At 36.3% G+C, this 72089-nt stretch overlaps 1 long non-coding RNA gene across 2 annotated transcripts; it reads left to right on the top strand.

Annotated features, from left to right (window-relative positions):
• The first annotated feature begins 31889 nt into the window (after positions 1-31889).
• LOC129048519 (uncharacterized) lies at positions 31890-69842 on the top strand. 2 transcript variants are annotated; one of them, XR_010141518.1, is made up of 4 exons: positions 31890-31987; positions 34277-34390; positions 67357-67403; positions 68403-69842. It is a non-coding gene; the product is annotated as an uncharacterized LOC129048519 (long non-coding RNA). The 2 variants fall into 2 exon arrangements; XR_008510893.2 differs by lacking the exon at positions 68403-69842 and adding an exon at positions 68052-68130.
• The last annotated feature ends 2247 nt before the right edge of the window (positions 69843-72089 follow it).

Below are 72089 nucleotides of genomic sequence, written 5' to 3'. Positions count from 1 at the left end.
CCACTGCACTCCAGCCTGGGTGACAGAGTAAGACTCCGTCTCAAAAAAAACAAAAACAAAAAGAATGAATAAGACCTATTATAGTATTTGATAGCTCAGCAGGGGGACTGGAGTTCAGTTGTATATTTTAAAATAACTAAGAGTTTAATTGGATTGTTTGTAACACAAAGGGTAAATGCTTGAGGGGATGTAGACCCAATTTTCCACGATGTGATTATTACCTATTCCATGCTTGTGCCAAAATATCTCATATATCCCATAAATATATATACCTATTATGTACCCACAGAAAATAAAAATACAAAATGAAGAAATTTTCAGTATCTTTATTTGTTCTGAAAAAGCTAAAATGTATTGTTCTGATTACAGAACTATTCATACCATAACTGTTTATAGAATAATTTAATTGGCTATAGCACCTCTTTTTTTCCCACTTGCTCATAGAACATTGGTGCCAGTTCTCCGCTCAAACCATGAAGGGTTGGAAAGCCACAGAGTTAAGTGCATGAATAAACCTTCTAGGCCATACGCGGTGGTTCACACCTGCAATCCCAGCACCTTGGGAGGCCGAGGCAGGTGGATCACAAAGTCAGGAGATGGAGACCATCCTGGCTAACAGGGAAACCCAGTCTCTACTAAAAATACAAAAATTAGCCGGGCTTGGTGGCGGGCGCCTGTAGTCCCAGCAACTCGGGAGGCTGAGGCAGGAGAATGGCGTGGACCGGGGAGGAGGTGCCTGCAGTGAGCTGAGGTCGCGCCACTGCACTTCATCCTGGGCGACAGAGTGAGACTTCGTCTCAAAAAATAATAAATAAATAAATAAATAAATAAATGAATAAACTTTCCAACAGCAGAGATTTCAGGAAAAAAAAATAACCATAATAAAACTGGAAGACTTAAGGAAAGCTATTTATTTTACTCTGAGGAATACAAATCAATAAAACTTCATGGCTGAAAGGTTCTCATTGGCTGGAACATACTGGTAGCACAGTAATTTCAAAACCCAATGTAGGGTTTGCCAACCACACCACATTTTCTGATTGTATCCAATAAAACGTTATGACCTAGAAACGGCTATCTCTAGTGTAAATTTCTTGAATGACTTTATTTTTTATTCTAACAGGACTAAGCTGATATCAGGACATTTTAAATAAGGTTTCAAAGAACTGTAAAATGCTTTTAAGTTAAATATTTCAAAGTCAACTTCATGAATGTTGTTGTTGGAAAGCACATTCATCATTCAGAGGTGTGAAGAATAATACAGACAATAATTTGATTACCTTTCTAGAAGTTTGTTAAATTTTCCATTTTGAGAACGCCAACCAATCCTCTGTTAATTCTTTAGCCGTATCTAAACCAATGAAAGCTGTTGTAAATCTCTCCATGCTGCAATGCCAGTGTAAAGTCTTCTTGTGTCTTGGTATAAGGGCAGGGTAATCACCTTTCTAAGATGTACCTTAATTTTCCATGCTGATTTAAAAAATTACCTTTCTCTAAGTGCTGCTGATCAATTTATCTGCCACCTCAACTATGATATTTTAAATGAAAAAAGAAATAAAATTCTTCCAGTATAAAGTCTCATCCACATCAAGCATTATACCCCCAGATGAGAAAGAGAAACTCCAAAAGAATAACTTGAAAAGTTAGAGACTGAGTATCAAAGTTCTTAAAGACACCTTTTAGTTTAATATCAACTTATTATTTCTATAATTTAAAAAAAATCCATTAACTTACCATTCGATACATTGCTCAGTCCATGAAAACACTTGTATTTACCATTCTGATGGTATACAAGGGTGAAAACTGTTAATGAAAAGTTGCATACATAGATGAATAATACTAATAAACTACCACTCTAGAATGTAAACTACACAACGGCAGAGGCTTCAGTTGTTTGGTTCAGTGCTGTTGTTCTGAAGCCTAGAATGGTGCTTGTCCTAGAGTAGGCACTCAGCAAATGTTTCACAATGAAAAGATCTGAAGTGAAGCTCTCCAAGTTCTACATTATCTCATAAAAGTATAGGCACGGCCCACATAACAATGTTTGGCTAACGACGGTTCACATATACCACAGTGGGTCCCTTAAAGTTATAATGGAGCTGAAAAATTCCTATTGCTTGTTGAGGTCCTAGCTGCAGTATCATTACAGCTCAAACATTATTCACATGTTTATGGTGAGGCTGATGTAAATAAACCTAAAAAGAGAAGACGAACTCCCAAGAAAATACACAGTGATGGGTGCAGCTTTTGCAGATCTCAACAAGCTCCTTAAAAAGTTTTAAAACATGGACACCAACACCAAAAGATTTTCCTTAATAGAGAGAAATGTTCATGATGCATTATTTGCTTATGAGCAAATCTATAAGAAGAGAAAAAAAATAAGTAAACCACCATGGACATATTTCTAAAAAAGTGACACCTGGGATCTTCAGGAAGTATTTTTAAAGAAGGTCCTGTTATCATAGGAGATGAAAGCTCCGTACATGTCATTGGCCCTGATGACCTTTCAATGGAATAAGATATGGAAATGAAAGACGGTGATATTGATGATCCTGACCGTGTGTACGCCTAGGCTAATGTGTGTGTTTGAGTCCTAGTTTTTAACAAAATAATATAAAAATATAAACAAAAAATAATTTTTTATAATTAGAAAAAAGCTTTTAAAGTAAGAATATAAAGAAAGGAAAATTAAAACAATCAATGTTTGTAAAGTAAAAATATCACAGTGAGCCAAAGTTAATTTTTTACATAAGAAAGAAAACATTTTCTAAATTTAGTGTAGCCTAAGTGTACAGTGTTTATAAAGTCTACAGTAGTGTACAGTAATGTCTTTGGTCTTCACATTCACTCACTACTTACTGACTCACCTAGAGCAACTTCCAGTCCTGAAAGCTCCGCTTATGGTAAGTTCCCTATGTGGGTGTATTTTTTCTTTACCTTTTGGATTTTATTTTTACTGTATTTTTCCATGTTTAGGTCTGTTTACATACACAAATACCTATCATTGTGCTACAATTGCCTACAGTATTCAGTACCTCTGGGGCACTGGCTGTATCTCATCTCTAAATGAGATGTGTTTAAAACATTTTTTTCTGCCAGAAACAATATTTACCTCCATGTACTTGTCAGGTGTCAGCTCAGACCTCACCTGATTGCTCAAGCCTTGATTATAGGTCCTTTTATGTCCATTTGTAATGCCTTCCATATTCTTTATCATCATATCACATCTTGTTTGTAAATTCACTTATGAATATCCTGCAGAAGGCTCAACTCCAAAAGGGCAGTTATGTGTCTAGCTTCTATTTCCTGGACTCAATATTTCTTCAATGTATAAAAAATTACTATTCATCATCCCATGAAATTGTTAATAGTTAATAAGGATAGAGCCCCAAACACAAATAAATACCAGGAAATGAAAAAAAAAACAAAACAATTTTTTTCTTGTATAGATCAATGATGGAATCTAAAATACAACAATCACATTTTTTTCTATAGATCTACAGACATATCTAACAAATGAAGGTTGAAAAGTCACAAAGGAAAAGCACTGGCATTCGTGTGAGGTTAGACATTTTAAAATAGACCTTTGAACAAAAAGGAAGAGGATCAAATTCTATAAAATACAGATGAGAATCTTTGAAGCACTTCATGAAAATATGACATACTGTAATCTAGAGACAACCCTAAAACTTTGAAATACAGTAGAATAGGGAAGATCAGACTTCTTTTCAACTAGTATAGGAAACATGTCTTTTATTACATATAGGTGTTGCAGAGGGCAGCATTAAATCCTTTTAGTGGATTTATCAACCTTGATATTATTAACAGTTTGAACCAGAAAACTCTTTGTTGTGACAACCAGAAATGACTCCAGACATTAGCAAATGTCACCTGAGTCACCTGAGGGGTAAAATAGCCCCAGGTTTTTCTATAGGCTTCAAGCGGATTTGGCAAAAAGCATGGATGTCAGAGATATAGTGATAGTTTTATTGTAAATTTAATGATACTAATTATCATCAATTAATGATATTATCACTAGTTATCAAAGGTTAAGCATCACTAACCTTTGAAGGTGAGAGAGTCATCGTATCTCAATCAAACACTAGTGTTGTAACTTTCTTTTTTTTTTTTTTAAGACACAGTCTTGCTCTGTCACCAGGTTGGAGTGCAGTGGCATGATCTTGGCTCACTGCAACCTCCACCTCCCAGGTTCAAGCCATTCTCCTGCCTCAGCCTCCCAAGTAGCTGGGATTACAGGCGTCTACCACCAGGTCCAACTAATTTTTGTATTTTTAGTAGAGACGGGGTTTCACCATGTTGACCAGGATGGTCTCAATCTCCTGACCTCGTGATCCACCCGCCTCGGCCTCCCAAAGTGCTGGGATTACAGGCATGAGCCACCACTCCCGGCCTGTAGTGTTGTAACTTTCAAACAATTATTGATCCAAAAAACCTCCATTGAAAGATACAAGTAATTAGCATTTAAAAGATTATAATTAAGTGCCAGTTTCATATACCGGAAGGGAGAATAAAGAAATCTCAATGCCTGACTCATCTTTGCCTCTACTCTGTGAGACAGCAAGCAACATCCTTTACAATTTTTTCCCTCACTTTTCTCATCTTTACACTGATGGTGTGAATTATTTCTTAGTCCCATAACAGCTCTAATATTCCATGATCATATGACATCATTTTGTGTATATCAGAGTTAGTAAAATAAAAATAACCACTCTCTTCTGATACAGGCATCATAATGTACCACAGCTGATATTAAGCATAAAAAGATTTGTATAGATTATGTAGTTTTGGGAGGTTTCCCTCGATCAAAAGCTCAATAGCCATTTGAAGGTACCTGAAGTTCTATTAGAAACTCATATTTCTTTGAGTTAAAGCAACTCTTTTCAATCTGTGTTCTATGGATACTCAGGAGTATACATTAAAGGGCAATAAGCCGGCAAGGCTCTAAACCTCCAATAATTCAAACAGAATACACAAGCTTTAATGATGTTATTTACTGAGGTGTGGCCAAAAATCCTCTGAATATAGAATTTGGCTAGATATAAAAAAACACTGCAAGGTGTAAAATGTATTTTTAAATGTTCACAGAGCTATTAAACCATGTGTGGTTTATAGGCAATGGATGCAAATTCACTCATTTGTCTTTCCAAGGCAGCCTTCTGAGGAAGGACAGTGCCTCTATAGAGCAGTATCTGGGATAAACAAGCCTGGAAAGTCAGACACCAAGCCCTGGTAATTCTGAGTGTAGAAATATATGTCATGTCATCATACTAAAATGGCAGGTAGCAGTGTACGAAAATTGCATGGTTTTGAAACAGCCATGTATGTATGTATGTGGAAACCCAGCAGAAGCAAATGCATTCTTTACTACATCAAAAAAAGAGCCATAGGTTTGCAGCACACAGGTAGAAGGAAGGAGTTGCAGAGCTACTAGGATAAGCTAAAGGGGCTGACCACCTCCTTTCAATAAGCCAAAACTAATTTTTCCATGGCAGTTGTAGATCTGCCCTCTCACCTCTAAAAATAGTTCACATTTAAGCATTCTGGGATTCAAGATAATAAATAAAATGCCAGCAATCTATATTATTAAGTTGTAGAATTAACCATACTGCATGCAATATATTTTCAGGAATATCTGATTTTTTTTAAGTTACTCATTATACAAAGCTAAAGTTGTCCTAACTTGTAAATTATTGCATAACAATTGACTTTCAAGTCCATAGAACTCCTAATGAATCGATCATCAGAATGTCCCTGGTTCAGAAGCAAGATGATGCTATTCAGAATCTATTGGAAAGCTTTGCTACTATGGTTTAAGAGATTAATTCAAATACTGTATTTCCCAAATATAGTTAACAACAGATATACCTCACGAAAGAAGCTGAATCACTTTAAAACATCATCTTTTCTACCCTCTTCTTTCTTCCCTTCTACGTTCTCTTTCTCCTCCATTTCCACTTTCTGGTCTTCTAACTCTTATAGGCCCACCTCCCCCCAGAAAACCATCCTTTAGTCTGGAGCCCATCCCAGGCCTATTCCCATAGGTATGTCTCTCCCACTTCATTTACTACAACTCTCCCTCACTACTATAGGTTTCTGTGGACAGGATTAAGCCCACTTACATTTTAAATTCCTAGTTTCTACTACTAGTTTTTGGTATGCAAGAGCATCCAAGAAATATTATTTCAATCAATAATTAAATAAATAAACTGTTGGCCAGGTTTATCCAATATAGGAACTGAGAAACACACTACAGCCTTGTGCTTTCTTCCTAATAAAATAGAGCAAGTTATATTTTTAAGGTGAGAATAAGGGACAAACTTGACATTCAAATGAAAACTGGCATTCAAATGAAAACTGGCATTCAAATACGTGGTCTGGAATTAGTTCCAATTAATAATTATGATTTGTATATGAAAAGTTTGGGACTGAAAAGAAGCAGCCCATTCCATCACTGTGAACTGATTTCATCACTTTCCAAAGAACAGAAAATTACATGACATGATTACATAATAACAGCCAAGGGCCACATCAATACCTCACTATTAAAAGTATTTTGCTCGACTAGAATGATGTTTTCCAAAGTGATGGAGAGTACAGCATTCGAGGCTGTATTTTCTACTATAAGACTATAAAGAATATTCATCAAAAATTAGATTTATGGTCACTATAAGATATGTATTTTGAAAATAAAATGAGTTAAAATTTCCTGTCAAAATAAGTCTTACTTTAGAAACTAATCTCAGAGATCATTTAACCAGGAGATGTAATTTCTGATTATACAACGAAGAAGGATAAGGAAAGTTTTGTTTTATTATTCTATTTCTAAATAATCCTGTATCTCTTTCCTGTAATATTTACTAAATATATATTTTAACCAGGGATGAGGTTTCTCATTATTCTTTTGATATTAATTACTTCTTATTCTTAGGTTAGAAATTTGGAACCAAAGTAGTAATATTACATCAAATCTTATGGAAAAAGAACATTTCTCCCCTCTAAATCAGAAATGCAACACTCAGCAGCTGAGAGGAAGCAAACCATGCCTAATTCTATGTCGTTGCTCTTTGACAGTATTTGTTTTTCAATCAAATTCTATGATGTACTTACAGTAAAGGCCATAATTTTTCTAATCTGTGTGTATATAAATATATAAACACATATACATAATTATAATAAAGGTACATATAGAAACCTATTTAATGGCCATCCTTAAAGGAGTCTTTCAAAACTCACTACATCTAGTAATTATTACTAATCATCAATGATATTTTCACACCCATTTCAGTTGCACAAAATTATAATAAAGCATACATTCTCTCTTTGAACTTAATCTTCACTCCAACAATTTTTTCTCATTAACATTATCCATTTTCCCAAAACCTCTTCAATTCCCATAAACATTGAGAACTGTTATCTCACCCTAGAGTAACTTCAACATTTTCTATAGAGGATTTGAGATGAGATTGGCCAATCTGATGAAAGGAAATGGGAGAATGCTTGAAGGAGAAATAACCATTGACAATACTTGCAGAGGTATCCAAGTAGGTAGAAATTATGCTGAGTTCCTCCTTCCTTTTGTCTTCAGTAAAGAGCCATTCAAAGGCCAATGATGGAGAAGCCTACTCATACTACTACTTACTTCTCTCGGTGAACTTGCACTTCACAAAAGATCTAGGTGCCTAAAGCTGCTTAGCTTATTATAAAGGTATACTTGATCATCAACTTCAGTTTACATGCTTACATCAATTCTAAGGAAATACTAAGTTACTAAGCCATGACAAATAAAAGAACGAAAATTTCAGTAAAACCCTTATGTACAACTCAAAATTGTTACACTGGGAGAATCAGGTTAAACTAGCATTTAATATGTTACTATGATGGTATATTAGTTGCTGTTTTTTTCTTCAACATAAAGCATGCAATTTAGGATTATATGTTAATTGAAAAGTTGTAAAATGAATTTGACTGTATATTAGAACCTGGTGTGTTTGTCTGATTTAGTAGGTCATATGGGCATGCCAGAGGATAAACTAGGTGACATGTCAAGTGTCTTACAGCCACATAGGTACTTTTCAGGTCATGTAGAGGGAGCCCCACAACACCCTCTGCAAAAAAGAGTTTCCCATATGTTCATTTAATTTGCGTAGATTTCACTATATGCCTTTCTGCCAAAAGGAAAGATAATGGGATAGGGATGATGTAAATGATGATGGTTAAAGCCCCAGTTAAAATATTAACTATGATCCAATTTTAAGCGTGATCTAATAATCCCCTATGAGGTACCTACTATTATCTCCATAAACAAAATAAATCTAGGTGCCTAAACAAATAAACAAACTCAAGTCACAAAACATATTTTTCCTTAAATAGTAAAAAGAATATAATGCATGTTTCAATTAAATAACTATCTTTGTTTCTAGCTTCTATAATATGCTTCTCCTTGCTCAGATCTCCCCCCTTGCCGCATATAATGCTTGAAAGGTAACTCTTGGTTCAGTACTCTATCCTCTAAATGTTAATCCGACTGGGCCGGTGCACCTAAATAATTAATAAATGTCCTCTTAAACCCCGTGAGTCTGTCTAATTCCTTAAAAATCTCGCTACAGGATTGCAGGTGTGAGCCAGTGTGCCTGGCCCAATTTATTAATCAGAGAGGAATAGATTGGCCTGGCATGGTGGCTCATGCTTGTGATCCAGGGACTTTGGATGGCAGAGCACTGGGGATCATTTGAGCCTAGGAGATCCAGACAGGCCTGGGCAACATGGTGAAACTCGGTCTCTTTTTTTTTTTTTTTTTTTTTGAGGCGGAGTTTCACTCTGTTGCCCAGGCTGGAGTGCAGTGGCGCGGTCTCGCTCGGCTCCCTGTCCGCCTCTTGGGTTTGGGTGGTTCCCCTGCCTCAGCCTCCCAAGTGTCTGAGATTGCAGGTGGCAGGTGTGAGCCGCCATGCCCGGCTAATTTTCTTTTCTCTCTCTCTCTTTTTTTTTTTTTTTTTTTGGTACACACAGGGTTTTCTCCCTGTTGGTCAGGCTGGTCTCAAACTCAGGATTTGAGTTTATCTGCCCGCCTCAGCTTCCAGGGGTGCTGGGATTGCAGGCATGAGCCAGTGCACAAGACACAGTTGATTAATCAGAAAGGAATAGATCAGCCTGGCATGGTGGTTCATGCTTGTGATCCCAGGACGTTGGACGGCCAAGCGCGGAGGATCACTTGAGCCTAGGAGTTCCACAGGCAACATGGTGAAACACGGTCACTTTTTGTTTGTTTTGACACGGAGGTTCCCTCTTGTTGCCCAGGCTGGAGTGCAGTGGTGAGGTCTTGGCTCAACGGGCCTCCATCTCCCGGGTTTGGGTGGTTCTCCTGCCACAGCCTCCTGAGTGGCTGGGATTGCACGCGTGAGCCACCATGCCCAGCTCATTTTGTTTTTTGTTTTTGTTGTTGGAGATGGGGTTTCTCCATGTTCATAAGGCTGGTCTCAAACTCCCGAGCTGAGGTTATCCGCCCGCCTCGGCGTCTGGAGATGCTGGGATTGCAGGTGTGAGCCAGCGCGAAAGGCCCAATTTATTAATCACAAAGGAATAGCACGGGGGATCGCTTGAGCCTAGGAGTTCCAGACAGGCCGGGGCAACATGGTGAAACCTGGTCTCTCTTTTTTTGTGTGTTTTTTGTTTTGAGACAGTTTCGCTCTTGTTGCCCGGCTGCAGTGCAATGGCGTGGTGTCCGCTCCCGGTGGCCTCCGCCTCTTGGTCTTGGGTTTGGGTAGTTCTCCTGCCTCAGCCTCCTGAGCGGCTGGGATTGCAGGCCTGAGCCACCACGCCCGGCTCATTTTTTTTTGGTACAGACGGGGTTTCTCCATGTCAGGCTGGTCTCAAACTCCTGACCTCAGGTTATCCACCCGCCTCAGACTCCCGGGGTGCTAGGATTGCAGGCGTGAGCCACCAGGGTGCTGGGATTGCAGATGTGAGCCACTGCGCCCAGCCCAATTGTTTAATCAGAAAGGAATAGATGGGCCTGGCATGGCGGCTCACGCTCGTGATCCCAGGACTTTGGATGGGGGAGCGCTGGGGATCGCTTGAGCCTAGGAGTTCCAGACAGGCCTGGGCAACATGGTGAAACCCGGGTCTTGCTTTTTTGTTTTGTTTTTGTTTGTTTGTTTGTTTTTTTGAGGTGGAGTTTCACTCTTGTTGCCCAGACTGGAGTGCAGTGGTGTGGTCTCAGCTCCCCGCGGCCTCCGCCTCCCGGGTTTGGGTGGCTCTCCTGCCTCAGCCTACCAAGTGGCTCAGATTGCAGGCATGAGCCACCATACCTGGCTAATTTTGTACTTCTTTTTTTTTTTTTTTTGGTACAGACGGGGTTTCTCCCTTCGACGGGGTAGTCTCAAACTCCCAACCTCAGGTTACCCGCCCGCCTCGGCCTCCCAGGGTGCTGGGATTGCAGGCATGAGCCACCGTGCCCAGCTTTTTTTTTCTTTTTTGGTAGAGACAGTTTTCTCCATGTTGGTCAGGCTGGTCTCAAACTCCCAACCTCAGGTTATCCACCCGCCTCCGCCTCCCAGGGTGCTGGGATTGCAGGAGTGAGTCACCACACCAGGCCCAGTTTATTAATCAGAAAGTAACAGATCGGCCTGGCGTGGTGGCTCATGCTTGTGATCCCAGGACTTCGGATGGCCGAGCGCGGCGGATCGCTTGAGCCTAGGAGTTCCAGGCCGGCCTGGGCAACATGGTGAAACCCAGTCTCCCTACCTCTTTTTTTTTTTTCTGAGAGGGAGTTTCGCTCTTGTTGCCCAGGCTGGAGTGCAGTGGCAGGATCTCGGCCCCCCGCAGCCTCGACCACCGGGTTTGGGTGGTTCTCCTGCCTAAGCCTCCCAAGTGGCTGGGATTGCAGGCCTGAGCCACCAGGCCCAGCTACTTTTGTATTTTGTTTGCTTTTTTTTGTTTTTTTTGGTAGAGATGGGATTTCTCCACGTTGGTCAGGCTGGCCTCAATCTGACCTCAGGTTCTCAGGTTATCTGCCTGCCTCGGCCTCCCGGGGTGCTAGGATCGCAGGTGTGAGCCACTGTGCCTGGCCAAATTTTTAATCAGACAGGAATAGATCGGCCTGGCATCATGGCTCACGCTTGTGATCCCAGGACTTTGGACGGCTGAGCGCTGTGAATCGCTTGAGCCTAGGCGATCCAGACCAGCCTGGGCAACATGGTGAAACCTGTTTTTTGTTTTTTGTTTTTTTTTTGAGGCAGAGTTTCCCTCTTGTTGCCCAGGCTGGAGTGCAGTGGTGCAGTCTCAGCTTGCCCGGCCTCCGCCTCCCGGGTTTGGGTGGTTCTGCTTCAGCCTCCTGAGTGGCTGGGATTGCAGGCGTGAGCCACCATGCCCCGCTATTTTTTATTTATTTATTTAGGTAGAGACGGGGTTTCTCCATGTTGGCCGGGCTAGTCTCCAGCTCCTCACCTCGGGTGATCCACGGCCTCGGCCTCCCGGTGTTTTGGGATTGCAGGTGTGAGTCACTGCGCCTGGCAGGAAACCCAGTCTCTTAACAGAAAAACAAAACCCACAAAGATTAGCTGGGCCTGGTGGGCCCTGTGGGTAATCCCGGCTACTCTGAAGGCTGATACAGGAGGATTGCTTGAGCCCAGGGTGGAGGTGGCAGTCAGCCATGATGGCGCTGCTGCAGTCCAGACTGAGCCACAAAGCGGGACTCTTGTCTCAGGAAAAGGGAAAGGAAAAAAGAAAGAAAAAGGAAGTATATAAAATTGCTGAATCAAAGAACAGCTTGACAGCATATTATTGAGAGAAATAGAGGCAAAGGTTAGCAGACACCAATGTTCACTTAGTGGAACTGCAGGTGTCCCCAGACAGGAGGCTGCTACTTTTCCAACAGAAATCTATTATTGACCAAAAAAAAAAAAAAGTTGGTTTGTTACAATATACAAATAGCTAAACTTTATATAGCCAGGACCCTCTTGTAGCACTGCTCTAAGCCTTTTCCTACTCTGAAATAGCTACTATTGTTACCTCCATTGCAGAGAAAACAGATGCCAGAGGTTGTTGTGGAAGGACCAGGGAAATTGACTATGAAATTGACTTGTTGTAAGTTTCGGACTTAAAGGTTCTTCCTGCTCTGCTCCTTACATTGCAACATTTTAGTTAACATACCTCTTAAAATACTGGTCCTTTCTGTATTTGGAGGGACTCCTCTTGCAGTGTGAAGTTTTTTTTTACACTAAGCATTTGGTCAGAAGATCATCTGCATTTTACGTCAGTTTAAGTTTAGACATTGTTCAATTAGGAATGTAAATATGAGCAAACAGTTATCTGATTGAAATAGATAACCTAGAAAAAAAATCACTTATGAGAAAGTCAAGAAAATGTGAACTCTGGATTTGTGGCTATTTTCAGAATATTAATTTTTTTGGTACTTAATGGCATTGTGAATATATTTGTTTTAAAAAAATTCCTTGTCTTCTACAGATACATACAAGGTAATTAAAAAATGATATGATGTATAGGTTTTACTTCAAAATAATTAAGAAGAAGAAGGAATGTATATAAATGAAGTAGGAATATAAATGAAACAAAACTGGCTGTGGCCAGGTATGGTGGCTCACGCCTGTAATCCCAGCACTTTGGGAGACCGAGGCAGGCGGATCACCTGAGGTCAGGAGTTCAAGACCAGCCTGACCAACGTGGTGAAACACCATCTCCACTAAAAATACAACAGTTAGCTGGATGTGGTGCCGGGTGCCTGTAATCCCAGCTACTTGGGAGGCTGAGGCAGGAGAATCTCTTGAACCTGGGAGGCAGAACAAAACAAAAAAAGAGGAGCAGGCTGTTGCCTTCTCAGATTTTGCACAGGGTTGCAACATCTGCTCCTCTGATGAAAGAAATATTTAAAGATGCTGTGGAAACTAGGTTAGGCGAAACTTGAAGTTTTACCTTTCCTCGCTGTTAAATTTGTAAATATATTCCCTGTGCTTTTTTGTAAATGCAAAATGTCAGCATAAATGTGGAATAAAAATGGGCTGGTTAGCCTGTTGCTTCAGGTTCTCTAAAATGAAGGAAATAAAATAGAAACATAAAATGGTGTGTTCAGGGATGAAGTTTTTTTTGTTTTTTTTTTTTTTTTTTTTTTTGCCTTCAAGCAAAAGCTAAAAAAGAACTGCCTTGCTTTTTGTTATTTTTTTTTAAAAATCAAGTTGCCTTTTGTTAATGATTGTTAGAATCAGTAGCTTATAGGTTTTTCCTGGCATTCTTTGCTGGAGTATTCTGCAAACCTTTTACAAAACAATGTCAATGTTGCTCAGAAGCACTTGGAATTTGGGATTTCTCTATGATGAGAGAAAAGAAAGCTGAAAGGGGCTTTCTCTTTTGCTCTAGCTTGGACTTCATCTGTTACCTTTCCAGCTCCTCAGGGTATTTCACAGCTTGAGGCATTAACTTAGAATTGGGTGAGTGGCTCCTTTTTGATGAGAGGGCAATTGTGGAGGAAGTTAGAGGCTGGGGAGCTAAGCTTAGGTTTTGCTGTCAGTCTAGTTAAGTTAGAACCTCAGTTCCATCATTTACTTGCTGTGACACCTGGAGTGTTATTGAACCTCTTTGAACCTTAGCTTCCTGTTTTGTATGATGCAGATGGCACAGGGTCAGCTTTGTGAGGAATGTAGGTGGTAAACATAAAGTGAGTGGCACATAATAAACACTCACAAATGTTAGTTTGGGTCTCTAAGACCACCATTTTTTTCTACTTAATTAAAATTGATTTTATTTTATTTAATTAATTTTTTTTATTATACTTTAAGTTCTGGGATACATGTGCGGAACGTGCGGGTCTGTTACCTAGGTATACACACGCCATGGTGATTTGCTGCACCCATCAACCCGTCAGCTACATTAGGTATTTCTCCTAATGCTATCCCTCCTGTAGCCCCCAACCCTCTGACAGGCGCCAGTGTGTGATGTTCCTCTCCCTGTGTCCATGTGTTCTCATTGTTCAGCTCTCACTTATGAGTGAGAACATGCGGTGTTTGGTTTTCTGTTCCTGTGTTAGTTTGCTGAGAATGATGGTTTCCAGCTTCATCCATGTCTCTGCAAAGGACATGAACTCATCCTTTTTTATGGTTCCATAGTATTCCATGGTGTATATGTGCTGGATTTTCTTTATGCAGTCTATTATTGATGGGCATTTGGATTGGTTCCAAGTCTTTGCTGTTGTGAACAGTGCTGCAATAAACATACGTGTGCATGTGTCTTTATAGTAGAATGATTTATAATCCTTTGGGTACATACCCAGTAATGGGATTGCTGGGTCAAACGGTATTTCTGGTTCTAGATCCTTGAGGAATCACCACACTGTCTACCACAATGGTTGAACTAATTTACACTCCTACCAACAGTGTAAAAGCATTCCTATTTCTCCACATCCTCTCCAGCATCTGTTGTTTCCTGACTCTTTTTTTTTTTTTTTTTTTTTTTTTGAGATGGAGTCTTGCTCTGTTGCCCAGGCTAGAATGCAATGGCATGATCTGGGCTAACTGCAGCCTCCGCTTCCCAGATTAAAGTGATTCTCCTGCCTCAGCCTCCCAAATAGCTGGGATTACAAGTGCCCACCACCGCACCTGGCTAATTTTTGTATTTTCAGTAGAGACAGGGTTTCACCTTCTTGGCCAGACTTGTCTCGAACTCCTGACCTCGTGATCCACACAGGTCGGCCTCCCAAAGTGCTGGGATTACAGGCGTGAGCCACCGTGTCTGGCCAAGACCATCATTTTGAATGTCACATGTAATGAGCCAGAGAAAATGATGTTCACTGGAACTCTCCTGAGAAAATGAAAGGTGTCTCTGAAGGACAGGATTTTTATGAGTGTAGAGTGGTACTATGCTCTCCCTTTTCCTTTGCCCCAAGGAATTAGGGTATATTCTAAATCGATTTCATTTGGGTGATACAAGAGATTCTGTTGGTTGTTCAGAGATGTTGAGAGATCAACCGGGAGACTGTGGGTGTATGTGAGCTCTCTGAGGTAACCCCTCTCCGTGTGTCACCCCTGGTCTTCAGGAAGCCTCTCCAATTCATGAAATGTGCTATTTTAGTGGTGTCTTTCTTTTGGAAACTGGTGAAGGGACTGAGGGTGCTGCAGAATTAAAGACAACCAAGGGCCAGGCATAGTGGCTCATGCCTGTAATCTGAGCACTTTGGGAGGCCAAGGTGGGAGGATTATTTGAGGCCTGGAGTTCAAGACCAGCCTGAGCAACATAGCAAGACTTTGTTTCTAAAAAATTAAAGTAAAAATAAAAAAAGCTGAATGTAGATACATGCATCTGTGGTCCCAGCTACTTAGGAAGCTGAGGTGGGAGGACTGCTTGATCCCAGGAGTTTGAGTTCATAGTGAGCTGTGATCACCTCACTGCACCCCAGCCTGGGCAACAGAGTGTGACCCTGCTGGTCAATAAAAACAAATAAAGAAGACAGAGATTCAGTGGCAATAGAAGCAGGAGGAAATGAATCTTTGAGCTTGCAGATGTTGTGGGAAGACTGTTAACGTCAATGGAATTGGGAGTCAGGAGAAGTTTAACCAAATCTCTGAGTGGCAAGAGTCAGGAGAGGTTTAACTGAATATAGGTTAGTTTTTCTCTTTTAAGGTTGTGCATACTTGAGATTAATGTTTCTATTTACATCTTTTTTCAGATACTGGTGCAAAACTGACTTAGCCAAATCACTCCAAATCTTTGAGTCTGACTCTTTTGCCTCCCAGATAGGTTAACTAATCCTTTGGCCTGTCAGCATTTTTATTACCCTGTAAAATGTTTACTAGCTTTCTCCACAAATCCTGGCACCTTACTCAGAAGTAACAGAGCTGGTAGCAAGGATGGGACACGGTTTGATGAAATCTACAGTTAATGCATGAAATGTTCTTGTTTGCCCAGAATATAATTTTTTTCCATTCTAACCCATTTTCCCCCTGGATCTTGGGCTTGTGCTTATCTACATGTCTGCATTATTCTGCATTTTACACTATAAAGTTTTTTCTCTTTAAAGACACAGGCTGTAAGTCAAAAGCTAGAATTGGAATACAAAGCTTGAACATAGACTATCCAGGATCAGAGCTAGAGAACAGATTTCAGGTGGAACCAACCAGTAAAGGAAATATCATAATAAATATACATAGATTGCCAAATTCTTTCTTTCCTCTTCGGCTTAACTATATGCAGCCTGCATTGCTTAATAACGGGAGTATGTTCAGAGAAATGCCTCGTTAGGCAATTTCATCATTGTCTGGGCATGATAGAATGTGCTTACACAAACCAAGATGATGTAGCCTACTACACACCCAGGCTACATGTTAGAGCCTATTATTGCTCCTAGGCTGCAAGCCTGTATAGCATATTACTGTCCTGAATGCTGTAGGCAAGCAATTAAAACATGATGGTAAGTATTTGTGTATCTAAACATAGAAAAGGTGCAGTAAAAGTATGGTATCATAATCCTATGTGATCACTGTCATGTATGTGGTCCATCTTTGACCAAAATGTTGTCGTGTGATATATGACTGTATATTCAACAACCTGTAAATTTTGTTGATATTAGCAACTTTATTATGGTAATTATTAGAAAGAGAATTAGCTTTGTGCTAAGCCATGCATTAGATGTCCAAACACAGACTACGCATGTAACAAGTCAAAGCGTCCCTTAAAAGATTGTAGAAAAATAGTTTTATTATAAATAACAATATAACTCATGCATTTGTAGTTACAGCTGGTAATAAGGATATAACTAATACTGGGCACAGGATGATAAACTACGCCTTGGCAATTTCAGAAAAAAGTGGCTGGAATGTTAATTGGAATGATCCCTTTCACTAAGATACCATGAGTCCTGCAAATGCTACCGAATGCCAAAGCTATTAGCCAGAGAAGATTATATTGAGGAAAAGAAAATGAATACTTTTGAATATCCATGAAGTTCCAGATACTTAAATATATATAGACTCCTTAAATACTCCTAATCTTGTGATATAAGTATTACTATTTTCACAGATGAAGACTTTGAGGGTAAGAGAGGTTAAGGATTTGTCTCATCTCAAATGGCAAGTGAATGCAAATGATGGATCTAAAATTCAAACCACATCGTTTAGCTCCTAAATGTATTCTCTTTCCATTAGTCAGACCTCTGTAGGGTTAATGAATTTGATTCAGAAGATGTTTTGCTTCAACACCAATATAAGGGGTAAAACAAAGGAGTTATCTACAAGTCAAGAAACGAGAAGTTTCAGCTTCGTATATTTTGGCAGTTGGCAAATGCCCATCTTCCATTGCTTCTCTGGCTCTTAGAGAGAAAAGAATACATGCACAAATGTAGTGAAAAGAATGGGACTTGTCAAGGTGTTTTCAGACATAGAATGTTGAGAATAAAGATAATGAGTTGGAGATATTAAAAAGAGACAGCCTGACTTCTTAGGGAGGGTTTGCAATGTCAATGGGCAACCCAAGGGTCTTTCCTTTCTGAATCCACAAACTAAACTTGTCAGTGCCCCAGATCTGATGAGCCTCAGGGAACTGATTAATGTTTAGAATAGAGTATCTATTTATTACTTTACAAGCAAAGCTTTTATTTCCTGTGAACATAATAATGGTGCCCACCACCAAAGAACGTTTTTCTTAGTACTAAGGTAATGGTGCTACAGACTTTGTAACCTAAGGTTTATTAGTGAATAGACTCAGAAGAAATGCAATTAGGTGACCATGTGGGTACTTTCTCCAGTTCACAGATGAGAGTAGGCCACTTTAGTGACCAGAACATTCTCGTGATAGACAACTGCTACAACATTGTTGTTCTTTCGTGCCACTTTCCTAAACTCCATATAGTTCTTACTCCCTGTTTAGATTCATTAATTTAATTGTTTAAACTACTGTTATAAAAATATACACTCTATTCACCTTAATTGGATCCCCATAAGCCCTCTTTAGTGTCTAGAATGTGGAAAACTCAAGATCATTAGATACTTATGTCCATTGCCAATCTCCTCCATTAGTATAAATCTCAGGTGTTACACATATTCCCAGGTTTGATACTATCTTCTCGTAGTCCTCGTGTATACCAACTATAGGCACATCAAGCCTCTCTGAACAGTCTGACCTGACAGTCAGCTTTGAAATAAAATTAGGAAACTCATTAGCTAGAGATTGTTTATAGGGAAAGAAAGTTAATATAAGACAAAATTGTGAAACTATTTCTGTAGATAAGAATTAAAGAAGAAATGAAGTATAGAGGGAGAGACTGACATGGCATTTTATTTTGGTCAAGAGAAAACACAGGAAGAAATATTTCCTGGGAGAGAAGCTGTGTTTCTGATGTGTCATTTTCATTAAGGATGGCAATAATTTGAAGGACCCATGTAAATTAAGCCTTATTATTTTAAAACATATCTTAACAATTTCTTTTAAATCATCCAAGGGTAATATGGCGTGGTTGGAATTCTGCTTATCCCAATTATGGTTGTTCTTTATGTTATTAACATATATCTAATGAGCACTCACTATATACAAGACAGGTGTTAGACACTGTGAATAAGCAGAGTAAGACGGTCTCTTTTTTATGGGACATTTGCTCTGAACCCCATAATAAAATATTCACACAGCAAAGGGTGATTTACCACCAAAGGCCATAAATGGGTAACACACTCCACTTTTGGGAAGGGTTGTGAAAATATTTTGGAGGTCAGAAGCTGCATAAAGTAACATTAAGTCTGGTTAGGGCGGGTAATCAGTGCTATTTACCTCCTAGAAGAGATGGGGTATGCTCTTCGGGCACAAGTCCTTGCTAGGGTCCTTAAGTTTCCCAATAGGTTCCTTTTTTGAATTTCACTATCTGTGCAGGGCCACATACTCTTCACTCACATGGTCACATAGATGCCTGTGTTCAAGTACTTCCCAGGAGTGCACTCTGGAATTTATCACTGTCCAATAGTTATTAAAATCATAACTGAGAAAAGCAATATTCAGCATATATTTCATAAAGGATATGCAATTAATTTTTTCTTTTGAAATATAAATATTTTCTTCCAGACCCAAGAGAGCTATAATCTGGATTGAATAATAATGGTGTCCTCAAAGATTTGTACTATAAGGTGAATTGTGAGCCTATGTTGACAAATATTATGAGAAACAGCATTAGAAATACCTTGTGGGGCTGCGCAGAGAATAAGCCTGAGGATGTCTTGTATTATATGCTGCAAAACATGGAGGAAAAATCTGTTGAGCATGTTGCTTCACCAGTAGTCTAGCCTTGCTCATTGGACACTATGTCTTTAACTATTTCAGGGTTATTTGTCCCTCCATGATGATATGAGCAGGAGAAGAGAGAGTAATGGAAAGCGAGATCTACTACTATTGTGAATTGGTCACTATCTGAAGGGACATAATCATTAATGACAAAGGACTTGTTTAAGATGAAGAAAATGAATCTAAATGAAATTATTTCTACTTACCAGATGATATGACTTAATTAGTCCAGATCTGCACTATCCAAAATGATAGCCACTAGCCCCATGTGGCTATTTATATTAACATTTCAACAAAGCAAAATTAAGTAAAGTTAAAATTTCCATGCCTCGGTTATACTAATAATATCTCTGGGGCTCAATAACCACATGTGACTATTTGGCTCCCACATTGGACAGAACATTTCCTTTATTGCATAATGTTTTATTGCATAGCACTGGTTGAGATAGTAACAAGGAATGAATGACCCAAGCAATTAAATCAGTGGTCCATTTTGTAGAACAATTCATCAGGATGTTTTATACCCTCTTCCTACTTTGTTCATTTCATTACATTATTAGTGCTTTGACTGGAGCTAGTACAAATAGGTCAGATTTACTTAATTATTTTAGAATAATATTTCCTCATTAACCAAATACATGAACTCACATTTATTCTTCCTTCCTTCCTTTCTTTCCATCCTTCCTTTCTTTCCTTCCTTCTTCCTTCCTTTCTCCTTCCTTCCTTCTTCCTTCCTTCCTTCTCTCCTTCTTTTCCTTCCTCTCTCTTTTTGCTTGCTTTGCTTCTTTCTTTTATTGGCTTTGTAGAATATCCAAAGTTAGTACATCAGCATCGACTCTGCAATAAACTGTAGAAAAATACTAGCTAGAAAAGTTGATTGAAATTAATAGTTGAGGGAGTCTTTTGAATACTTTGCAGACTTAAACTCTTCCTATTCATTTGTTTTCTATTAGCACAAATAACCAAGAATTAGATGTAGTTTTTATTAAAGAGAAAAATTAAGTAAGACACTGACAGATGGAGAGGACAAAGACAGGGGCGAACAGATAAACAGATGTATGAAAGGAGAGACACTTATTGAGTACATTCTTTGGTCTATTATTAGACTAGGTTATTCCTTTAATACTTAAAAACCCATTGAAATAAATTTTGTCCTGATTTTATAGATGAGAAAACAGGCTCAGAGAGGGATTTCACTTGCTCAGTGTTCATGTAACTGTAGATGATAGTGCTAAGATTTGAACTCAAACTTTCTTACTTCAAGGATCATAAATACTCTATCAGTCTCTAAACCATTATCTTTTTCCCCCTTATCACTGACAGCAGACTCTTCATGTCTTTTTGTTGCCTTATATTTTCTTTTACCTCTTATTTCTTCCTTGAATTGTTTTTATTCAAGGAGTTTTTGTCCTCTTTCTGTGAAAATAAATAGTAATGTGTCAGGAAGATTTTTCACCTGTTTTCTAGAGTAAATCTTTTTCTGAGTTGTATTTTACCTACTTTTTGCTCTTATAGCACTTCCAATTTTTATTGGAACATTTATGCAATGGCCCATGCTGTTTTATTTCTAATTATTACTTATCCTTTTTAGTGGGAGTGACTTTGTCTTTGATTTGCTCACTTAACATGTGGGAGTGGAATGAGAGGAGGGAACTAAGGCAGCAAGTTACTTCCGTTTGGTCTCCTTGTCTCCAAACTCCTTCTCATTAAATCTGCTGCATTTTCAGTTCTCATGGACACATGTTCTTTCAAATTTTGACATTCTGGTCTCAAAAGCGAGAAGTTTAGTGTAATTTTCACTGAAGCTGAAATTAAGTCTTGTGATTTAATATGAACAACATATACATGTATACTTAATAATGTAATGAAAACAATTGCCCATTACTCAGTTTAAGAAACAATTATTTTCAGAACCTTAAAAGCTCCTAATGATGCTTTTTAAAAAATCCCATTTCTTCCTTCCCTCAGAGAACCCAATCCCTTGGATTTTGTGGTTATCATTTCCTTTTCTTTATACTTTTATAATGGATAAATATTTCCCTAAGTAATATATCTATATTTATATATAGGTATATTCCCTAAGTAGCATACCTATATCCCTAAGTAATATTTGGTATTGCCTGCTTTGAACTCTATGTAAGTAGACCCATATTAAATATATGCTTCCATGATTTGCTTCTTTCACTCAACATCATCATTTTGCATTTCCCACATGTTGAGACATAAAACTGTAGTTTTACATTGCACATATGAATACATTGCATGAATAAATCACTTATTTATTCATTCCAATGTTTTTGATTGTTTGTTTGTTTTTGTTTTGAGTCGGAGTCTTGGTTTGTCACCCAGGCTGGAGTACAGTGGCGCGATCTCGGCTCACTGTAAGCTCTGCCTCCAGGGTTCAGGCCATTCTCCTGCCTCAGCCTTCCGGAGTAGCTGGGACTACAGGCACCTGCCAACAGGCCGGCTAATTTTTTGTATTTTTAGTGGAGACGGGTTTTCACCGTGTTAGCCAGAATGGTCTTGATCTCCTGACCTCGTGATCTGTCTGCCTCGGCCTCCCAAAGTACTGGGATTACAGGCTTGAGCCACCGCGCCAGGCCTCTTTCCACAGTCAGTGGACATTTGAAGTGCTTCCAGTGTTTCTCTTTAAACTGTGGACTATGCTCTTTTGAGCATGTTTCCAGGTCTCTATTTGCAAAAATGATCTCTTGCTAGAGATTTTTTTGAAATATACTTAAGAGGAGAATCACTGGGTTGTAGAATGTGCTGTCTTCAACTTTATTAGATAATGCTAAACAGTCTTCCAACATAATTGTACCAAACTATAATCTCCGCAGTAGGTGAGAAAGCCTGTTGCTCCACATCTTTGTCAACATTTTGCATTGATAGGCTCGTTGAAAATTGATTCACTGAGGGAACTTAAAGTACAGGTCAATAGGTGCAGCAAACCACCCTGGCACACGCATATCTATGTAACAAACCTGCACATTCTGCACATGTATCCCAGAACTTAAAGTAAAAAAATAAAAATAAAAATAAATCTGGCAGGGCGCGGTGGCTCACCCCTGTAATCCCAGCACTTTGGGAGGCCGAGGCAGGTGGATCACGAGGTCAGCAGATTGAGACCATCCTGGCTAACACAGTGAAACCCCGTCTCTACTAAAAAAATACAAAAAACTTAGCCGGGCATGGTGGTGGGCGCCTGTAGTCCCAGCTGCTGGGGAGGCTGAGGCAGGAGAATGGCGTGAACCCTGGAGGTGGAGCTTGCAGTGAACCGAGATCGCGCTACTGCACTCCAGCCTGGGCGACAGAGTGAGACTCCATCTCAAAAATAAATAAATAAATAAATAAATAAATAAATAAATAAATAAATAAATAATCCTTTTCTCCCTAAAATATATATAAAAAGAAAATCAATTGACTATTATCCAAAGCGTTTATGTCTAGACTCTAAATTCTATCTGATTGAACTATATGACATCTTCTTGGCAGTACCAGGCTATATTTATGACTATAGCTTTTTAGAAACTATTGGTCAGGCGTGGTGGCTCACGCCTGTAATCCCAGCACTTTGGGAGGCCGAGGCCGGCGGATCACGAGGTCAGGAGATCGAGACCATCCTGGCTAGCATGGTGAAGCACTGTCTCTACAAAAAAATTAGCTGGGCGTGGTGGTGGGCGCCTGTAATCCCAGCTACTCGGGAGGCTGAGGCAGGAGAATGGAGTGAACCTGGGAGGTGGAGCTTGCAGTGAGCCAAAATCGTGCCACTGCACTCCAGCCTGGGTGACAGAGCAAGACTCCGACTCAAAAAAAAAAAAAAAAAAGAAACTGTTGAAATTGGCTCCACCTACTTTGTTCTTCTTTTTAAAGGTTGTTTTGGCTACTCTAAGTTCCTTGACTTTTAGGATCAGTTAGTCAATTTCTGCAAAGAAGTCATCTGGGACTTTAATGAAGATTACATTGAATATTTTAGATCAATTTTGGGAATATTTATTGCCATCTTCGACAAATAGTCTTCTAATCTATGAACATGGCGTGTCTTTCCATTTATTTGTGACTTTTTCAGTTTCTTTCAACAGTACTTTTTAGTTTTCAGAGTATAAGTTGTACACTTTTTGTTAAATGTGTTAAGTATTTTTCTTTTTGATGCTATTGTAAATGAAATTGCTTCTTTATTTCATTTTTGATTGCTCATTGTAAGTGTATAGAGATAGAATTGACTATTGTGTATTGATTTTTTGTCCTGCCTACTTATCAAACACTTTTGTTAGTTCTAGTAGTTTTTTAGTGAATTATTTAGGATGTTTTTATATATAAATCATGCCATCTGCAAGTAGAGACAATTTTAATTCTCCCTTCCCAATATGGATGTCTTTTATTTAATTTTTCATCTAATTACACTGGCGCTGACCTTCAGTACAATGTTAGATAGACGTTTAGACGTTGTGCAGAATGTTTTTTTTTTTTTTTTTTTGAGATGGAGTCTCGCTCTATTGCTGAGGCTGGAGTGCAGTGGCACAATCTCGGCTCACTGCAAGCTCCGCCTCCCAGGTTCACGCCATTCTCCTGTCTCAACTTCCCGAGTAGCTGGGACTGCAGGGGCCTGCTATCATGCCCAGCTAATTTTTTTTGTACTTTTAGTAGAGACCAGGGTTTCACCGTGTTAGACAGGATGGTCTCGATCTCCTGACCTTGTGATCCGCCGGCCTTGGCCTCCCCAAGTGCTGGGATTACAGGCGTGAGTCACCGCGCTCGGCCAACTAGCAGTCCCAGTGTTGGCTACCGCCCCTCCTGCAAGAAGCTCAGATGGCTTAGACAGCAGGCAGCCACAGCTGTGGTGATGGCTGCCCCTCTGCCCAGGAATGCAACAGGCTTAGATAGATTCTAGCTGAGTGGCTGTTGAGAATTTGTGCGGCTCCGTGGCTGGGATTCTAGGCCCTGGCAGTATGGGGTCACAAGTGGGATCATCTGATCTGTGGGTTGCACAGTTCCATGGAAAAAGCATGGTTTCCCAGGTTGGGTAGCACGCTCACTCACCGCCTCTCTTGGCTGGGGGCTCCCCTCTCCCATGTGGCTTTCAGGTGGGCCACCTCACCACACTGCTCTTCCTTCCTCTCCGTGGGTCACACCAGCCACCTGGTCAATCCTGATGATAGAACCTGGATACCTCAGTTGCCAGAGTAATTGTATCACAGGTGAAATTTCCTGTGTTGTTCTGTGTCAATAACTTGTGGGATAGGGGTTGATAAAATTCTCTTGTATTTTAATGTCTACATCCTTGAGGATGATTAGATCCCTGAGACATCAGCTATTTGAATATATTTGAAGTGACACTATGTGTGGAAAGCAGGGGTTGGAGCATGGAGGACGGGAGGTGAGGATGGAAAATTTGGAGGTGAAAACAAAGAATATGAGATAGAAAATAAAAGATCAAGACTATTTCGGATATTTGCATCATATTAATGATTTTGGATTTTAAATCTGAGAACAATGAAGAGTCATTATTACAAGTTTTATTACTTAATTCACATTTTAAATATTGTTCCTTATGCTTTCACCAGTTGGTTTTTATGGCTTTCTTCTTCTTTCATTTCTCTCCATTTGTCCTTACCCCCATCACTGCTTCAGTTCCTAATTTAGTCATCACTTAATTGTCTTCTCTAATTTTAGCTCCTTTTCTTTTGCTTGTCATGTTGTTAGTGCTGTTATGCGTTATCTCCTTTGTCAATTCTTAGAGAGAAACAAATCATAAATTATTTGAGAAACACTTGAGTATTTTCTAGGCTTCTTGATTTATGTATTTTGACATTTAGATATTACATTTTACTTGGTTCAATATCTTTTCCTCAGAAATTTATTTATATCTGTTCTCTGTAGTATATATTTTTAATAATTGTCATGAGTTTTACATCATTTAATTAGTCCTCTCTACATTATATCAATTTATACTTTAGTATCTATGTATTGAATGAATTGGATAAGATGAAATAAAAAGTTTAGGGAATAGGTGTTATTACTTTATCAATTTGTGCTCAGACCTTGCAAAACTAGTATATAAACCTGATTTTTATGAACAATTAATGTTGTTCCCAGATCAAAACTCATTTTAATGTTTAATAAAATTCTTTTTTGGTAATATTCTCTAAAGAGCAGAATACATTCAAGGATAAATAATTCATTATTATAGTAGATTTTTAGAAAGAGTGTTTTCCTAGGACTTATTGTTTTAATAACCAAAGGCTATACTTGTATCAAATATAGTCTGATTATGCTCAGCATATGAAATCTAATTTTTTTTAGCTACTGAGTGTGGAAAAAAACAAAAACATATGATTATATAATTTTGTCTACTGGTATCAGAAAGTTGGCCAGTGCTAATATATTGGTTTGACTATATGGATAAGAATGCAATTGAGTATTTTTTAAATATCAGAAACATTTATTCAGCTAAGACATGATTCTCTGGATGCAGTGTTAGCACACCATATTAAGAATATTATTTTTATCTCTGATTATTTCACCCTTATCTACTCATTAAATCTTCAGCCTCGCTGTCTGATTGGTCACTGGCATTCACAGAAGCAAAGCACATGCTGTAGAAGAGGAGCTGAAAAGCCCCACATTGCTCTATAAGTGATGAGGTTTTTGACCTCAGTGTCTATTTATATTCTATTCTCTGACACACTGGGACCCAGGAAAGAGTTGACAATAGCTAGGGTAGTTAACCAATGGTGAAGCCCTTCATATTCCTTTAAAGAACTCAGTAGTAAGTCAATGGTTAGGCTCAAACTCATCAACATGAGAAAAATGCTCAATAACCAGCCTGGACTATGATTGTTAATTTAGCAATGACATTTTGAATAGGAATTTTAATCGCTTTAGTTTTAAGTAGTAGATGAGATGCTTGCCCTTATTAAGCCAGGATTTGAAGATTTGAGAAGCGGTAATGATTGGTTAAAACCTGGCTACTGGTGCAGAATACGAAGGAAATAAGCTCCAAATGTGAGGGACTAAGAACATAGAGAAAAACTGAGGATGCCATAAAACTATAACAAAGGCAGTATGCAAGGTTAAATAAAGCAAAAAAGCAGAATTGCTTTGGGAAATGAACAAATTTTCTTGGATTTTAAGGAAAAAGTACCACAGATGTTTAAATATTTTAATAAACAGAAAGATAGAAAATAGTCAGTACTGATGACTGTATTTTATCCGTCTCAGTGATTGAAATGAAATGCCCACACCATTTGAAGGAGCATTTTTTTTGTGCAATGGTACAATTATAGCTCATTGTAACTCTGAACTCCTGGACTCAAGTGATCCTCCTGCCTCAGCCTCTTGGTTAGTTGGGACTACAGGTCTGAGCAAGTACATCCCACCTAAGTGAGTTTTTTTTTAAAGAACCAGTATTATTAGCAGCAGCCTTTGAAAATGTCAAAGTCTTCTTTGTAAATTTGGTTTGATTTTTTAATTTTTAGTTTCTGTGGGTGCATAGTAGGTATACATATTTATGGGGTACATGAGATATTTTGATACAGGCGTACAATGCATAATAATCACATCAGGGTAAATAGGGGATTCACAACTTCAAGCACTTATTCTTTCTTTGTGTTACAAACAATCCAATTATACTCTTTTAGTTATTTTAAAATAGGCAATAAATTATTGTTGACCGTAGTCACCCTTCTGTGCTATCAAATACTAGATCTTATCCATTCTATCTAGCTTTGTTTCAAGTTTCAAAAACCATATACTTTATTTTTTTCATTTTCTATTTAAAATTTCTTTAAACTTCAGTTTCAAAGAAAATGAAAACTATATTTAATTTTATTTTCACTTTATTTAATTACTAACACTGAAATATTTAAGCAAAGTACTTTTTACCCTTAAAATTTATCGTATTAGGTTTTGACCAATAGTTGTCACAATATAAACTATTAACCATTTCTGCTGCTTCATTATTTTGTTGAAAGTAAACATTTGAATAACCACATTATGGTTACGTGTTTTCATATGAAACTACAAAGCCATTTTCAAAACTTTATCATGTTTATGTTCTCACTCATATGTGAGAGAGTTAAAAGTTTATCTCATAGAGGTAGAGATTAGAATGCTGGACACCAGAGGCCAAGAAGAGAGGGGGTAGAAGGTGAAGAGAGGTTCATTAAGGGGTACAAACATATAGTTAGATAGAAGGAATAAATTCTAGTGTTTTATTGCCCACTAGGTTGACTCTACTTATCAATAATTTGCTGTATATTTCAAAGTAGCTAGAAAAGAAGATTTGAAATATTCTCAACACAAATAAATGATTAACATTTGAAGTGATGGATATCCCAATTGCTCTGATTTGATCATTACACATCAAAATCGCCTGTAACCTATAAATATGTACAATTATTACCATAAATAAAATAAAAATAAACAAAAAGATGATCAAATGTTAATGTGAAAATATTTTGCAGTCTTAGGAAATGACTTGCAAATAAGAGCATAATCTTCCATAAGCTGAATTTTCTTTGCAATGCAGTGGCAAGTAGATTGTCAGTACCAAGATATTTTGGCATTTAGAAATACAAAAAGTGACTTGAGGGCAAATTGACTAATTTTATCATATATTTGCTTTTTATTTTTGAATTAAAAGATTTAAAATATATCTTAAAAATGCAAATCTGAAAAAATTGGTAAAAAGCTAATTTTATAACGATGAAAAATTTAATATAAAAGTAGCTTATAACATATATTAGGGTGTCCATTTATTTTAGAATTAGCATAGGATAGGATAGCTTGCTATTTGTTTGAATATGAGACATTTATTATAAATACTACTTCATAGAAAGTATATTTGATAATATTTATTTATTTATTTATTTATTTATTTTGAGATGGAGTCTCGCTCTGTCACCCAGGCTGGAGTGCACTAGTGTGATCTCGGCTCACTGTAACCTCCGCCTCCCGGGTTCAAGCGATTCTTCTGCCTCAGCCTCCCGAGTAGCTGGGATTACAGGCTCATGTCACCACGCCCAGCTAATTTTTTTTTTTTTGTATTTTTAGTAGAGACGGGGTTTCCCCGTATTGGCCAGGCTGGTCTCAAACTCCTGACCTCTTGATCTGCCTGCCTCAGCCTCCCAAAGCGCTGGGATTATAGGCGTAAGCCATTGTTCCCAGTCGATAATTTCTATTTAGACATAAAAATGATTAATAAAATGATAAAACAATAGTCTTTGTGAGATAAATTCAAAATGTTTTTTTTGTAAAGTAGTAATATTTTACTTAATATCTACTTAGGACTCTAAATATGAATCAGGGGAAAACTAAACACTATTTGTTAGTGAGTCCTTAAATATAAAAGATGTATTAGTGGGTAAGTTTAAATTAAGACCCATGTTGAAAAATAAAATAAGGTTAAAACCAAAGAAACTTTCAAACAACACTAATTTTCAGAAATCATGATATTTGAATAACAATAATTTATTTATATACCAAGAAATCACATAATCACAAGGAAAATGTAAATATACAATTTTCAATACAAAAGAAGTAATGATAGGGCAGAATTGCAAAACTAATATGAGAACTGTAGGAAAAACATTAATTTTGAAATTGTTTGCAGAGGAGCAAGAATTTGTTCTATGGCAAGGGACTAAGAGTTAACCAGGCAGAAGGGAATGTGATGAGGATATTCATTTTAAATATTTATACATTGTGAGCAAAAATGCAGAGGAAGAAGTAAACATGTTCCATTGATTAAGGAAATATTTATACTATCAAAGTGTTCATTGTCTAGTGGGTTAGAATATATAACAATTATAAGTCTGAATAATTAGTATATTGCATGTGTGTAATAAGAAAACAAATCCAACAGAAGCAGATTCACCTATTCAATGCACATTTATTTATGCACTAGTTACTGTATTAGACCCTGTGGACACATCTGTCAGCCAAAAAGGCAGGGCTGTAGTCCTTGAAGAATGTATATCTATTCTTCAGTGTTTGCTTTTACCAATTTTATGACCAAAAATATGGAATCTGTGACACGTCAAGCTGCTCTGTTGGAATCAGGCAATAGCAGTTGAGAACAGTAATTAAGATTTGGTGAACATCTGAAAAATGCAAAGCAACATCACAATGAGATATTACTTCACACCTGTTAGGATGGCTGTTGTCAAAAACAAAACACGTGTTGGAAAGGTTGGAGAAAAATTGGAACCCTTTACACTTTTGGTAGAAATAATTGTAAAATGGCACATGTAATATGGAAAACATGGAGGTTCTTCAAAAAATGAAAAATAGAACCACCATGTGATTCAGCAACCCTACTCCTGGTCATATATTAAAAAGATCTGAAGTCAGGATCTCAGAGAGATATCTACACTCCCATGTTTATTGCAGCATTATTAACAATAGTCAAGATATGGAAATAACCCACATGTCCATTGACAGATGAATGGGTAAAGAAAAGCGAAAATGTGAAATACACGTGCAATGGGATAAAATTCAGCCTGAAAAAAAGAAATCCTAACATTTGCGACAACATACATGAGTCTGGATGACATTTGGTTAAGTGAAATGTCAGTGACAGGAAGACAATACTGAATGACTTCCCTTATATGGGATATCTAAAATGGCCAAGGTATAGAAAGGAAAAGTAGAATGGTGACTACCAGGAGGTAGGAGGAGGACGCAATGGTTATTGTTGTTCAGTGGGTACAAAGTCACAGTTATACAAAATAAGTAAGTTCTAGATATGTGGTATACAGCATAACGCCTGTAATTCAAAGTACAGTTTGTGCACTTAAAAATTTGTTAAGAGGATAGAGCTCATGTTAAGTGTTCTTACAAAACAAAAAAAGGACATGGGAAAACCTTTGGAAATGATGGATACGTTTACTACCTTAACTGACGTGATGGTATCATGGGTGTACACTTATATCCAAACTCATCACATTTTATACATTAAATATGTGTGGTTTTTAAGATATATCAATTTTACATTCATAAATCTGTAAAAAAAAGGTGTAATTTTTTTCTCTGCTCTTTAATTCTGAAGAATATATTACTATATGTAAAGGAATTCACAGAGAAGAATGAAAGGTTATATTTCTCACATGATGATTGCAGCTTAAATAAATAATATTCCAATAGTGACTCTCCCACTCAGCAGTTCTAAAACTTTTTATAAATTATTTGGCCACTTTGTGTTTCTTCATATGAAAACAAAAATAATACAGTTGTAAAGGTTGTAAAGTAAACCTATGTAACACTTTTACAGCTACACTTGGCACATAGATGTGTTGGTTATTATGGTAAAAATAATTTGATGATAATAATTTCATTGTGGCTTAGTTTGCATTTTCCTGGTAAACAATGAGATTGAACCTCTCTTCATATGTTTATTAGTCATTTGTTTATCTTGTTTATTTGAAATGCCTATTTGTTTCTAGTTCATTTTGTTATTACATTTATCGCTTTTATATACTGAAATTTTTAATACATTTGATGTGTGACTCCATTGATCAGTATAAGTATTTCCATGATATTCTTCATGTCTGTGGTTTGCCTTTTCAATTTTTTAAAGTTTTTGATTAATAGAAGTTCACAATTATACTGTTTTCCAACTTTCAAATTTTACGGTTAGTTGTTATTGCTTTTGTTTTCTTGTATTCATTTTAGAAAATCTTCGCATGCCTTCAGTTCATGATTACATTAATTGGCTTGTCTATCTTTGAGCCTGTACCATACCGTCTTAATTCCTGTGGGCCTAAAAGTCTTGGTATCAAGTAGGGTACTTCTCAATTTCATTCTTCAGATGTTTTAGTTCCTGTTGGCCTCTTACTTACTTGTCCATATAAAATTAGAATTATTTTGTCAGTACACACACACATACACACACACATTCTCTCTCTCTCTCTTCTAATATTTTGTTTGGGATTTCCTTGAATGTGTAAACTAATTTGCAGAAAACTGACATTTTTACACTATTGAGTCTTCCAAACCACAAATATCAAATGCAATTTATACCTCTATTTATTTAGGCCTGTTATGATTTTGCTCAGTTAAATTTAGTATTGCGTTATTCTTGCATAACTCTTCCTAGATTTATTCTAGATGCTTGCCTGTCTATAATAATAATCTTTTAAATGATATATTCTATTTGTTAGATGCTTTTATATAAAAATTGATATTTGACATGAGTGTGTCTGATAACCTTGCTAAAAGTTCTTATAGATTTCTATAATTTATAGTTTTTCTTGGATTATTCATATAGACCATAATGTTGTATATGGATCAAGACAGACTTATTTCTTTCTTTCCAACTTCCTTTAATTTTTCTTGTTTACTTTATTACTAAGAGCTCCAGGCCAGTTATAAACAGAAATTATAATTCATGGTCTCAGAGAAAGCATTCGGTAAGATCTTTTTTTTTTTTTTCTTGAGACGGAATCTCGCTGTCGCCCAGGCTGGAGTGCAGTGGCACGATCTCGGCTCACTGCAAGCTCTGCCTCCTGGGTTCATGCCATTCTCCCGCCTCAGCCTCCTGAGTAGCTGGGACTACAGGCGCCCGCCACCATGCCTGGCTAAGTTTTTTTTTTTTTGTATTTTTTAGTAGAGACGGGGTTTCACCGTGTTAGCCAGGATGGTCTCGATCTCCTGACGTCGTGATCTGCCCCCCTCAGCCTCCCAAAGTGCTGAGATTACAGGCGTGAGTAAGATCTATTGTTGATGACTACAGCACATGTAGTGATGCCCCTTTTTCACCTCTGATATTGGTGTATCTTTCTGTTTAATTTTGGTGGAAATTTTTTACAATTATACATTTTCAAATAACAAACATAAGAGTTTAGAAAGATTTTGTACGATTTTAAATTTGATTTCAATATTTCAATATCTTCTCTGTCTCATTTATGCTCTTGTTTTTTATGCCTTTTTCTATTTTTAACACCTTGAGCTGGATACTTAGACTGTGTCAACTGTTCAATCGTTCAATTATAAGAACTACAATTACATATTTTCCTCTACGTAAGCTTTAGCTGCATAGCATAATTTACAAGATGTTGTATTTTTATCATCTTTAAGTAAGAACACTGACTAAATTTCAAACAGTTTGAGAATTTTCTAAGTTAATTATTGGTATTTAGCTGAATCTCCCTATGACATGGTAACACCTTCTGAAGGTTTATTCTTGAGGTTTGTTGAGACTTGTTTCTCATATTTTAAAATACATTTTATGGCATGTTTTAAGACTCTATTTAACAAGTCATAAGCTTATAGAGCATCTTTTTAAGTCTCATATTGTCTGGCAGTTATTGATTCATTTTATATAATTTTGCTAGTCTCAAACCAGCCATGGTTTAGTGTAGAATTTCTTTCTTTCGTCTTGTACATTCTGTCTTCCAATATAAACTTTCTTCAACATCTGCCACTGACTGTATAATAAGAAATAACAATTTCTGGTAAGATAATTTTAAGATTAGTAGGTTACAAATATCTTATTCATGACCATTTCCTTTTCACAACATATCCCTTTACTTAGAAATGCAGCATTTTAGATCTAGACAAAGTATTTGACAAACTATAATTTATCTGTTTAAATGTAAAAGCATTTAAAAGTTTTAAATAAAAGTTACATAGAATCTTAGTACTTGATATGGAAAAACATAAGTGCAGCCATCGTATGTGAAGTGAAGAGAGAGGGTCCAATATTCTGGATGCTGAACCTTCATATTGACCATCCTGAGGTGCCTTTAGAAGCACCTTCCAATAATCTCATTGGAAATCTAAGAAGCACAGCTGAAAGCGCCCTCATACAGTTCATCTTCCTTTAGCAGAGGATGCAGCCCAGAGAAACTGTTTCCATTGTCTTCTACAGAGTTGGTTTGTGGACCACTTTCATCTAAACTTTATTCTCCTAAATACGTTTATCAAATGTTCCACCATTGTCTGTTTGCAAAGAAATAAGAACATATCATTGAAAAAGCAAAATAAGTAAATAAATATTGTAATCTTTTTGTTAGAATGGCTTGCTGATCTGGATATAAAATTATTATCTCTATTCTACCCCAAATTTCCTTTCCTGAAAAAGGTGACATTAGAGAAAAACATACCTTTTGGAATAAGAAGGTTAAGATATTTCTAATAACACTTATGCGTTATAGCAAGGTAAATTGAAATTTTCTGAATTACACCATGTTTTTCACTCTCTCTTTCTTTACCCAAATCTATTTTGTATTTCAAAGCAGCCAAGTGATGAGTAAAGACAAAGTCAGGCCAACTTCTAAGGCTGTACTACAATTAATCTAATATTAACTGAATACACAATGCAAATCTTATGCTTCCTGAAAATAAGTCATAGAATTTCATATATAGAAAATTACAATCAATATAGTGATGCTAAATTATTAGCCAAAGCTTAATTAATTGAGTTCACTTATAAACTCTTGTAGTTCATAATGGATTTTTAAAGTTTTGAAAGTAGTTGAAATGAAACACTGTGCATAGTTGTCACTTTGAATGTAATCTATTTATACTTCTTCCATTTATTTACCATTATTGAATGTCAAAAAGAAAAGTGATAGCACTTTGCTCAGCCAAACAATTTTTGTGACAAATGTAAGTGATTTGTCAGTAAGTTGTACTAAATTGTCAAATTAATTATGCTTGTGTTGACTCTGTTTTCCTGGGAGGGGAACAGAAGTGAAAAAAGGTTTGAAGTGTTCAATAGCCAAATCTGTTGGTATTTGGAAAATACTGAAGATTTTTTTTTTCATATAAAGAGGCAGAAAAGGTAAGATAAAGTAAAAGTAAAGAAAAAAAGAAAAAGAATGAAGAGGATGAAAATAAAAGAGAAAGGAACAGATATTTTACTTAAAAATTAAATGATATCTAAGGGTATTTTTTATTTGTAGTAAAGCACAGAAGATAAATGTATGAATTATGCTACATTTATATACTAATTTACCTGTGATTTATTGAATAATTACTATGTTCCCAGCACTCTGCAGGTTAATAAGAATGAAAACAGTGCCAACGAGGAGTGCACCATCTTTTGAGACGCTGGCAAGTCAATTGGCAAACGTGATATTGTGTAGTGAGGGTTTTAATAAAGGTAAAAGAGAATACATAAGAGAGATATTCTTAGAGTTCTATAGGTTAGAAGTACTGTATGGGTCATAAAGGGATCTGCAGGGCTCTGTTTCTTTCTGGAAGCTCCTAGAAGAAAATCCATGTCTTTCCTCAACTGTATTATTGCAAGAATTCAATTCCTTACAGCTGTTGAACTAAGGTCTCTATGTTTCTCTGGTTGTAAATTGTGGACTATTCCCAACTTTTAGAGGCTGCTACATTCCTTGGCTCCTAGCCTACTTCCTTTCCCCCAAAACAGCAAAGGTGGGTGCAGCCCTTCTCACACCAAATCTCTCTGACTCACTTTTCCGGCTTCCTCTTTTGCTTTTAAAGGCTCACATGATGCGATTGGCCCCACACAGGTAATATAAAATAATATTCCTAAATCAATGTCCTTTGCTTTAATTATATTTTCAATTCTTCTTGCAATTTTACATTACATATTTTCAGAGCTGGAGATTGGGAAATCGGCATCTTTGAGTATGAGGGCGTTATTCTGCCTATCACAGATACTTAACAAAAAGTAGTGAGAGATGGGCAGACAAGGAAGCAGTGGATAGGTATCTATACATTAAAGAATAAATTGGTCCTGAGGAAAGAAAAAAAATGAGTTTAGCAAGAACATTTTTAAAAAGTGGTTTGTAATTCAGAGAAAAAGAAATGACTATTTGGAAAAGTGTCTTTCCAAGCGATGTCGATGTCATGAAAAGCTGAAGAGATTATCAGCTGGAATGAAGTGTCTCCTATGCCATGGTTGAGTATTTCAGTTTTATTTTAAATGTAGCAGAAAACCATGGAAACATGTTAAGAGATAAAATGCCATTATATACTCATTGTATAAAAATCACTGACAGCAGCATGGGAAGGAATGGCAGGGGAGGGTCAAAGCTGGAGAAATAAAGAAAAGTTAAGAGGATAATACTATAAATGAGAGGAGAAACAGCCAATCATGGGCAGTGACAGTAATGACCTTGCAGAGGGGAAGGATTCTAACAATATTCAGGAAATATAAGTGAGAGAACCTGGCAGAAAATTGGATGTGGAGGAGAAAGTTAACAGGGAAGAACAATAATTTCAAGAAGTCTAGCTTTGAAAGCTGCAGATGCGAAATCAAAGTGCCAACTCATGTGCTTTTTAATGTGTGGCTGAAGAATTGTCATAATTAACGCTGAAAAGACTGATGTATTCTGTGATGAACTGGGATTGGTAGTTCCTCAAGGAAACTTCCATTGAAACTGAGAGTTCACAGGCAGTAAAAAGATGTGGCTCAGTCCTTATAAAATCTGAACCATTGTTGTTCCCAATTAATATCATAACATCTATAAATCTAACTGACGTAGACCTTCACTGTGCTAAGAGTCGAAAATCTTGAAGTTTAAAAGGTACAGAGGAGGTACTATCAATAAATGAGAACATCTTTGGTATCCATAACCCCTCCCATTGAAAGAAAGCTATAACTAGTGTAATAATGAAAAAATTAATTGGAAATCATGACTTACACAATAAATATTTTTCTAACTCTATTATTCCTAATCATAACTTTATACTATAACTGCACTTTTTTCCATGAAAAATTCTCATGAAGACCCATACAAAACAATCTAGATATTATTTTATTTCTATTACTAATGTCTATTAAAAGTAACTAGGGCTCCTTGAAGCACATTTGATTATGTGCCATGGGACAAGAAAAATAAAGGCTTGGGTCTGGAAACTCTTATAACAGTTCAAATTTTAGGATAGTTTTGAGGTTTCATAGGTATTAAAGCCATCTTAAACGGGCTATTACTGGGCAAGTGGTAATAATTAAGTAGATAATGCAATATTAAAATTGTTAATATTTGGCCAAATATTAATGGCCATTTGAATCAGCTTACAATGATTAAAATCTACATGTTCAAGAGCATAAAGTGCAAGACAATCTATGTGCTTATAAAAGGAGAAGAAAGATGACAATGTTAGAATAATTATATTTTTGGATTATCTTCATACAAAGTGACATTCTATACATATGCACTTGATTATGGAACATGTAAATATATGTATATATATGTGTATACATATGCATACATATACAAAGGAAACTGTAAAAACATATAAGTACAAACACTACAATTGACAAAAAAAAAAGTCATCAAAAGCTGAAGAAATGCTGCAAGAAAAAGGTTTACAGTGAGTGCAACTGTTGACTTTCATTGGTGGTCACACCAAAAGATCAGTTAATAAAATGGCCAAAAAGTCACTATTCCAAAAACATAAATGTCAAATGTGTCAAAGAATAGACTTGTGACTTGTGTCACACATCCCCTTACTCTAGAATTGAGAAAACTTCAAAATCACTTTATAAGTTTTTTTAAAAAACTGATGTTCCATAATAAATTTCAAATAATACTGAGAAACCATGTTAATATATCATTAAAACATGGCCTTATGCTAGTTCCTGGCCATGGAAAATGTAATTAATACATCATTTTAAGAAAAGATATCAAATTTCAAAATCTACCGTTTATATCAAAGACAGAGACATAAAACCCATGATATAAAAACTAAAGCTTCATTGCATGAAGAAAAAAAGCTCAGGCTCATATTGAATGCTATAACTTGCAACAATCTCATTGGACTAAACATCTCTATCTTGGCTTCTACTTAAGGATCTTCCCTCTAGAAATCAAAATTTTATTATTTTGGTATGGTATTATTTTATTGTGTCTTGAAAGACAACTAAGGGTAAATGTCAACATAAGATACAGTAGAATAAATGAAACCCTAGGAATATGTAGAAATGGCAAATAAAAGAAGCTGTAAATATATGATACAATCAAGTTTATGTCATAAGCACTTCATAACTTAGAGCTCCATCTCTGCCTCCTCAGTTCAATAAGAGCATGATCTGCTCAGAATCCACTTCTCTGCACTGCCATTTGGAAAGTGCCTTCAGGCACTGCCTGCATTTCAATATCCAAACTGTACCGGTTGGCTAAGTCTAGTCTTAGTTATTTTATCACATCCAATAGCAGGTGTTTTCTCCAAAACAATTTTGACAAATTATCTAACAGTTCTAGTGCATAAGCTATACTCTCTAAAAGCGGGCCTTTCACTTGTCTGTCTGGATGACACTCTATTCTAGTTTTATTACAAAGTTTGTAGCAAGTAGGTCTTAAGGAGAATTTCTTCCATGTGTGAGGCAAGGGCACAGATAATATTATTCATTTTTAAAAAATACATTGCAAAACTCCTTTTTTGTTATCTACACACCGAGGGTGCAGGTTTTCTTTTTCTCTGCATTTACATACTGGGAGATAATTCTCCATGTGTACCCTCCCTTTCTTTTTTTTTTCTTTTTCTTTTCTTTTCTTTTTTTTTTTTTTTTGAGATGGAGTCTTGCTCTGTCGCCTAGGCTGGAGTGCAGTGGTGCAACCTCAGCTCGCTGCAAGCTCCACCTCCTGGGTTCATGCCATTCTCCTGCCTCAGCCTCCCCAGTTGCTGAGACTACAGGCACCCGCCACCGTGCCTGGCTAATTTTTTTGTATTTTTAGTACAGACGGGGTTTCACTGTGTTAGCCAGGATGGTCTCGATCTCCTGACCTCGTGATCTGCCCGCCTTGGCCTCCCAAAATCCTGGGATGTGTACCCTCCCTTTCTACACATCTGCTAACCAGAGGCACTGATTGCTTTTGTTTCAGACTACTTTGCTGTTTGTATAGTAAACATTCTTGGAAGATAGAGATAGTGTTTCCCTCCAGAGCAAGCAACAGGCATGATTCCCTGATTCCCATCCTGTAGATGTGCATTTCCTAAGAAAAGAGTTTCTCCTCTGTAATTGAACCCATTGCGTGTAATTCTCTCTCTGCATCACACTGTAGAAATTTGAGCTTATGGAACAGAAGGCAAGAAGAACCTGCTCTTCTGACTACTGCTATCAGAGTGAGCAACTAATTTACTTGCTTTCATCCAAGAGGGTCATGTCTTCTGACAGCATTCATGAAATTGTGAGGCTAATATTTCAGCTTGAAAATAGGGTAACATCTCAAACTCTTCACAGGTCTTGACAGTTTTGTCTATGAGATGGGGACACTGGCAGAAATATAGCTTTCTAGGAAAGGAAGAATGAGACCTTGTAGGCCAATTAAGAGAGTTTGAGAACAGTCCCTGTGAATCTGTATTGTGAAGATAGAATAAATCTTGTGGTTATCCACATAATAAATGGTCTTTCACTTTGATGCCTGTTAATGAAGGGGAATTAAAAAGAGTAACGACGGGCTGAGTACTGGAAAGTAGATTCAAAGGCAGCTCCTTGAATGGTACCCTGATTGTTGCTAAGCTTCCTCTAAGTAACAGGGCTTTGTCACAAATGTAGCAGTCAGCCCTATGGCTGCCTGGGTGGGCAGAAGTTTCTGATCCATTTTAGACAACAATTACAGAGAATACACCTACACTAAGAATCAAAAGAGGAAATTTGCAACCATTATGTGTAAACTCAAGTCACTCAACAACTCCAAGGTCCAATAGGCACGGAGAAAGGAATGATACATACAGATATTGAAATAGAGAGATACATAGATATCATATTTATGCTATTAAAATATATTTTCAAGGTCTTCCCTTAAAGTCTTTCTCACAAAGAAAAAAACTATAGTGTGGCTTCTCAAACTGTTGCAAGCTCCCAAATTTTAACTGACCACTCTTTTATTAACTGCCATTCTCTTTTATATGGATTTAGCCATAATTTAATCACCATTTCCCTTAATGTGAAACAGAAGTCTACCAGAAATCTCAGCAAATGTTCCCAGGTTCTGCTCCTCTCAGACAAATCAACTGTCTGCACCTCCATATGTATGTCCAATTCTCTTTCATTTTCCATGGCTCATGGCTCCTGAATGGCATAGATCTTACTTGGGGTGCCCCATCAATTGTGAAGAAAATGTCTTATTCAGGGAGGTCATATTGGCTATACTCTTCTTGTATCCCTGACTGATGTAGGTTTCCTTTGAGACCCTGACAGTTGTAATATTTCAGTTGGAAAATCCAAAAATTTAGGAGTCATGAATGTCTCCTCTTTTACCTCACCAAAATAATCCAAGTTCTAGTAATTTAACCTTATTTATGACCTTAGCTCCTCATTTTATCAAACCTGATGTAGTGTAGCAGCCACCATAGAATTGCCCTTCATGCTTCCAGACTTGTTGCCTAAAGTCTATCCTCCATCGTATTAGTCTTTTCTCACAATGTTATAAAGAACTGCCCAAGAATGGGCAATCTATAAAGAAAGGAGGTTGAATTGACTTACAGTTCCACATGGCTGGGGAAGCCTCAGGAAACTTACAATCATAGTGGAAGGGCAAGCAGCCACGTCGTAGATTGGGGCAGGTGAGAGAGACAGTGTGTAAAGGAGAAACTGTCAAACACTTATAATACTATCAGATTTCATGAGAACTCACTCACTATCACAAGAATAGCAAGGGAGAAACTGCCCCTGTGGTCCAATCACCTCCCACCAGGTCCCTATCTTGACACGTGGGGTTATGGGGATTATAATTTGAGATGAGATTTGGGTGGGGACAGAGAGCCAAACCATATCATCCATTCTCTACAAACAAAGCAAAATAAAACAAAAAATCCAAAATATAATGAAGCAGAAAAACAGATTTTCCTAACATAAAAATTATTTATCAGCCTGATGTTTATTAAGAGCCCCAAACATCACTGGGTATAAAGATCAAAATCTCTAGTGTGGTCAACAGCATCTTCCATGACCTGGCATTGATCTTCTTATCCAAGATTCCATTTGCTACTCCCAACACCTTTTTTATAAATTCAAGCGCAGGTATATCATGCACTTTGCACTCACCCTTATGGTTCCCTTGCTTTCTGTCTAGTTGTTCTCTCTGCCTAAAATTTTGTTTATTGAATAATCCATAATCTATCTCGCTTTATAGTGTTTATATTCTCTATGTCTCATTTGGGGTATCACTTCTGATTGAATTCCTTCCTAGGAATTTGAGTGGTTGCTCACTGATATGTATCCATGATACACTCTAAGTGCTTTTAGCATGGTTACTGTCACTCTATATGGCATTATTCTACTTATTTGTTATACCTCTTAATACGTGACAAGATCCATGCAGTCTGAATTTACTTTTGAAAAGCACCAACCAACAAATTTCAAACTCAATGTAAATACTCAAAAAATGCTTAATGAATTAATTAACAAACTATTGTATCTCACATTACTATTTCAATTATGTAGAATTATATGTTTATATGGTCAATTAAAAATAAATATAGTAAATAAATTGTCAGTTTTTGGTGAAGATCATTGAGTTTTGTATTTTATTTTATACTGCTCTTGCTTCAACATTACTTATGCAAAAATTACCTGTAAAAGCATTTAGCTAACCTTTTATGAGCATACAAATAATGAATACTTCTTTTACACACAGTTAGCAATTACATTTTTAGATTAGTTGGCTGTCACGTTGAAAAGAGCACAGATCTCAGATGATGGGATGCTAAACAGATAAGAAGAAAGGTTGGGCAGATCTTCACAAAACATTACAGATCCAGTGGGTTGCACTGGAAACCTAACAGGAAGCAAAGAGTGAAAGAGAAAGGAAAAAAATAGGAGATTAAAAAATGGGTGATGGGAAACATTGTTTACTCTTCTATATCATCTAATTTTGCTCTGTGCTGTGGTGCTTCGGAGAAGACAATTGAAAAGTAATGGGGTGTGGAAGAGTTGCAGCACCCACTAACTGAGGGAGAAAGTCATAGCCTAATGAAATAAATGGGTTGGCAAAGAGCTTGTTAGAAGAGGGTGAAAATGCAACAATTTTAAAAGCATTTTTAATTAGAAACTAAAGTTACGACATGTATGGATAAAGAGAAAATTGTGAAAATAAATTTAAAAATGTAAATCCATGCAACATTTGCTTTTAATGACTTAATTTTGAGTAATGAATTCACATGCCATTAAAATACAACAGAGTAGTAATTTTAATGGATGATCCTAGGAAAAAAATAAAAGTGAGTATATCTCTCTGCAAGCAAATGTTAAAATTTCCCCTGAAAATGACAAAGAGAATAGAAAATATTCCCATTTGACCATTTTACATGTTTCCGATTCGTTCCTTTGTTATGCTCTATTTTTACATTTACCCAATATGTTTTATCTTTCCTTTACACTCTCTGTAACAATAAGATTAATGTTAAGGCTTTAGTTTATGCTGCAGTAGATTTTATACAAGTAACAATGAACACAACATATTTGAAGGATTTTCCAAACATTGTTTTCCATAATAATTTTCATCTAAGAACTATAATGTTAAAATTATGCTAAGAAATATAATCACTTTTAAAATCATTGTAAACTCACTCTTATTCTTTATTCACTGCTTTAGGCTGTTACTATGAATGTCTATAAATTATAAAATTTACCTTTTTAATTTTAAATTATAAGATTATTACATTAATAATCTCCCTTTTTCACATGTATCCTGATCATTATCTACTAGAACAGCAAGAGAAAGTTTATCTATTTTTACTGTACTGCTTTTATTTTTAGTCATTGTGAAATAGCTAATCTCCCTTCTAAATTTAAATATATTTTTCTCTCTTATTTACTGATAGCAGAATATGCATCTATGTCCTTCTCTCAATATTATCTAGATTTTTCAGTCTATCTCGCTCAAAATCTTCCACTTGGGCATTTTGTTATGAGGAACAGATTTAACTCAAGGACATTGACTAATACATGAGAGATGTGGATTTATTTAGTCGATATCCACTGACACCCCACACCCAAACTAAAACAACAACAAAAACAAAAATCAATAGATTGGGAGCACACAACAATGTGAGTTTATTGTGTAATATAGATAAATTAATAATTGTCATTTATTGATGTCATTTATTGATTCGTTCAACAAATATTTATCCAAAGTTTAGAATGGCTTTAAGTAGAATAGCATTACATAGAATAAATAAAATGGCATTATTCAATTTATTAGTTATACCTCCAAATACATAAGTTCCATGCAGTCTGAAGTTACCTTTGCAAAGCATCAGCCAACACATTTCAAACTCAATGTAAATACTCAGAAAAATGCTTAATGAATCAACTAACAAATTGTTGGATCTCACATTACTATTCAAATTATATATATTTGTATCTTTATATGGTCAATTATAAATAAATTAAAAATAAAAATAGTAAAAAAAAATGTTGATTGTACTTTTGTGTGACATCCTCATGGGGCCATCACTGTTGCTAGGTACAGAGCTAGCAACTGTGTTGTGCCTATGAGGATGTCAGTCAAAAATGCAATGAACATTAGGATAGAGGAGGTGGATAATACAAGGACCCTCCATAGAAGGGCCAGTATGCCTATTGTTGGATTGGAAACAATTGAAAAGTCCTAGATTATGAGCAGTTGATGGATAGGTAAAATAGGGCAAGAAGAAAGAGAAATATTTTAATCAGAAAGAACATAATTGAAAGTGTAAAAATCAGAAAAAAGTAGTAACCCAGACCATATTTGTATAGTTGGCTTAGAAACAGTATGAGAGTGGTGAGTCTAGGTAGGCCAGTATTACATAATAACAATTTATAGGACTAATTAAACATTAAAGCTTCATCCTAAATTTCACAAGAGGCCAGTGAAGGAGGGCTGACAATTTATGTTTTGAAAAAATTCACCCAGGATGCTCTCAGGTAAATGATTGAAGACTGTCAGTCATCCGAATGAGACATAACAGTTGCCTGCACTATACCTGTGGGAACAAGGATGGTAGGAAGAAGTGGAGGATCTGAGAATCTTTAAATGGTGGAGTCAAACTGACTCTAGTGATTTATTGTTTCAGAATGAGAGATGAATAGCTATGCCTTGATTTTGACATTAGCAATTAGATTTACGGTGTTGCCAATTACTGTGAAAGGAAAGAAGTGAGGAGTTAAATTTGCTAAGTAAAGCACTGCATTGAATTTAAACAAGAAGGTAGTTTATTGGTATAGCCCTCCAGGCCATGCTTGGCTTGTGCTCTGCATGGAAACCATGACCACCATGATGGAGCACTCAGCCCCCAGTGGAGGGTGTGTCTGGATGAGTGAGTGCCAGGTCCGGCTGACCACTCCGAGTGCTAGCACAGGTGCACACTCCATGCAGGGCTTGTGACTGAACCAGGTGTGTCACAAGTTACTCCTCCAGGGGACTGTGACATCCATATGAGGGGAAGATGGTGGCAGCCAAATGGGGAAGTTTGTGACCTTGAAGCCCCAGAGGAGGTGTTACAGCATGCTAACAGCTCTTTTAGTGCCACCACAGCCTGCAGAATGGGGACGTGTTAACAGCTCTTTCAGTCCTGTTGCCACACTGTGCCCCACAGCTCCAGAGCTGGCCCAACCAATCCCATCACTGCTTCCTATTGCATGGGGTGGCCACCAGGTGCCAACAGGGGTCAGAGGGCTAAATAAAGTGTTACTACCTTTTTTGTACCTGCATTTGGCAGCATCCCAAGTTCTTGTCCTACATCCAAGAAGAATGAGCTTATACTGACAATTGAAGGTTAAGAGGTGCAGAAAAGAGTTTTATTAAGCAATGGAACAGCTCTCAGGAGAGAGATGTGAGGGTGGTCTCTCTCTCAGCATGGCTGGGTCTGGGAGTTTTATGGCCTCAGAATGGGGGAGTGCATGCTGATTACTTTGTGAGTATGCAAAAAAAAAAAAAAAGGCTAAATCAAAGTCACCACTCAAAGGTATGCATGGCAGTTTAAAAAAAAAACAATTAGGAAAGGGTAGGTATATGTAAAATAGGTGAAGTGTGGGGACCAATCAGAGGAAAGCATGTCAAACAGGAGGAGAGGTTCTCAATCTTGTTTATAGATTTTTTTTGAGACTTGTAGCTTGGGTTTTAAACTGTCTTTGACTTGAAAGTGGGGTTTTACTGGGGACCCTCCCCTATTTGCCTAGGAATATTGTTGCCTCCTGTGGCTATCATTCTAACAGTGTTATACATTCTGTTGAAAGAATGTTAACGGGTTATATAATAGAATTGTTTTCACTGGGAATGATACACTCATATTATTAATGTTTGTTCTGTATATACTAAACGTGCTTCTGAACCACAAACATGTATAGAATTGTTTTCATTGGGAACAATACACTCATATAATTAAGGTTTGTTCTGTATATACTAAACATGCTTCTGAACCACAAACATGTTTGATTACTCAGTATGATTTTAAGAAGAAGTAACTACAGTGTCCTTTATTATCAGCAGAAAGTATTGGAAAATCTCCTATATACTTCAATATAGACAAATGCCATTATCTCAAGAGTACAAAATTAGAAATTAACTTGTGACAAGTATAAACATATTTCCAAAGAGTTCCAGTGCAAAACACATTGGCACTATTTAAGTTTACCTTGGACCTACTTCAAGGAGATTAAATATTTTATATTTAGATTCTAACTATTTAGTGAAAAGCTCCTAAATTTTGTATATAAATCAGCATATACACAAATGTTAGTGTTTACTGAAGCATACCTGTTGCTTAATCCTCATAACAGTTAAAATATCTTATGAGTTTATGCCAAGACTTCCTTGAAAATACCTATTGCTTATTAAACTCTGGGGTCATTTATTTCAAGAACCAAAGTATGACACACATTTTAAATTTAGACAGACAAACTTCTAACAGACTGTATTTCATAAGAACAACCTCTCTCTCTCTCTCTAGATCTCTAGTCTATCCATCAGTGGTAAACTGAATAAAGAAAATTTGGTACACATAAACGTGGAATACTATGCAGCTATAAAAAAAATAAGATCATGTCCTTTGCAGGGTTATGGATGGAGTTGGAGGCCATTATTCTTAGCAAATTTTGTTCATAAGTGAGAACAAATTGCAGTATTTTGGGAGCTAAATGATGAGAACACATGGTCACAGCAAGGGGAACAACACACACTGGGGCCTATTGAAGGATGAAGGGCTGGGGGAGGGAGAGCATCAGGGAAAATAATTAATGAGTACTAGGCTTGATACCTGGATGATGAAATAATCTGTACAACAAACCGCCATGACACACATTTACCTACGTAACAAACCTGCGCCATACCCCTAAACCTAAAATAAAAGTATTAAAAAACGATAAAAAAAGTCTTAATGTACAGATTCATTAAAAAATAAGTGCTGTTATAGATAGTGAGTCCTGTTTCTGGCTCTTTGATTAGAATACTTAACTGAAAATTTTCAAAAAACCTACATTTATTACAGTAGTATTTCCATGTAAATTTAAGTGTCAAGGAAACTTCCTCAGTTTCAAAAAGATACATTTTTTAAAAAGTAAGTCTTATTTAAAAAGACTTAAATAAGTCAGAAATGAAAGTGGAAACATTACAAGAGATACCTCAAAATAAAAAAGGATTATAGGGAATAATAATGAGCAAATATCTGCCAATAAATTAGATAACTTAGAGGAAATAAATTCCTAGAAAACTTTAAACCCACTAAGATTTAATCAGGAAGAAAGACGAAGCCTGAAAAGGCCAATAACAAATAAAGAGATTGAAGTAGTAATTAAAAGCCTCTAAACAAAGAAAACTTCTGATAACTTCATTGCTGAAGTACACCAAATGTTCAAGGAAGAATTAACATAAATCCTTCTTTTTTCTTTTTTTTTTTTTTCTGAGGCCGAGTTTTGCTCTTGTCACCCAGGCTGCAGTGCAATGGAGTGATCTTGCCTCACTGCAACTTCTGCCTCCCGGGTTTAAGCTATTCTCCTGCCTCAGCCTCCTGAGTAGCCTGGATTACAGGTGCCCATCACCATGCCCAGCTAATTTTTGTATCTTTAGTAGAGATGAGGTTTCACCATGTTGGCCAGGCTGGTCTTGATCTCCTGACCTCGGATGATCCACCCACCTCAGCCTCTCAAAGTACCAGGACAACACACGTAAGGCACTGAGCCAGGCCAGCACCAATCCTTCTTAAGCTCTTTCAAAAATAGAGGTAGAGGGAATACTTCCAAACCCATTTTATGAGGCCAATGTCACCCTGATACCAAAGCCAGACAAAGACACCACAAGAAAGGAAAATTACAGGCTGATATCTCTGATGAACATAGATGCAAAAATGTTTAATAAATTATTAACAATACAAATTGAACAGCACATCAACAAGATTATATATCATGACCAAGTGGGATTTATCCCTGACATGCAAGTCTGAACTAACATACAAAATTCAATCAAAGCAATACACCATAATAACAGAATGAAGAATAAACCACAAATGATTATGGCAATTGATGCAGAAAAGCCATTTGACAAAATTTAACATTCTTTTATGATAGTACTCAACAAATTAGATAAAGAAGGACATTTTCTCAATGTAATAAAGGTCATTTATGAAAATCCCACAGCTAACATCATAATCAAGGGAGAAGAACTAAAAACTTTTCCTCTAAATTCCAATACTAGGCAAGGATATTCACCCTGCCTACATTTAGTCAATATAGTATTGGAAGTACTAGCAACAGCAATCAGACAAGAAAAAGAAATAAAAGGCATACAAAAGGAAAAAGAACAAGTAAAATTATCCTTATTTGCAGAAGATTACACAATCCTATATGTAGAAAAAACTAAAGAATAGACAAAAAATCTGTTAGTATTAAGAAATGAATTCAACAAAGTTGCAGATATAAAATCAATATACAAAAATTAGTTTTATTTCTGTACAGCAATAACTGTCTATATGACACAGCAGTCCCTTTTCTGAGTATATACCTAAAGGAAATGAAATTACCACATTGTAGAGATATCTGCACTTTCCATTTCTTTCTTTTTTTTAATTCTACTTTAAGTTCTAGGGTACATGTGGACTTTTTATGGCTGTATAATATCCATTATTTTTTCATCCATTCATCCACTGATAGTCACTTAGGTTGTTTCCATATCTTGGCTATTGTGAATAACTTATTTGTGGTATCTATAAAGTTTACACTCTAGAAGCAGAGTGGAAAGGTGGTTGCCAGGGGCTGGAAAGGGGTAAGGAAAATGAAAATACTGGTTAAAGGATACACATTTTCTGTTATAAAATTAGTAAGTTCTGGAGCTCTAATATAAATTGTGAATACAGTTAATAATACTGTACTGTGTACTTGAAGTTTGCTCTTTGACAATTTTATATATATGTGTAATGTAATGTTACCAAAATCAAATTAATAGACCCTTCACTACACAGTTAGTCTGTGTGTGTGTGTGTGTGTGTGTGTGTGTGTGTGTGTGGTGAGGACATTTACGAGTTGCCCATTGTACTCCTTATATATGTACACTTTTGTATAAAAGACAGGGTCTCACTCTGTTGCCCAGGTTGGAGTGCAGTGACATGAGCATAGCTCACTTCAGCCTTGAACTCCCGGGCTCAAGTGATCCCTGCACCTCAGGGTCCAGAGTAGCTGGGATTACAGGAATGAGCTACTATGCTCAGCTAATTTTTAAAAAATAGAGATGGGGATCTCACTATGTTGCCCAGGCTGTTCTCAATCTCCTGGCTGCATGTAATCCTCTCACCTCAACCTCTCAAGTGGTTAAGATTACAGGTGTGAACTACCAATTACAACTACATACAATTTTTATTTCTCAATTATACTTCAATAAAGCTGGGAAAAAATAAAGGCAAAAAAAGTAAATGAGAATATATAATATGTCCATAATACGTAAGCCACAGCTAGAGAAACAGACCACAAAATGTAGCAGTAAAAATGGCAACTATTCTTTCTTCGGCACACTAAAAGTTTCCACACTCAGTATTGGCAGTTTCAGAGATGGGGTAGCAAATGACAGAGATACCAAGTTGATTATTTAAAGGGATTTTTATAGCTTTTGAAATTAGTGCCCTACTTTTATGTGACAAGTAAAATTTTAGCCCAATGAAAGCAAAGATGAAATTCAAGTGTCCCCAAGAGGGGGATGAGAAACTATTTGAAAGAAAACCAGGTTGGCATCAGACTGCTCATTACTACCACTTGATTTTAGGACAAAAAAATTGATAAAAACTTCAAATTGTTGTGGGAAAATATCATTAATCTAGAATTATTATTTCCAATAAAACTCTGTTAGGTGTGAGAGGAAGATTACAGATTTTTTTTTAAATTCAGACTCCAAAATTCTTTGAATTCATTGATTGAATATATTATCCTCCACTCTCTATAAAAACAGAAAATGTGTATATGTATATACATACACACACATACACATGGGTCTATTAATTTGATTTTGGTAACATTACATTACATATGTATACATAGATGTGTGTGTATGTATATATATGGTTTAGAAAAAAATGAAGCTACAATGCACTGAGAGAAACATACTTAATAAGATAATTAATTCCCTAAAATAGTGTGATTATGAAATTGGTTTATTAATGCAAATGATAATATTTATTATATTTTATTTTTTCCTGGCCTAAACAGTATTATTCACTAAAATAAATTTTAGAACATGGTAATTCTAATGACAGGGCCCAGTAACAGTTGTCTTATGGCCTTTATTTGCTATCAAATATAATACCCAAACAATGTTTAAATATCATCCTCACTGCCTTAGATTTTCTGCTTGAGACTAGACCCATTAGTAATATGAATTGTTTGAGTCCTGATGAACATGATCTGTTCTTGAGAGCTAAGCCAGGCTCTGCTGACTCAACCAAATATTACCTATTCACAAAGAAAGATACATCTTGACTCTTAAAATTTAAGAAGTCTGAAAATGTGTCAAATGGGATATCCACTTAAACAACTTGTCCACCTATAATTCAAAGGGATCTGTTTCTTCAGTTCATTAATGGAGACCTAGACATGGAGACATATAAAGAACACAGGATTTCCAAAAAATGCAAGTGTCATTTCAAATTAAGAGATGTTTGCCAATTTCCCTCGGTTTATTTATTTTTTTACCTTTAAAATAATTTTTGATACCTTATATTTGCACGTATTTATGGGGTAAGTGTGAAATTTTGTTACATGCACAGAATGTGTAATGATCCAGTCAGGATATTTAGGATTTCCATCATCTGAGTATGTATCACTTGTATGTGATGGGTACATTTCAAGTCCTTTTTTCTGACTATTTTAAAAAATATGTATGTTTATTGTGGCACTATTCACAATAGCAAAGACTTGGAACCAACCCAAATGTCCATCCATGATAGACTGGATTAAGAAAATGTGGCACATATACACCATGGAATACTATGCAGCCATAAAAAATGATGAGATCATGCCCTTTGTAGGGACATAGATGAAGCTGGAAACCATTCTCAGCAAACTATCGCAAGGACAAAAAGCCAAACACTGCATGTTCTCACTCACAGGTGGGAATTGAACAATGAGAACACTTGGACACAGGAAGGGGAACATCACACACCAGGGCCTGTTGTGGGGTGGGGGGAGGGGGGAGGGATAGCATTAGGAGATATACCTAACGTAAATGACGAGTTAATGGGTGCAGCACACCAACATGGCACATGTATACATATGTAACAAACCTGCATGTTGTGCACATGTACCCTAGAACTTAAAGTATAATAAAAAATATATATTTATAAAAAAATACAATATGTTGTTAACTATAGTTACCCTACTCTGTCATCAAACATTAGAACTTATTCCTTCTATCTATCTGTATGGTTGTACCCATTAACCAACCTCTTTTAATTCCTCCCACCCTCACCCACAGACACTCTTGCCAGTCTCTGGTGTCTGTCATTACACTGTCTACTTCCATGTGATAAGTTTTTTTAGGCTTCACATATGAGTAAGAAAATGTGGTATTTGTCTTTCTGTATCTGGCTTCTTTTACTTAAATGATAACCTCCAGTTTCATCCATGTTGCTGCAAATGACATGATTTCATTCTTTTTTATAGGCAAATCATATTTCATTGTGTATATATGCCATATTTTCTTCATTCATTAATGGACACTTAGGTTGATTTCATATCTTTGCTATTGTGAACAACAGTGCAACAAACATGGGGGTGCAGATATCTCTTGGATACAGTGACTTCTTTTCCTTTGCATAAATACACAGAAGTAGGACTGCTGGACTGTTTGGTAGTTTTATTTTAGGTTTTTTAAAAAATCTCCATACTGTTTTCCATACTGACTGTATTAATTTGCATTCTCACCAACAGTGTATAACATTTCTCTTTTTTCAACATCCTTGTCAACATTTGTTGTTTTGTCTTTTTTTAAACAAGCCATTTTAACTGGCGTAAGATGATATCTTACTGTGGTTTTGAGCTACATTTCTTTTGTGATTAGTGATGTTGAACACTTTTTCATATACTTGGCTATTATGCCTCCTTTTGAAAAATGTCTATTCATGCCCTGTGCCCTTTTTTTTTTTTTGAGACGGAGTCTCGGTCTGTCGCCCAGGCTGCAGTGCAGTGGTGCGGTCTCCGCTCACTGCAAGCTCCGCCTCCCGGGTTCACGCCATTCTCCTGCCTCAGCCTCCTGAGTAGCTGGGACTACAGGTGCCCGCCACCACGCCCGGCTAATTTTTCGTATTTTTAGTAGAGACAGGGTTTCACTGTGTTAGCCAGGATGGCCTACATCTCCTGACCTCGGGATCCGCCCGCCTCGGCCTCCCAAAGTGCTGGGATTACAGGCGTGAGCCACGGCGCCCGGCCGCCCTTTGCCCATTTATTAATGGGATTATTGGTTTGTTTTTGTTTTTGTTTTTTACCACTGATTTGTTTGAGTTCCTTGTATTTTCTGGATATTAATCCCCTGCCAAATGAGTAGTTTACAAATGTTTTCTCCTATTCAAAAGGGTGCCTCGTCACTCTGTTGATTATTTCATTTGCTTTGTAGAAGCATTTGATTTTAATATAGTACTGTTTGCCTATTTTTGTAGCCTGTGATTCTGAGGCCTTAGTCATAAAACTTTTGCCTAGACTAATGTCATGAAGAATTTTCCTTACGTTTTCTTCTAATATTTTTAGTAGTTTTGGGCCTATATTCATCTTGAACTGATTTTTCTATATGGCGAGAGATAGAGGTCCAGTTTCATTCTTCTTCTGGTTATCCAGTTTTCCCAGCACCATTTATTGAAGAAGGTATCCTTTCCCCAGTGTTTATTCTTGACAGCTTTGCCAAAGATCAGTTGGCTGTAAATATATGGATTTATTTCTAGATTCTCTATTGTGTTCCATTGGTGTATGTGTCTGTTTTTATACCAATACCATGTTTTTTTAATTCCCTGTGGCTTTGTAATATATTTTGAAGTCAGGCAGTGCAATGCCTCCAGCTTTGCTGTTTTTGCTCAGTATTCCTTTGGTTAGCCAGGCTCTTTCTTGGTTACATGCAAATTTTAGAATTTTTTTTCTATTTCTGTAAAAAAAAAAATTGGTGTTTTGATAGGGATTGCACTGAATCTGTAGATTGCTTTTTGCAGTATGTCCATTTTAATGATATTAAATTGAAGAGGACACAAGCAAGTAGAAAGGCATACCATGCTCCTGGATCAAAAGAATTAATTATTCTTAGTTTAGACATGCAGCTACCTTATGCTAAGGACACAATAAACTTAACTGCCATTACAACAAACCGCAAATCTAGGACACCAGGGTCTTTAAGACCAAAATAATGCTATTCCTTATTATACTCAAAGCACTGTGAGAGGGAAAACGTGTTGTGTTCTTTATCTCTCACAGTGACTATGGGAAGTCAGTGGGAGTTGTTTCATGTGGATAATTCAAGAAATAAAGATCCAGTGGCTATGTACTTAGAAATGGGATTCTGTGATAACACCTAATATTCTACGTAGTTAAAACCATTTTTTTTCTTGGAGAATGGATATTAAAAGTGGAAGAAGGGGTGACTTTTTACCGTTTGTCTTATACTTGCTTGCAGTATGGATTTGATGCCATAAGCTTGTGTTATTTTTTATGTTTATTAATATTGGTATAATAATTTCTCATTTCCAGTATTTTCAACAATTCTGAATATCTTATATAACATGTTTTTATATTGGATCATAAGGCTCTTCACTAACTATATGCACTTTTGTTTATCAATCATTAGCACTTAATTTAAGTACTTGTGTATACAAAAATAACAGAAAAATAAAATTGGAAAAAGGAAGGAGGGGAGATAGAAAGGAAGGGAGGGCTTCTAACCAAATGGCTTTGGAAAGAATAAATCAGTCAGTCCCAAAGTAGTTTCATATAAATATGTACTTTTCAGACACCATGCTTAAAGCACAATGATTGAGATTACGTTAATAAAATGTTGATTTAAAAGTCCTAACAGTTATTTGCATGAAGAAAAGCATTCAAGATGATATATAGTATTTGATGAATTCTGTTGTTGTTTGTTAATGTCTACAATCCTCAAAACATATGATTTCTGATTCACTGGTTATAGTTCTTAATTTACCACACCAGCATTACATATTACACATTGCAGAGATTAGCAGTGTATTCATTTATAAGAAAATGTTTTCTCGAATGAGAAAAATAGTTATTTTAGCATATTCTAGAAAGTTTAGGGAAACATGTAAACATTCATCTACCTCTTAATCATAAGCTGCTACAATTTTGGGGAAAAAATAAATTACTTGTTATTACCATCATAATGTAGTTGATAATATTTTATCCATATAGCATACATCTTCTACATTAAAATTATATTATGCCAACATAAACTATACAAATAATATAATATAAAACTTCAGTGTAATATATATGATATTGTTATAAAATTCTTAAAATCGAGTGTGTTCATTTTTTAATGCAGACATAAAGAATGGCCACAAATATCGTGTCTTAGCACAACACAAATTTATTACCTTAGAGTTCTGTGGATCAAAAGCCCAACATAGATTTAAGGTGTCAGTAGGGTGCATTTCATTCTGAAGATTCTTGGAAAGGATAATTTGGTCCCTGTCTCTTCCAGCTTCTAGAGTCCACATATTTTCCTTGGCTCTTGGCCCCTTCCTCCATTTCAAAAGTCTGTCGCTTTGAGCCAAGTCCTTCTCATACTGCCATATCTCTGGTCCTCTCTTCCACCTTTATGTGCTCTTGTGATTACATTGGACTGAATATACTAAATTTTATATTCTACTCTACAGAAATTATAAGCATAAAGGGAAAATATTTATGTAGTGAGTCAAATATTTTTACCAAAGCAAAAGGTATTCATGAAACACTAGGTAATGAAGAAAATAAATTATGCTTTTTGGCTTCCATAATAATGCTAGGATGTTAGGAATTCAGTATAATTACACAGATAAATGGAGAGTCAGTATTAGAATTAAAATGTAAGGGAAATATATTAGTGACTCTGACAGCACAACACAACTAATTTAAGGGAAAAAATGCAAGAATACATTTATAAACATTTCAGATTTTCATGAGTTTCAGAAAATAACATGGTACATAGTCATTTGTACTAATATAAAGTAAATATAAAAACTAATAGAATGTGAGTAAAACATGCAAAAGCTTACAATAATGTACCTTTTACAAATAAGTAGCATATATTTGCTATTCAATTTGTGCCTCGTGTTTATGTACAAAAACAAAAACTCATATTTTAAATTATTAAATTTTATTTTTATCTGGATTGAAATACATACATTATAAATGACTAATTATTCCCTAATTTGCAAATGTCATGCAATTACCCAAACTTTGGTTAATAGGTGGTTGTGGTAATGAAGAATGAGAAACAAAAGATCTCCTTCCTTTTATGAAAGTAAATGTAATTTATTTAATGTATCAGTCTTAAGAACTTATGTATTAATAAGTCTTCCAATTGTTTTTTGCATTCCAAAACAAAACTACTATCTAACATATTTTTAGCTAATCTGAGTGATTTTCCTTATTCATAATCATTTTGTTCTATTGTGGCGAATGGGTACATTTATAAGGTGAAGAGCTGATTGTAAGGTGCCATCTGTTATGCTACATAATAGTCTTTTTGTTTGATGTGCTGTATAAGGATCAGAACCTCAAACTTGACCTCATCAGCATCATGATATAGATAATGGATGTAGTTAGTAACAATATAACTCATTCATATTCTATTGTGAAACACATTGGAGTCTCAACTCATATTTGATTAAATTTCCATTAATCATTATTAAAGATTCCTCTGTGCAAATGAAATGGCATTTAGTTCATTTAACATATAATTGAGTTCTAATCGAGCAGCAACTGTTTCATAGAATTGTTAAGTACTTTTTGAATGTAAAATAACACAGGTACCAATTTGTTGGTAGTTTTCTGTACCAATGTTTTCCCATTAACTTCAATTTCCATATACTGGACCAATAGTTATTGGTTCATCTTGCCCATCACTGTCCTCATTCCTCACTCAGTTATGTGGTATCATACTCTTAATGAAGTAAGTTACACCTTTGGATATCTTTCTAAATGAAATATTTTTAGTTTTATATGGAGAGATAAATGTCCTCATTGTGAAAAGAAAGTGTAAGCATGCACTCTTCTGTTAGGGAAAACCTCATATTTAAGAGGATGCTATCTGCAGTTTATGAGTAATCCCTTCAAACAGAATTAAAAGTATCTTATTTACCCTAATCAAAATTATAAATCGGGGTCGGGCATGGTGGCTCAGACCTGTAATCCCACCACTTTTGGAAGCCGAGGTGGGTGGATCACTTGAGGCCAGGAGTTCGAGACTAGCCTGGACAAAATGGCAAAACCCCGTCTCTACTAAAAATACAAAAATTAGCCTGTCTCAGCTGCTTGGGAAGCTGAGGAATGAGAATTTCTTGAACCCATGAGGCAGAGGCTGCAGTGAGCCAAGGTCACACCATGGCACTCCAGCCTGGTCAACAGAGCAAGACCCTGTCTCAAAAAAAAGAAAAAATCTTAATCAAATGTTTTCTTCTTAATTTTTTGCAATTTATTCCCAATTTGAGAATTCAGTCCTCTATACAAACCATTTTTGTTCATTTTTACATTCATACTCTGTAAGTTTAAGACCTAGTTTTATTTTTTCTTAATTTTTAACATCATTTGATCCTCATTAATCATGGATCCCATGGAAATTTGTCTACTTCATAAAATTTATTTGTAACCTCAAAATTAATACTAGCAGCACTTTTGTGGTCATTCGTGGACAAGTGGTGTGTGGCAAAAACCTTGATTCACATTGTGCACAGGTTCCCAGCTAAAATTAAATGAGCCAAAGCTGTTTGTTTCAACTCTATACTGTAAAGAAATGGCCCTTTCATGGTCTAATTGGTGCCAGATTTTTCACAACTTTGTCCTTTTTGTTGGTTATTTCACTATTTAAATATCTCCCAAAGATAATGCTGAAGTGCTGTTTGGTTTTTCTAAGGGAAAAACAGCTGATATGTCTTAGGAAGAAAATCTATGAGTTAGCCAAGCTTTATTCAGACATAACTTATATAGTGCTGTTGGCTGAGTTCATGTAAATAAATCTGTATTTTAACATAGATTAAATAACATGTCTTTAAATAGAAATACACATAAAACTAGGATATGTGTTGATTGGTTGCTAAAAATGTTGTGACCAGAGACTCACAGGAATCTAAGCCTGTGTTTCTTCCAGGAGTAAGCCTTCAGCATTTGGTAATTCAGTGTTATCTGTGAATTTATGGAACATAGCAACTGCATGTAAGGAAAAATGCCTGCATGTGAGAGAGTAAGCTGGAAGAATTTGGAAAATAATATTTTTATCAATCTTAATATTTCTAATTCTCACAAAGCTTATAATTTCACTTATGAGACCTAATGTAATCAAACTCATAGAAGCAGAGGGTATATTGGTGGTTTCCAGGAGCTGAGAGAAAGAAATGCAGAGCTGTTGTTCAATGGGTATGAAGTTTCAGTTACGCAAGATGAATAAGTACTAGCCATCTTCCATACAACATAGTATCCAAAGTTAACAACGCTGTATTGTGCGCTTAAAGAATTTTTGAGAGGGTAGATCTCATATTGTGTTCTTAACACACATACACACACACAAACACACACACACACCAAATCCAAAACAACAACAGCAATCAAGAAAACAAAGGAACCTGAGGAAGCTTTTGGAGGTGATGGATATGTTTATATCCCTGACTGTGGTGGTGATTTCATGGGTGTATGCAAGTGTCCAAACTCATCACATTGTACACATTAAATATGTGCAGCTTTTTGGTATATCTACTATGCCTCAATGAAGCTGTGACAATCACTAATCGAGACAGAGAATATTTCAAAATTTTTTAAAAATCAAAATCAATCCAACAAAGCTATGTTGACCAACATATAAAAATTTAAAACATGAGATTTAACTGCAAAAAAAGAAAGAAAATACAACTATTTTCAAACTAATTTCAGTGTTTCCCGTATGACTCTCAATTTCTCGACCACTCACTACACAAAATAAAAATTTGTGTATATATTTGACCCTTTGTATCTATGACCTTCTGCATCCATGAATTCAACCAACCATAGAGCAAAAATATTTTTTAAAAACACAAAAAATAACAATACAGTAAAAAATACAGATAAAAATACAGTATGCTATTTACATGCATTTATGTTGAAGTAGGTATCATAAGTAATCTAAAGATGATGTAACGCATATGGGAGAATGTACATGGGTTATATGCAAATACTATGTCATTTTATGTAAGGAACTTGAGCATCCATGGATCTTAGTATCCAAAGGAGTCCTGAAACCAATTCCCTATGGATACCAAGGGAGGACTATACATTGTTCTAACATTTGCCTTCATTTTCTTCTTAACTATTCTGAGCTGTACCATATCTATTATAAACATATGAATGTGTATTAATTTATTGTAAGCATTTTTTCTGTAAATTGATGCAAAATATTTTTAGTGATCTTGATTTTGTAAATACATAAATAGGAAGCCAATTAGCATTTTAGGTTCACATTTGCTTTTGAAATGCCAAATCATCATTTTTGAGTTATTCATAGTGTCATGTACAATTGGGGTTGTTTTTATTTTCACTTCAATTGTTAATAATGTTTTAATTTACTTTGTATTTTGTTCATGACTCTACCACAACATTCTGTTGCGTCTTTGTCTTATGTTTTCTAGTTACGATCTTTCTTGTTGCAGTACAACATGTAGCTGTTTCACTATAGACCTTTGTGTTTCTTATTTTTCCTGTATTTTACATACCTGTTCATATTTTTATATTTTTAGAGAATTTCCTTTAGTACTACTCTCATTTCACATTTTAAAAAGTCACAAAAAATTTCTCATTTCACATTTAAAAAATCATAGTTTTAATTTCTCAGAGATGTATAGTTTCTATTTTTTTATGGCATTTCTATCTTTTTATATAGAGTACCTTCTCCAATATCACTGAGAAAATAAATTAGTGATTTCTTAAATATTATCCATCGTGTCCTGATTTACTTCTGTTTTATCCTTAACTTTCTAAATATATTCACCTCCCTCTCTTTTTCCTAGTTGCTGGTTTTCTTCATATAACTGTTGATCTGTGGCTATTTGTTCATAGTTTAAGAAATAACTGGGTAGCTCCTTCTTCTATGAAAGATTGACTTTTATGAGATTTGCCCTCCTGCTAACTACAACTAGAACCTTCCCCCAAAAAATGTAAAACAATTTAAGACAAGGAACATTAGGTAACACAGGACTGTGATACCTGAGGGAAGGAAAACAGAGTAAGTTCAAAATCATTGTCAGGCCTCAGAACAAGTAGGGAGAACCTAGGAGGAGCAGTGTTCTCCTGCTTAAATGTGGAGATGAGGGCATTAAGTTCAGGAAGGCATAGATGGCTAGACTTCTGGGTAGGGTACTAAGAGGAAGAAGCTGATACAGAGAGAGTGACAGCTCAAGGGATGTGCTGAGGCATTCCCCTGAATCAGACCAAGGAGTGATGTACACATGTGTGAGGAATCTCCCCAGGATAATGGAAAGACACACCTTGAAGCACACAGCAAACCAACTGGAACTTCCAGAGGGCTAGGAAACATTTTGTGTTTCCACCAGCTAGGATGGAGAAACCTTGTAATAGTTCACAGGGCATAAGGAATAGTTATGAGGAAGGTCATGTTGTAGAAGGGGGCTGCATTTGTACCAAGTAAAGAAAGGCTGTTATGGATATGTTAATTAGAAGGTTGGAAAATGATATACCATGGAAAAACAAAGTCTGCAGTAGACTTCAGATAAAATACTATTTCTAGAGATAAGGAGAAATATTCCAAACTGTAAATGATGTAAATTCATTAAGAAAACATAACAATCTTAAATGTATACGTTCCTAACAACAGAGCATCAACAAATATGAAATAAATACAAATATGAAGTAAAAACTGAAAAGAAAAATCCTGATTTTTATCAAGTAACTTAAATTCACATTATATATTTATTTATATTATAAATTTATTTATTATATATTTCTCCAGTCTCAACTCTGACTGCAAGTTTTTATCTGCTTTTTCTCAAAACGTATCTGTGGAAAAAGAAATAAAACGGTATTTTGAAGGAAATTTTGCCCCCAAGATTTGCCATTTTATGTTTGTCCCATCCTTACTTGCTTGAAACCTTCTTATTGCGTTGTATGTCTTTAGCACCATTCTAAATTGTTGTTACATTTTCAAGGTTGGTTTTAAATTCCTAAAATTTACCTTTTCTCAAATATTTATCTCAGAATTTTGAGACCTGGGAATTTTGGGCGTCTAAAGCACAGAAAGGCTTTTACCTCACGTGTTGAGATACCATAAGAAACTTAGGCTGTGGTGCTTTTCTCTGAATTATCAGTTACCACCTTTCCATCTGCCTTCTATCTTCCAGAAATGTATTGTTATCTCCCTGCTACTAATCGTCCTAGTTTTATAAATGTGCTTGGTTTAAATTGCCAATGTTCTTTTGAAATAAATTTAATGTGGTCTCTTAAAAAGGAGGAGATTAATACATATAGTGAGGTAGCTATGATGATTCCAAACATTGCCATGTTTAATATATTTTTATGTGATTTAGTCTTTTTCTTAGTTACTTATAAACACCTATTTTTTAATTGACAAAATTATATATATCGTGTACAATATGTTTTGTAGTATGTTTACATTATAAAATTGCTGCATATAGCCAAGTAACATATACATTACCTCATATACTTTTGGTGGCGAGAACACTTAACATCTCTTTTCTTAGAAATTTTCAAGAATTCAAGGCGTTGTTATTAACTATAGATCTAGGTTGTACAAAACATCTCTTGAACTTATTCCTTCTAGCTAACCGAAATTTTGTATCCTTTGATTAACATCACACCAACACTCATCCGCGCCCCCATCTGCAGCCCCTGGGCACCATCATTCTATTATCTAATTCTATGAGTTCAACTTTTTTAGATTCCAAATATAAATGAGATCATGTGGTCTTTGTCTTTCTGTGCCTGGTTTATTTAACTTAACATAATGTCTTTCAGGTTCACTATGTGTCACAAATGATGAGGTTTCCTTTTTTAAAAAAAGGTTGAATCATATTCCATTGATTAAATATACCACATTTTATTTATTCATTTATTAACGAACACTTATGTTGATTCTATATCATAGCTAATGTGAATAATGTTGCAATTAACATGGGAGTGTAAATATCTTTTGGCATACCGATACCATTTTCTTTGGGTATATACCCAGTAGTTGGGTGGTATGATATGATAGTCCTATTTTAAAACTAAATTAAAAACTTCCATTCTGTTTTCCATCATGTCTATAATAATTTGCATTCAGTATACAAATGGTCCCTTTTCCCCATACCTGTGCCAATGTTTGTTATCTCTTGATATTTTGATCCTAAAGAGGATGAGGTGATATCACATAGTTGTTTTGAATGCATCTCCCTGATGATTAATGATATCGATCAGCTTATTATATACTTATTGGCCATTTTTATATCTTCTCTGGAGAAATGTCTCTTTAGGCTCCTTGCCCATTTGTTAATTGGGTATTTGTCTTTCTGAGCTGTATGAATTCTTTATAAATTTTAGGTATTAACCCTTTTTCAGATATGTGATTTACAAATATTTTCCAAATCCCTAGCTTCCATTTTACTTTGTTGTTTCCTTTGCTTTGAAGAAACTTCTTTAGTTTGAAGTTTTATTTTTATAGCATTGCTTATTGGTATGGTTTGGCTGTGTCCCCACCCAAATCCCATCTTGAATTGTAGTTCCCATAATCCCCACATGTCATGGGAGGGACCTGGTGGGAGGTAATTGAATCATGGGGTGGTAATCCCCATGCTGTTTTTCTGATAGTGAATGAGTTCTCATGAGATCTGACAGTTTTATGAGGGGCTTCTCCCCTCTGCTCAGCACTTCTTTCTCCTGCTGCAACGTGAAGGAGGATATGTCTGCTTCCCCTTCCACCATGATTGTAAATTTCCCGAGGTCTCCCCAGCCCGGCAGAACTTTGAGTCAATTAAAACTCTTTCCGTTGTAAATTACCCAGTCTCGGGTATTCCTTCACAGCAGTGTGAGAATGGACTAATACGCTTATGTAGCCTGAGCTTTTGATATGATAACCGAAAAAAAAAAACAAAAAAAATCATTGCCAAGGCTGCTAACAAGGAACTTTTTCTCTGTGTTCTCATCTAAATGTTTTATGGTTTCTGGTGTTACATTTAGATCTTTTGTCCATTTTAGCTTTTTTTGTGTTTTGTATAATAAATGGGTCCAATTTTACTTGTTTCCATGTGGAAATCCGGTTTTCCCAGAACCGTGTATTGAAGAGACTATTTTTTACCTATTGTAACCTCTTATTGCCCTTGTCAAAAGTCACTTGACCATATAAGTTTGGGTTTATTTCTGGGGTCTCTATTATATTCTACTGGTCCATGCGTTTGTGAGGGAAATAGATGATTGGAAATCAAATTTCAGCGACCATTAAATGTGTTTTCTTCTTCCTTGTGTTTCTTTTAGTATTGAAGCTTTTCATTTTTAAGTAATTATATGTGCATAAGAAGTTGCAAAAAAGAACACAGAGGCCCCATGTCCCCTTCATTCACTGAAGAGGATGAAAGTCCCACCTTTCCGCTAACCTTCCTACACCACCACCACAGAGGGCAGCAGAAGTTTCTCATTACCTCCCGGTGGTGGTAGAAGTCCAGGTACCTAGTGCCTCTGAAGACACTACAAGGTTGGGGAGTGGGGTAGGAGATGTTATTTTTTGGTGTTGGTGAAATTTCTGGTTTTCCAATAACCCCCTTCTCACACTACCCGAGGAAGGAGTGGGACAGGCACCTCTTATAGTCATGCAAAGATGGAAGTACTCGCTTTCCACTCAGGCTTTGCTGATGTGTGCATAGATGGAGACACAGGTTTAGGTTTTTCTCATGGCTAGGGTAGGAGTAGAGAAGTATCATTATTGAAAAATTTTACCTCTTGCTAGGATCTTCCTTTCCTGGCTCTTTGTCTAGAGAGGACAAGCTTTTCTTTTTTCTTGGTGTGACCCTTTGCTGTTTCTAGGTTGTAAGTTTCTCCAGTATCCAGTCCAGTTAAAATGAAGTGAAAAGAAACCCCAGTGGAACTCACCTTCATGTAATTCTTCTGGTGCAAGGCCTTTAGCTTGTCTGCCTTCTTCTCTCCACATTTTTATGTTGTTTTACAATTTTAGCTTTACATAGCATGAAGAATACTGAGAAGTATTTCTATTACATCTTTCCTAAAACTTGGAATCTCTTTCCCTTTTTGAAGCATGTTCTGTATATAAAAATTAACTTTAAAAATGTTAACTAAGCTCAAGTGAATATTTACTTTAAAATAAAATTCTTCATTTTGCACAGTAATTCACTTTGGAATTTCAATAATCTCTCTCTTAAATATAATACATGGTACAATTCCTTTGAATGTAAAAATTTACAGGACTTTTCAGGTACACATCATTCTATAAAAGCATGCATATTTGTATTGAAAATTCTAAGACTGGCCCTGGGAAGATGATTTTAGATACTGTCTTTATTTATTTTTCTTTGAATTTGTATTAATAGTAGAAATTCACAAGTGCCTCACATTCATACAGTGTTCTTTGTGCTTTGATCTATAGTTGTAACCTTCCCAGGCACTGGAGGCAATGTTGTTTACTCAATATAAAAAAGTAAGGGTCACAGCTTTGCTTGCATTTTCAGCCTGAATATGCTGAGAATATTCTTATAAGATTATTGGATCATTATTACATCCATTATGCACATAGCTATTACACTAAATTTAATTTGAACTTTGTTTTCAGTGATGCAAAAATCCCTGAGTCTGTAGTTAAGCCAGCATAGTCTGAATGAGTGTAGAGATAAACCCATTATTGGAAAAAATACATTCTTACTACTAAAAGGTCACAATGTTCCCAGACTCCAGAAAAGGGTGAAGAAAATACTCGTCTTTTCCCATGAAATGCTATTTGTCCAGCTTTGATGGTGATGCCAGGCCAGAGCCCCTTCTTCCATTATCTTCTTCTGTCTTCTTTGCTTTAGTCTTTTATCTTCTCTGTCCTGACCCAGACTCCTAACTTCAATACTTTGAGGTCCTTGTAATCATCATCACCATTTTGACTTCAAGTTGGAAGACTGACAGCAGTTATTATTCTGCTTTATTTTGGAGGACTTCACCATTTTGGTTTCATCTTGGAGCACTGACAGCAATTTTCTACTAAGTCCTATTCTGTGCTATTTCAACTTTGAGGTTCTTTAAGGTAGAGCTTTTAAAAATAAATAAATGTTTATCATGTATACAATATAATGTCTTTGCTATATATAAAAACATATATAATATTTAAAATGTTGAACACATTGATAGCAAAACTCGACGAATCATGCTCATGAAGTCTTTGTCTTTACTCCCCTCAAAGTCAAGCAGAAACAGAAAAACAGATGAGGTGGAATGAAAATCTTGCTTTGCCATATGAGGTTTAGAATATTTAGTCTTAAATTTATTTATCTTACAAGTAGCTGGAAAGATTAGAAATAGGATTTTCAATGTCAGTAAAAATTAAGCATGCTGATGTCATATTTATATTTCTGACTGTTTTATGTATGTAAACACATATATTGGAAATACATAATATATATAAATACAGTTGACCCTTGAACAACATGGGTTTGAGCTGCAGTTTCACTTATACATACATATTTTTTCAATAAATATATTGGACAATGTTTTGAAAATTTGCAACACTTTGAAAAAATTGCAGACAAACTGCACAAAATATAATTTATCAATACAACTTAGGAAAAGTTAGGTAGGACATGAATGCATAAAATATATGTGGATACTAGTCAATTTTATTATTTACTCTCATGAAATATACACAAATTTTTTATAAAAAGTCTAAATGTATACAAAACTTACAGACCATACATGGCACCATTCACAATGAAGAGAAATGAAAACAAACATAAAGATCCAGTATTAAAACATAATTCATAAAATTGTAGTACATTTTGTACTACTGTAATGATTTTGTAGCCACCTCCTGTTGCTATTTTGGTGAGTTTGTTTTGCAAGCATCCACTAAAAACATGGTGTGGCTCTAGTCATCTTCGAGTGAACAGTTCATCTCTTCAGTAAATTGTGTATTCAAGTAAAAAGCATTCTCTCACAGTTCTCATGTTATTTTTCACTGTGTTTAGTGCAATATCATAGACCTTGAATAACACAGGGGACCTATATGCAGTGCCACCATTGATGCTGGAAGTGCTCCAGAGAAGCATGGAAAAGCTATGGCATTACAAGAAGAAGTCAAATTGCTTGGTACATACCAAAGATTGAGGTCTGCAGCTGCAGTTGCCCATCATTTCAAATAAATGAAACTAGTGTAAGCACCATTGTCAATGTAAGAAAAAAAATTGCTGCAGCTATGCTAGCAGGTACAGAAATTTTGCACTTTTCATGAAATACGCTTTTTATCTCATACCCTTATGCTAGTATAGAAAAATGCAGCTCTTATGTTAGCATAGGATTGTTATAAGGAAAACATACCAATAGATTCTAATATAATTCAAGAAAAAACTAAACCATTATTTGGAACTTAAATCAAAAGGAAGATGAAGTATCAAAGCTGGATAATTTATTGCCAGCAAAGGATGGTTTGATAATTTTAGAAAAAAAAGCTTGGCCTAAAAATGTCTAGGTAACAGGAGAAGCAGCTTGTATCAACCAAAAGGCAGCAGATGAGTACCCAGATGCCATAAAAAATAATTGAAAAGAAAAGGTATCTGCCTGAACAGGTTTTTAATGCAGATGAAAGTGCGCTATCAGAGGGTCATAAGGACCTGTAAGGCTCATTATGCATGGTCCTCTATGGAAATAATGTTCAGCTCCATGGAAGAGAACCCTGATACAACATCTGGAAGAATTACACTGTAAAATTGCCAGCATTGTCACAGAGCAGCAATGAAAACCATCAAGCTTGAAATAATAAATTGCTGCTGGAGAAAACTGCATCCAGAAAACTGTGCTTGACTTCACAGGATTTCTGACAGAGCCAATCTAGGACATAATAAAAGAGATTGTGGATATAGCAAAAAAGGTGAAGTATGAAGGGTTTCAAGATATGAGTCTTGGAGAAATTCAAGAGTTAACAGACACCACACAAGAGGAATTAACAGAAGATTACTTGATAGAGATGAGTGTTTCCAAACTAGTGCCAGATGATGATGATGGGGAAGATGTAAAATAAGCAATGCCAGAAAACAAGTTGACTTTTGACAATTGGTCAAAAGGTTTCCAACTATTCAAGATTGCTTTTGACTTCTCTTACTACAAGGAACCTTCTTTGATATGGCACTGAAACATGGTGGAAGAAAGATTTTTACTATATAGGAACATTTTTAGAGAAATTAAAAAGCAAAAAAGGCAGAAATTATTATGTGTTTTCATAAAGTTGGGCCAACTATGCCTGCTTCTCCTGACCTCCCTTCTATAACCTCCACAAATCTGCCTCTGCTACCCATGAGATAGCAAGGCCAGCCACTCTCCTTCCTCCACCTCAGCCTACTCAATGAGAAGATAAGAATTAATAAATTATGATGACTGACTTCCACTTAATAAATAGTAAATATATTTTATCTTCCTTATAATTTTCTTAATAATTTTATATTCTTGAGCTTAATTTACTGTTAGAATACAGTACATAATGCATATAACATTTAAAAGACATGTTAATCAAAGGTTTATGTTACTGGTAATGCTTCTGGTAAACAGTAGGCTATTAGTTAAGTTTTTCGGGAGTCAAGAATTATACACAGATTTTTGCCTTTGTGGGAAGTCAGCACCTCTAATCCCCACATTGTTCAAGGGTCAACTCTAATACATAACACATATAAATATATATATATCATAATCCAATATTCAAAAATAATAACCAGGAAAACATGCTTTTTCTGAGAAATTACTTTTATTAAATTGAAAATATATTGTGTTTTCATTAGTTTTCATTAGTGACTCCTTTTTGTGAGGTCATAATAAAATCCAAAATAAGGTCCACGTGGAAGTGGAACCAGCAATAAAAAATATTTGAATAGCTAGATGAGCACTGAAATATGACACCCAGAAAATATGGTGAGAGACAATAGCTGGATGTGGAGCATAGAAAGCAGTCAAGGAGGCAACAGATGACATAGTAGAATTTGGGTAGATTTGGGTGGATGACCAGAAGACTGGAAGATACAAAATAGGGAAGTTAAGGCAGACAGTTGCGACAGAAAAACGATAGCTGAAGGTGTCATTCCTACCATGATTATTTAAATTGTAGCAGTGGGTTTAAAACAGGTGTGGTGATTCATGTGGCCACATGAATAATAAAATCCCCTGGGTAACCACATCAAACATACTCCTACACTCTAGGGAACATACAGGGAAGGAAGCTGATGGACAGTAGATCCCTAGAGAGGTTATAGAGTAGGCTTGTGGAAAGAACAGAGGATTACACTTTTGCTTTTCTGCACAAGAACATTATTTAGCTACTATGTATAAGTAGTTAAATTTGATTTCTTTGGTTTATAATAACATTAAGCATGGTGTGTTTTCATAATCCTAACCCAGTATTTTAAAGATTATTAAAATTATTATCACAGTTGTGATTGTGCATCCCATTTCATTTTTTTATCCTGATACCTACATTCTGACCTCAAGTTTCAATTTTTTTATAAAACTAGGTTTCTTCTTTGCTCTGGTTCTCTACGTTTCTATTTGGATAATGTGTCGCTTGCATGATTTTGCCTTCTAACTAGAACCTTAAACGGATCTTGGCACAGAAACATTGGATAGTTTCTCACTGTTATCAGAGAGTACATCCTCATAATTCTGTGTTTCTACAATTCAAAGAGTCATCAGCCTCACTAAGTCTCCATTATTTTTTTCTATATAACTCCAGCAATTTCCTGCCCTTGATATTGAATCACCGATGTCTTGCTGGAATATAACCTGCTTGATACCACCACGTAAATACCATGAGCTTACTGATTAACTCAAATTTCCCATAAGTCCCCATGCATGTCATATCTCAATGATTAGGTCAGGTTCAAAAAGAGTACGTATTTTTTTCTGCCAAATTCTCCTTAATTAGTACAGGCTTGGTTATAGCTTCTGGCTTTAGCAGGCAGTTACAGCTGCTGGAATGCAGATTTTAAAATATCCTCTCTGGGATATGTTATGTTTGGATTAATTCCTTTCTCAGATGCCATTCTTGAAATCTATAAAAAGCTAACCTAGACATGACTGATTTTATCTATTATGCTATTCCAGTATTTGTCATGCAGAGGAATTGTGACCATGTGCTTGCTCACATCTTGAATTTCACTGTGTTATTTTATTTGTGGGTTTTTTTGTTTTTTGTTTTTGTTTTTTGTAATTGAGTAACTGGATGAGGGTTGAGGACTTCTATGAAGATCTAGAAATGGCTATCTTCTTTTTTTCAGATAAAACTGGATGTGCGAGTTCAAAGGTCTGCATTTTCCACTAGGAGGTAGGATATTGGTGTTAACTTTGTTGCCAAGGCATATTTTACTTTTTCGTTTTTGAGATAGGGTCTTACTCCATTGCCCAGGCTGGAGTGCAGTGGTGGATTACGGCTCACAGAAGCCTCAATCTTCTGGGCTCAAGTGATCCTCTCACCTCAGCCTCCCAAGTAGCTGGGACCACAAGCATGTGTCACCATGCCTGATTATTTTTTGTATTTTTTGTAGAGATGGGGTTGCACCATTTGCCCAGGCTAGTTTCGAACTCCTAGGTTCAAGCAATCTGCCCACTCCACCTTCCAAAATGGTGGGATTACAGGTGTAAATTACCCTGAGGCACGTTTTTCAATCAAGCTTTTACTTCAGCTTTGCTCTTGGTCTAAAATTTTTGTTCTTTATCTGGATATGCTCTTGTTTGAGAATGCTTGTAGGAGATGAATCCTATTTGGCACATAAACCCCAAAACAAAGTAATCTTTAGTAAGACTGCTATATACAGAACACAGCTCTGTGATTGATAGTAATGACACTCAGCAAGTACAAAGTCAAAATGCAGATATACAAGTAGCAGTTACTAGTATTGAGGTTGATATTTTTGATAGAAGAATGTATCAGAGGCCAAGATTCTAACCAATTTTTTTCTGAATTAAATTTCAGAGAACAGTTGAATTGAACTAGGGAGACATAAATTTGTTGTGAATAAATCTTGCAGCAGGAATGTATTCAAACTATGGAGATATGATATACAGTGAATATATTTGTGGTTAGCAAAATGATGTTACAGTTTTATGATAATAAATTTCTTATAAAAAGAAACAGGTCTAACTCATTGTATTATCTTTAGTAACTTGCACAGTGCTGGCATGAATTAGATATTAAAACTTCCTACTCCCAAATTAAGCAATACATTATTAGAAAATGTTAGTCAATATTTATCAGTATGTATGCCCCAAACATTTTGCAAAGTATGGGAAATGCAAATTTTAAAAGTCATTGTCTTTGCCTAAGGTCTTTCCATTTTATGAGGGAATAAAATCAAGAATGGAGAAAGAAGAGCGGACAGTATTGAATAAAAGTGACATAGAAGTGGAAGAAAAGTATGAGGAATAGAAAATGTACACGAAGCAAGAAATAACAATATAGCGATGAGGAGAAAAAGGAAAGAAGCATAGTAGTGAATACTGAAGAGGCGAGAGGATGATGCAAAAGAAGGATAAATAGATGCAAGTGGAGGAGATGCAAGGCAGAAAGGAAAAACAGAGAAAACAATAAGGGCAAATTAGACCAGAAAGGAGGACCAAAGGGAACAGGACTACAGCCAAATGTTTCTATGTCTGCTATAATTAATAACTGCAATAGATGATACATGCTTTTACTCTAATAGGTTTAGTAGTAACTGATTTGAAATTATTAAGATATATAATTTTGAGATTTCTTTTAGAAATATTAAATTGGTGGCAGCAAATTAATAAATGACTACTACGTAGAAAAATAATTGTTGAAATTTAAAAGGGTAAATTCTTGACAGAAACCTGCTGCCATAACAATTGCTGTCTTATGTAACAAACACAGACCTTCCATTAGCTCCAATTTAAATCAAACTGACAGGTTTCACTAAGAATTTGTTATGAACACTAAATCTTCTTTATGAAATAGCAGTCGTATTCCTGAAATAAAACATAGATACCAGGTTGTTTTACCCACTCCACCCCATTGGAGATTGACAATTAATTATAAAATATGCATACATGTGCAATAATGCAATTAGCACATATAAGCATATTACTCTTTATCTCTCACACAGGAGCACATGCACACACACACACAACCATTCATGCACACACACAGAGTTATTGCATATGGATAATTTTAATTGTTGCTACTCTTTTCAGCTGTCATTACCACCCTTGTATCTTTTTCTTTGTGACTAATTGCTCCCCACTGTTAGAATGGAATGAAATCTGATAATAAAAAGAGAAACTTCTTGAGGTTTCTCTCCCACTTTCCCCATGTCCCTCAGCAAATTTCATCTTTAGTTTTTTAAGCTAAGAAAAAAATGATTAGAGAGCATCTCTGTCTCCTGACTGAAACAACATGCATTCATCATTGTTGGCACAGTAAACCTGTCACATTGGTCCGGCCCTAAGCATTGCTTATTGTATAGCCTTGGCCTCTAGCAGTGGGTACAAACTACGCCCAGGTATGGTATTGTCCCGTGGATCTAAGTACTTCTGCTGCATTTTCAGAAATTCCAAAATCTAAAATTGTCTAGTGAAAAGGAAACACATGCAATCTAAGTCATTATCTTCAGTACATTGTTATTTCAGAATATGCTAAAGCATGTGCTTGTTAATATCAGGCATTGACAAAGTCTGGAAATGTGACTAGAAATCAAAATCTATCATAACTCCACTATCAAATAAAGGATCGGGAAGTAATTGCTACTACAATGAGAAAAATAAATGTTGTTTATGATTGTTTGCTAAATCTATTTCTGAAATATTTTATGATTATAAAATGATTGACATGCAAATAATTCTCATGATTTTAGGGTAAAAGCTAAAAATTAAATTATATTTATATGACCTGAATCAAGACAGTGGAATAAAACAGTAAATATTCATGAATGCACACATAGAGAGAAATGTATTTTTTTGTTTCCTAAGATTTGACTGTGTTCCCTGAAAACCCAGTGGGTTGTTTTAAACTGGCAAGGAGGAATAATCCAGCTTGTTTACGATGTGGCAGCCCATATCAGCATCCTATTCCACACAGTCCTTGAAAATCTTGAAAATGAACACATCAGCATTATCATTACCTAAATACACATCCTATGTGAATTTATACAGCTAGAATGTAAGATTAATATGAACAATTCAAAAGCATTCTTCCCTGCCTAGAAATTAATTTATCTTACCCTCTTATATTCATATCTTCCATAGTATAGTAAAGGTGACTTCTCACACTTTTCCCCCTATCTTGAGCTTCTGTCTTCCTATGTTTTTAAACTAAGTTACTCTCTATTTCCTGAAAATGCCTCCACTTCTAACACTGAGTCTTTACCCACGGAGACCCAAAACCCTTCATATATATTAACTCATCAGTTTTCCTAACATCTGGATACTTCTTACTTCTCTAATCTCCTCAGTCTTCATTCCTTCTCAAGAATCCCACATGGTTAAAATCTTGCTAGACTGAGTCATGCATTCTCAAAAGGCTGTTGTTGTCCACAATGTGGTTACCATTGGCTCTTGACGGGGAAAATATTCTTCAGAATTACAACAGTTTGGGCCGGGCGCGGTGGCTCACACCTGTAATCCTAGCGCTTTGGGAGGCCGAGGCGGGTGGATCACGAGGTCAGGAGATCGAGACCATCCTGACTAACACGGTGAAACCCCGTCTCTACTAAAAATGCAAAAAATTAGCCGGGCGTGGTGGCGGGTGCCTGTAGTCCCAGCTACTCGGGAGGCTGAGGCAGGAGAATGGCATGAACCTGGGAGGCGGAGCTTGCCGTGAGCCGCGATTGCACCACTGCACTCCAGCCTGGGCGACAGAGCGAGATTCTGTCTCAAAAAAAAAAAAAAAAAAAATTACAACACTTTGGGTCTCCACAGTTTAACACTGTAGGACAAGATCTTCATCGTTAAAATTTAATTTCATGAGAGAATGGTGGTGATTTTGTAAAAGCATCTAAAAGGGATCCTGGTAGGGAGACGAGTGATCATGAAAAGAAGATTGGGAAACACTGGGCACAATCATCGTCCCAGTTGCCCTCAATATATTTGGAAAACTCTGTACCAATACACATGTTGTTTTTTTTTCTGTCCAAGATAACTTTGTTCAACACTTGATGACTTATCTTCAGAAAATCCTCCATTCTTCTAGATACAGCTCAAATGTAAACTCTTGTAGCTTTTGTGGATACAATCATTCCACCTGCACCAGGCAGAAAACTTCTTTTCACATGTGTTCCCATATTTTCCAGGTACTTGGCATGCTATGGACCAAATGTTTCTGGCTCCCCCTGCAATTTACACATCGAAACCCTAATTTCAGTATGAAAAGTTTTGGAGGTGAAGCCCTTGAGAGGTAATTAGGTCAGGAGGATGAAAGCCCTCATAAATGGGATTGGTGCCCATATGAGAAGACGAGAGAGAGCTAACAAGTACTCTCTCCGCCATGTGAGGGCGCAGTGAGGAGCTGTCTCTCTGCAACCCAGAAGGGAGTCCTCACCAGAACCTGATCATGCTGGCAACCTGGCTACCAGAACTATAAGAAATATAATTCTGGGGCGGGGACAGTGGCTCACTCCTGTAATCCCGGCACTTTGGGAGGCTGAGGTGGGCGGCTCACTTGATGTCAGGAGTTCGAGACCAGCCTGGCTAACATGGCGAAACCCCATCTCTACTAAAAATACAAAAATTAGCCAGGCATAGTGGCGGGCCCCTGTAACCCCAGCTACTTGTGAGAGAGCCTGAGGCAGGAGAATCGCTTGAATCTGGGCGGAGGAAGTTACAGAGATCGCACCATTGTGCTCCAGCCTCGGTGACAGAATGAAAAAAAAAATCTGGTTTTCACTGTCTCCTAGGCTGCAGCCTCAAACTCCTGGGCTCAAGTGATCCTCCTGCCTCAGCCTCCCGAGTAGCTAGGACTACAGGCACGTGCCACCACACCTGGCTAATGTTTTTATTTTTA

Source organism: Pongo abelii, chromosome 8 (assembly GCF_028885655.2).
Source record: "Pongo abelii isolate AG06213 chromosome 8, NHGRI_mPonAbe1-v2.0_pri, whole genome shotgun sequence".
NCBI classification, from domain to species: domain Eukaryota; kingdom Metazoa; phylum Chordata; class Mammalia; order Primates; family Hominidae; genus Pongo; species Pongo abelii.
Note: the sequence above shows the minus strand (reverse complement) of the source record. Positions and strands in the feature narration are given on the sequence as shown.